Source organism: Quercus robur, chromosome 5, assembly GCF_932294415.1.
Source record: "Quercus robur chromosome 5, dhQueRobu3.1, whole genome shotgun sequence".
Taxonomy (NCBI): Eukaryota; Viridiplantae; Streptophyta; class Magnoliopsida; order Fagales; family Fagaceae; genus Quercus; species Quercus robur.
In genome coordinates this window covers 60,773,226-60,845,314 of record NC_065538.1, presented here as the reverse complement: position 1 = coordinate 60,845,314, position 72,089 = coordinate 60,773,226, and the positions used below count along the sequence as shown (strand labels likewise).

The window sequence follows — 72,089 nt, the reverse complement described above, 5'->3', positions numbered from 1 at the left end:
TATTCAAATATATTCAGGTGTGGATTATTTTAAGAGAAAAAAATTATTTGGAGTTGCTATGGTGCTCACTTGGTCAAGAGAACTACTATAGCAACCTTAAAAAAAATAATAATAATAATAAAAAATTTAAAAAAATGCAAAAATTTGAATTTTGGAGAGATTGTTAAGAGTTGATTTGTCGTGGGTTTGCCCTTCAAAAATGGATTTAAAGAGTTTATTGGAAATGCTCTAAACCTTGATCATTTTTTCCATAATCGAGTTTTCAAGTACACTTTTTTTTCTTTTTTCTTTTTTGTAATTTTAAGCATTATTGATATTCAAATATTATTTTGAGAGTGCGCTATGTCTTGGAAAAAGGCCTAGATGATTTTGGTCATTTTGCAGGTTGTTGGATTATTGAGTGATTGACAGTTTAAATTTCTGGGATTACAAAATTCGAGCATTACATTTAAGTTTTGCAAATCATTGCCCTGATTTCAAATTACGAGAGAGAAGTGCATATTTTGCATACATGATTGGAGGGCCTATTAAGAACTTGCTCGATGCTTCTTTGAAGCCTTAATTTTTTTAACTAGTCTCAGCCCTTGTGGGCTATATAATATTGTTGTTGGAGCTACAAATTGAGATAACAGCATACACCGATGTACCCAGTATTTAGAATATCTTTTGAGCAACTATAGAGAGAGCTTAGAGAGGTATACGTTTTCCAAAGTCTATAGGTTGAAGCTCCTGAAGATGAGCCAAGGAAACTAGTGCTTTTTGGGGCTGATCTTGCAGCTTGCAATGAAGCTGCACTACAAATGCCTTAAGGAGAATATAGATGTGATAAATTATAAAGATGAAATTGATTCCCATCTCTGACATCAGCATTGATGACTGATGAGTCGTGAGAACTTGAATGCTGCTTTTAGGACAAGTAATGCATTTGCTCTGTGACAAAATAACTGAAACTCTGAGAAAATGGTGGGCTTAAGATTGTTAAGATGGGAGCATCAAGAAACCATTATTCAATGGTGCCTTCTACAAAGTAGGAGTACTATTGCCTGTCACCTTCAAGGAAAGTTCTTCAGTACCACACGAGTAACAGCAATGTGGAGAAGCTAGGGTTTCTGTGGACAAAATCCTGAGCCATTTGCAAACTAAAATGGATTATATACCATTCAGCAAGCCCCTAATCAATTAATTTACCTTCTTTGCCTGATGATAGTTCATGGATGTAAACTTTCATAACTTTTGACTGAGGACATCACTCTAACCAAAAACATTGATCTTGCAGCCCTTGCCCAGCAAAAAGAATCTTATGGGGACTGATCAAAGTAATAGTTCCAGTGTGCATGCAAGATAATTGAGGAACTTTAAGCTATAAAAAAGATGTCATGGAATCTTGCTTCAAAACAATATGAGAACAAAAGATTTCACCAAAAAACAAAAGCATCATTCTAGAGTTGGACAGATTGGGTTTCCATTTCATTCATCTCTGATGGTAAACTTTCTTTTATATGTTCATTCATCTTAGAAAGTACTTCCACCGAAAAATAATCAAGCAATCCCAATAATCATTCAATGAACTGATTTTACGATTCATTCCTCAAGCTCTCAAACCCACGTTGGTACCAAGATACATGCTGCAATTTGGGAACAGACTGACTAATGTTACAGAGGAATTTCAAGGTCCAGTCTCCTGTCAACTACTTCTCCTGTTAAATCATCTGGAAATGCATCCGGATAGGTAGCCAAAATCCTTGATTTCATGCTCCTGTTAATGAGAGAGAGAGAGAGAGAATTAAATCACCAAATGGCACCAAAATCTAGATAGCCAAGAGACAACAACCAAGAATTTAAACTTTTAAGTAAACAACTTGAATAAAGATAATAAAATAGATCTGGAATGATGTAAGAATAAGAAACTCGGCATACATAGAGCTTCATAATCAACAGTATAGTTGCAAAACACGTCAACTTTACAAGTCAATAGAAAAATTCAGACATTCAGGCAGTAGGAAATAATTCATATAAAAGAAAATAGAGAAGGTGAAAGCAGCAGCAAGATAAAGTTGGAGATCCACTCTAGCAAAATATTTTAAAATGAAGTGCAGCATAAAAGGCTGCACAAGACTTAATGATTCAACAGAAAATATGCTAACTGAACTCATAATATCTTCATCCACACAAATTTGGATAAAACAAAACTTATGTGCCCAATAAAAAATTGCAACCTGCCATCTGTAATATAAAAATAGTTTCATACCAATACACACAAATCTTCATAGGTTTTGAACAAATACAGGTCTTTCCAAGAGAAGAATGAATATATGAATGGAAATCTTAAAGTTCTCTTAAATTATCAAAAAGCCCCACCTTGTTTTCATGGTATTGAATTTAGTTTTTTGATTATTGACTCCATGTGTGCCTGAAAGCCATTCAATTCCAATTCCAAGCATGTAGATATGGGTGTTCAAGACACCAAGAAAATTGAGAAAACTGATTGATTTCAGCCTGTTTCCTCAGTTATCATGGTTCACTTTGATGCTTATTCAGGAAAAAAGGCACCTATTATATCAATTCAGTAGAAGTCTAACACACCACTTAAAACCAAATCAACCAATCAAATTATAATTTAATTTCTAATTATATTAGTATGCATGGAAATATTTTAAGCAGGATAAAAAATCTTACAAATATGTTCACACCTAATAAATTCTTCTATTTTTACATCCCAAACACTCAAGCCTCCTAATCTCTTGCCTCCCAGACTACCACACATCTATCATTTCATTATTTTCTGTTCTAGTTTCCTATTCATTCTTTATTCTTCTCTTTACTTTTCATTCTCTATTTTTTAAGGGTCCTGTTAACGAGTGCCTAAGGCATTTATTAATGGACCACTTAAGGAACTTTGAATACCAGTTTTATAGAAAATAAAAAAAGGCATCACAAAAGTCAGTTGCTTTTTTTTTTTTTCCATAAAAAGTTTCTAAAAATATTTCCTAAACCAACACCTTAGGGCATCCATTAAATTTACATTTTATTAATTCCCTTTTCTTTGACATTCATCTTTTTTTTGTTTTTCTTCTCCCTTGTCTTCTCCATTTTCCCCTTTTCTTCTTCCCTTTGTCTTTGTAAACCAATTTTCTCTACTCTCTCCTCTCTACATCCTCTTTTTTTTCTCTACTGCTTCCGCACAGTTTTTGCCCCTCTTCATTGTAACCACTCACACTCAGACACCAGACATTGCAGATCACTGACCTATTGGAAATCTCCATCTCCATCAATATCTGCCATCCCATTCTAGATCTTTGCCAATCCCTGCCGATCTTGGTCTTCTTAGCGTCTTTGGTTGCTTTGAAATTCACAAACCAATGCACTGCACCAACGGAACTTGAGCTTGGTACAGCTTATTTAGAAGACCTCCAGCACTCAAAACCAACATAACAACCGACCCAGAACACCCCTAGTGTAGATAGTTAAAGATAATGAATTTGCCTCAAAGAGTAGTTAATTTTGAACTTATCAAAAAAAGAAAAAGAAAAGAGCAGTTACTTTTGCCTTTCAGTTATATTAGAAACGTTACAGTATTCTAAGTCTATTATAGTATTCTTAGTTTTTCTTCCATATTTCTACACATTACTGCCCATAATAATAAAATGTTTTTATAGAATTCGATTCTGTTGCTGTGAGCATAAAAAGGTAATCATTGATTTGGAAATATTATGCTAGAAGAAGGGAACAACACTAAACAGACAAGATGCTAGGGAGATGAGGGAGAAATAGGTTTGTAGGTATCACACCTAGATTGCATCAGAATCACTGTAGAATTTCTTCGGCATCACATATGGCCGAAAGCATCACACATATAATTTCTTCAGCATCACAAGTCAGATTAAGGTGGCAACACACAAACCTCAAACTAAGCTTTGCTTCTGACATTTTTCAAAACAACTTAAGTGAAACCATTTCATCCGTATATAGAGGCATATAATGCTAAAACCTAATAGGACTTATTAGGCTTTGCCTTGTCAACCCAAACTAAATGACTATTAAAACCCTCTAAAAACCCAAATAACATAATAAAATCTGAAATAAGACCCAATTGACCAAAACTCCAACCATACAGAAATCAGAAAATTAACTAAATACCCCTGACACTTTAAATTATGCAAAACTAAATTAAAATGAAACCAACTTCTCACTGCCTACTTTAGGGAGACAAAAGAGCAAGAACATGAAGATGAGAGAGGGAAAGAAGTAGGAAAGTGGGGGTGGGTAAATGGGTAAGAGTGGCTCCTTATATGTCATATGTCATTTATATCTAGAATACTTTTGTAACAGTGACACTAAAAAATAACTGACTGCATTACATAACATTAAAGAATAAGGATATTTTCAGATTTTTTAGGGAAAAATTGGTGATTGAAAGCTGACCAGGTTCTTGCTTAGTTAATAATAGATATGCAAAAGAAATCTTAGACTTTTGTTCTAAAGTATGTGCAGATGCACACACAGACGTGGTTTGGAAATTTACAATTAGATGTACAAGGATCAGCTTGGTGTTCTGTAAGGATTCAACTTAAATTTTTAACACTAATCAAGTGGGACTTAACAAAAAAAATCCAGAACATGAAAAATATTCAGAAAGCATTCCAAGCTAAAGACTTCCCTACTGTGAGGGAAGAAACCATGAACCCTATAAATGTATTATACATCTAAAAAATTTAATTGAACAATCTCCAGATAAATTGTAAACCAGATGTGTAATAGGCGACATAAAGTTTTATATTATTGGTGATTATACATGCACCTGGAGAGTTTTTAACTCACAACCTCACCCACCTCCTTGCTTTTACCAAGGGGAGAAGGTGTCATCTGAGTTATAGCTCATTGGCATAGTAGGTGACAAAATTATTAACTATATCAATAACTATGGACACTTCCCCCTAAACTATGGTACAGTTGCAATGTTCCCTAAACTTCAAAACTGATCAATGTCCTCCCTTAACACTTAGTAATAGGCACTTTACCTCCTGCCAGTAGAATTACTGTCAAATCTAACAGAAAAGTCAAAAATTTTCCAATAATGTGTCCAATAGAAATTTGAATTTTCCATTAAATTTGACAGAAATCATAACAGCATGAGGCAAAGTGGTTATTAACAATAGTTTAGGGAGGACATTGATTAGTTTTGTAATTTAGGGGACATTGTAACGACATCATACCTTTTTTTTTTTTTTTTTTTTTTTTTTTTTTTTTTTTATAGGTATTAGGTAAGTATGATTGTTATTGCAAAAAGACATATTCATATACAAATGACAGAAAGAAGTCTAAAGAATTACATAAAAGCAAATCTATGTACAAAAACACAACAACTCTATTGATTCTGAAATTAAGTTACTAGTAGTAAAGTTCTAAACATGAGACCAATCAAATAAGGAACTAATAAATATAGCTAACAATTAATTCCTTGTACTCAGTTGAAACAATCAGCATGGAACAAAAAAGAAGTTCTAATTATACCTTAGGGGGAGGGGGAAAGAGGTATGAAGATATTTCCCTTTTCACTAAGTATTGTTCCAAATGTATTTTCAATATGATCTATTTGCATCTTTTAGGTTACCTGCAATCAATGTGGGAATTTATGTATACATATAAAGTAGAAGTAATATTGAAGGGCACCTAAGGGGTACAACCTAAGTGCACAAGAAGCATATAAATGGATGTCCCTCTCAAAGAGAAAAACAGCATATTGTCGAACCGAGAGAGATAGAGAGAGATGTACATAAGGTGCTGCGATTGCTTGAGGGAGTCCAAATCGTCAGCATTGATAAGGGTTTTGAATTCACGAGAAACCTCAGCTGAAGCCGCTCTTATCGCCTCCTTCTCCGTTTGCTCCATCTCCATTTCTCCACCTACTGATGATCAGAGAGAGAGACGCTAATGATGAAATGAAACTTTGGGCTGTCTATAAGGGTCTTCATATTTTTGGGCTATTTATTTGGGTGGATTTAACAAGACCCAACAACTTGGATAATATAGGAGCTAGACGTTGGGCTTTTTTTCTTTTTTTTTTTACTTAATAAGCACACAACTCTAAAGCAATAATGATAATGTACTAAAAGAACACATATTTTGTAACAAAGAAGACCCTCTTCAAGTTTAGCCAAAAAAAAAAAAAAAGACCCTCTTCAATATAAAAATCATTACATAAAAATAGTTACAGCAATCTACTAAAAAACCTTTTTTATAGCTAGATTCTCTAGTGCAAAATGTACAAACAGCTTTCCTTTTACATTTTTATAATAGTTGCCCTTGAATATTTAGAATCTTCCTTAACCATGACCTTCTCGTGAGTCAAAACCAAAATTTATATATATATATATATATATATATATATATATTGATAAAATCGTTCTTGTGTGAATACAATAAAACAATTATATAAACTTTTAATCTTCACTTTTTCTCACTTCACAAGTATAAATGGATGTAAGGTGTGAAGGGCAAAAGTCGGAGTTCAAGTCTCCAGAAGAGAGTTTTACAGACATATACACTTAGATTATGCTAGATTAGAATCTCTATCTTATATATATATAATAATAATAATAATAATATATTAACTTTTCCTAATATAACTAAATTTATTTCTTTGATTAATAAACACAACCCCAATTGAATGAAAACAATATCACACAAAAAAGCCTAATAAATTAATTTAGACATACTTGTTAATTTATTAAAATAAAAAAAAATAAAAAATAAAAAAACTCTACAACTACGACTCATAGATAATAATTACAGAATTACTAAAATATCATTGAAATTGGAATAATCGAATAAAACATAAAATAAAATATAAAAATCTAATTAACTATGATGACCATTTATTCTTAGACTTTGCCATTAACTCAAGCTTTTGAAGAGTATATTGTTACTCTAACCACGTTATTTACGGTTGTGCCATCATTTATCTATGAGTATGTTTCGCCAAGTACGTAGGCCAACTTTGAGCCAAATAAAAGTGGCTACAGCCATATCTTTTAAGGTGGGATTAAAAGTTGAGTCATGTTTTCTTTTTTAACAAGAATAACCAGGATTTTAAAAAATTGGACAAGACTGCCCAATTCAATTAGTTCGACTTGGAATTGATCAACAATTTGGTTCGAATATGCTAATAAATCTCAATATTAATGGAAACTCAAAAAGTAGTAATTAGAGATTTGACCTATGAAATTACGAATGAGTAGACATGACAAAACAGGTCAGAATTTTCTGACCCGACCCGACCCAATCCAAAAAATATTTGACTCACCCGATTTTTTTTTACCCGAATTAAAAATAGGTTAATTCGTGACCCAACCTGCGTTTTTTACGGGTTAATCTAACCCAACCTACGACCCGACCCAAACCCGAGCCATTTTTTAAAACTTTTTTTCTGGTGGTAAAAATAAAAAATAAAATTAAGACAATATTGGTTTAATTGTTTGTTGTGAGCTTTAAGAAAACAATTGAGACATTTACATAGCTATAGGCAAATTAATTGAAAGATGAATGATTGAGCATTCTGTAATGAGTAAATATTTTTAGATATCAAATAGCAAAGTACATGCCAAGATAATTTAGTTACAATACAGTTAAATACATAAATTTAAAATTGTAGACATGTATGAAAAACATTCACAAGTGTGAAAATAGTGAAACCAAAGTATCAAATTAACATAAATTATGAATGGTTAGACCTATTTTTTAACAATTTATGTCCAAAATAAACGGCTTTTCAAAATAAATTATGATATTTTCTAGAGTGTGTGTTGCTTAACAATAATATGATATTCATAAAAGAGACCATGTATAAATAAGTAAACAATCAAACTTTAATATATATCTCAAATTAAAATAGAGTGGCAATCACAATTGATAATAGATTATAAAATTAATTTTCAAGATTGTAAATTTCCTATATGTTTTTATTCTTTGTCAAATGAATTATCCAATAAGTTATTTGTAATTTTATTTTATATTTTAGGATGTTGATATTGTGTAGAAATAAAACTTGTGTATTTTTTTTACTTATCTTTGTGTTATTTTGTTTTAGATAGTAATGTTAGGATTTGTATAATTTTAAAATTATTGAATAAGTATTAATAAGTGTAATTCATTCTTGATATAAGTGGTAAATTCAAAATAATGCATTTTACATCAAGTAATTTGTTGCATGACTTTCTAAATGGCAAATACATGTTGTTTTCTTTTATAATTAAAAAAAAAAAAATCTTGTGAAAAATACGGGTCAACCCAACCCGACCCGCAACCCAATTGACCTGAACCCATTTTTAACCCACTTAAAATGACATGTTTTGACTCACAACTTTTTTGACCTACAACCTGACTCGAACGCAATCCAACCCACCCGTTTTGCCATGTCTACAATTTAGAACCAAAAAAATAGGTTTTTAGTGAGTTAGTTAATTGAGCAATAATAACACAAAGTACAAATATAGTCAAATTATAAAATTATTAAGATAACTTTATTCTTGATTTTTAAATCCTAATATTTCAATAATAAATAAATTGTTTAAATTTCATTACATGATCAATATTTCAAATTATTTTTATTAAATATATTAATATTAATAAATTGATATGTATACAGTTAAGGGGTCAGGTTTTAGTTGCACAATGTAACTCTTTGTAATTGCACACCACATTATAACTTTTAATTAAAAGAGTATTGTAATAAATGAGCTTGCCAAACATTAATATCATTAGAAATCAATTATTGTTTCATTATAAAAAGTTTAAATTTCTAGTTTTCTAAATTTTAAAATTATAGATAGAGCATGAGTTTGTAAATTACATAGTAAAATAATATCTAATTAATATGAAATTTGAAATACATATAAAGAGTAATAAAAATATGCAATCATAAGGTCAAGTTTTCAAAATAATAATTGTATATATATATATATATATATATATATATATATATATATATTAAAAAAAAAACATAATTATTTTGTAAAACATCACAAAATGTTACAACTCGTGTAACTTATCAATCAAAACTTTAAAGAACCTATTTTTTCCATCAAAGAACACTATTTAGAGCTTGTGAGATTTGATCCACCAAAAAATTCCTTTTACAAGAACGAGATCTATTGAGAGCTACTGCACCATGCAATTTCATTTCCAGAATTAAGGTTAAAAGTTAAAAAGTTCATTTTGAATCGCAACCTTTAGTTGGATCATTTTTTGTTGTTGAACTTTTTAATTTTTACCTTTTCACCTTTTGAACATTTTCCCTCTTACATAAATTCTATTGCCTGATCCAAAAGTAAAAACACAAATTCAAACCTAAATCATGGCTCCGCCAATGTTTCAGACTCTTATTTCTCAACAAAAAAAAAGTTTCAGACTCTTGAGTTGGAGATTTTTCTTCGAATTGGTTGGCGACTATGGAATCATCTAAACGAAGTACGCCGGGGATCTACTCAATTGTCTATAATATATATGCCTTGGCCTACATAACAATGATACCAAGAAAATTAGTATGAGATACATGAATGAACTAGGTTGTTGAATCGGACCAATGATCGTATTTATATTGAAGCTTCATCCAAATAGGATTTTCATTGATTTTATTGCAATATTGACTGTTAAACTGTAGTTGATGATCACAACCTGTTCTGTGCCTGGAAATCTATTGCTTTTGAGCTCTGCTCTGTTGAAGTTCTTGAAATATGTAACCTTTATGCTATGTTTGGAAGTTTGGAAGGAGAGGAGAGTAGAGGAAAGTAGTGGGAAGAGAGTAGAGAGGAATGGTTATCCTCCACCTTATTTGGATGTTTTTAAAATTAAGTAAGGGGGAGGAGAATAAGTAGCATTTTCATAATTTGTAATTTTGTTAATATGATAAGGGTAAAATTTATATGGTCAAACATTTCTATACTCTACTCTCCCTCCAAATCTCTCCAATTTGGGGGAATTAAAAAAGAGGGGTTAGAAGTAATTAGAACCCCTCCAAATCCTTCCAAATCTCTCCCCCTCCTCCCTTAAAAAAACATCCAAATAAGGTAATTTAACTTACTCTCCCTCCTTCTACTCTACTTCCCTCTGCTCCCCCTCCATTCAAACAAGCTATTAATCAAGCATATATTTATAACTGAGCCTTCACTCATGTAATAACTTATTAAAATTTGGTCAAAGAACTGAAAAATAATTAAGAGAAGGGAAGATGTTTTAAATAACTTATTTTTGACATTTTTCAATTCTTTGATATTCAACCAACCCATAACTAAAGAGGCAAGGGCAAATGTTGAGTGACTTTAACATCTTTGTTTAGCAATTTGCTTGTTGTGAAGCAGATACATCTTATTTCAAAGTTATTGATTAATTTTTCATTTTCTATTTTTTATTCTTAGATAAAGTTATTGGTTAGTTTTTAAGTTAAAATGGTTTAGATTTTTTTAAATAATAATAATAAAAATTAAAAAAAAAAAAAAAAAGGGTTTGGGTTAGGTATAGGTATCCATGAATAATAAATTTGGGCAAGAATTGGGTTTGGATGGTAATGGGTATTAGAATTTGGGTATCCATGAGCTAACATTTCTAGTTAGGTTTGGGTATACACGATCTAAACCCTACCCATGGCCATACCTAGCGCCATTGATAAGGGTTTTGAATTTACGAAAAACCTCCTCTGAAGCCACTCTTATCGCCTCTTTCCGCGTTTGCTTTCTTTCCTTTCCTTTCCTTTTATTTTTTCCCCTCTATCCTTGTTACCACATCACTATGATGCAATTAGGCAGTTGCCTAAGGCTCCTAAATTTTAACCAATGAGGATATTTCTATACCCTTAAGAGCATTAATCAAGTTCCAAATATTAGACAATAGGTATAAAAAAAATGTTATAAAGGTTAGACCATTTTGTAAATGCCTGTAAGTCTTATCTTCCCACTCCCTCCTTCCCCATTCCTTGTGTCTTCTGTTTATATTATCTAAAAAAAAAAAGTTAACAATGTTTAATAATGCAATTTTCACCAAAAAAAAAAAAGTTACAATAATTTAAAAAAATTTCCAAATTAACATGCCAAATGCCAACTCTCACATGGGCTCACCATAATCTCTAATTTAAATTTTTTTTTTCTATGCTTAGTAAAAAAAAAAATCTCTACTAATTTAGAAATATTATGAAAATTTGTGACCCTAGCATTATTCAAAAGAAATTGTTTAAAGTAATGCTACTTCCACAATATTCAAATCCTTGGTGGCAATTTATTATTGATAGGTAAAAAAAAAATATTAGTGGTGAACCCAAATTAAAACCAATAACAAATTATCACATTGAATTTGTTGTGAATTTTTTATGAAAAATATTGCAAATGTATATATCGTTACTCAATTGATTATCAAAGACAAAAGGGTGTGGGGGGGGGGGGGGTGGGAGAGGAATAGCAATGTGTAGGTGTACCACTTTCTAGTCAATTCTTTGTTTTTAAATATATATATATATATATATATATATATATATATATATATATATACATACACGCGTGCGCACACACACACACACTAGCGAGGCTCTTTTATTTTTATTTTTTTGGGTAAAAGTTAATAATTTGCATCTATTATAATTTAAAAATATTTTTTTTTAATTTTTCAAACAAATAAAAAGGATAAACTTTAAAAATAAGGAAAAATAAGATGAACGTGAGGGGAAAGAAGACTAAATTTTAGGAGTTCTCTTAGTATTATTATTATTATTATTATTATTTAAATTTGGGTGTTTTACTTTTATTTTGATGAAAAATGAATAAAAAATGCTAAGAGAAGTTACCCTTCATTAATGAGATTATTTTTGAACTATGTAAAGTCTAGTTCAAAGAGAAAAATCTTCTTTTATATATATTACTTGTTAACAAAAAAATTCATTTTTGTAAAAAATTAATTAGGTCTCAAAATAGTTATCAGATAATTTGTTACTAGCAATGAGAACAAAATAATAGTAATAAAAAAAGTGTGAAAATCTCAAGAATAAGTAAGAAAATTTTCAACGAAAGTTATATAATAATTTAGATGAACAACTCATATATGAACAAGAAATTTATTTAAAAAAAAAAAAAAAAATTGCTTCTAAAATAATTAGAAGAATAGATTTTAAGTAAAAGAAAAATATTTTTTAATTAAATTTAAATATATAAAATGCCTCAATTGTTTTCATTTATTCAAACACATATTTGCATTTATAAATGAAATTAAAACAATTTTTTTCTTAAGAATAATTAAATTCAATGCAAATATATTTATGCATTTAATTGGAGAATCTAATGTATTGCATATAAATAATTGTTTCTAGATTTTACCCACAAATTTCTTTTTTTGGAAAATTACTTACAAACTTTAATAGTTGCTCTGCAATGAGATACTTCTTTGGAAAGCCCAAACTTCATCCGAATTCGGTCATTCATTCTAGTCTATATGTATATATAAAATCGAAGCCTTTGCTAGCTCCACAATTTTTCACGTCAGCATTTTTTTTTTAATTTTTAAATCTGATTTTTTTCCTTTTTATTAAATATATATACTCTCCGTCTATTTTTTTTGCTCAACCTTTTTTTTTTTTTTTACGCTGAACATATATTGTCCGTCTAATATGAATATATATATACTATCCCCAAAAAAGTTTTTTTTATTGATCACTCTTTCTCTCTCTCTCTCTCTCTCTCTCTCTCTCTCTCAGACCACGGCTGCTGCTCCGCACACCACTGACACCGCTATAGCCACCGCCTCAGGAAAACACCACAACTGCTGCTCTGCACACCACTGACACCGCTACAGCCACCGCCTCAGGAAATCACCATGGATGCTGCTCTGCTGCCGCCGCCACAGGAAATCCCTGTTCCGAAGACGAAGACGAAACGCTGGGGCGACAAAGAAGACGACGAGCCTTTGGAGGACACGGCTACTTCGTCATTGTCGAGGCCTTAACCATCGACGACACCAAAACGCTCATCACTGCGGTACCATCAATCTCTCACATCACCAAGATTTGAATTTCTTTATTTGCATGTTCTAATTAGGGTTTCGATCAACTCAATACCTTTGCTGCTACTTTTGGTTAAAATATAATAAAGTACTGATTTTGATTATAGTTTGAGATCCTAATTAGGGTTTTGAATCTTTATCATTGATATTACTTTTTGTTTTGATGCTTATACAATGTGGTAATAGATATAGTGTTCTATAGTTTTAATTCCTATTATTATGTTACTTGGAACATGAATGCAGAAACACACATGTATAGTTGAATCTAATAGATATGTTTTGTTCAGTTTTCAATTTTGGGTTTTGATATATTAGGGGGTTAATTTGATGTAGGCTACTGTGAATGATACCCTGTATACATCAGCGAGTACTTTCGAGGACTTGAATCTGTCAAAAGAACTGCTGAAGGGTTTATATATTGAGATGAAATTCCAGAAGCCAAGTAAAATTCAAGCTATTAGTTTGCCCATGATTTTGACTCCTCCCCATAAGGATTTGATTGCCCAGGCACATAATGGTTTTTCTGTCAATTTAAGGATTTCGTTTTTAATTAGGTTTTTCTATCAATTTAGGGATTTCAATTCCTAACCCCTTTTTCTCTCTATTCATTTTTGTTGAAGTCAGGAAAACACTCATAGAAAATCAAATTTTGCTACAGGTCTTGCTTTACCTTCAAGTTTTGCTTTATTTTGCTATCTAGGTTTTTTAGCACATCTGATTTAGCTTAGCTTAATTGTTTGTTTGATTAAATAATTATTTGGGCACCTAAAACGTCAACCTTCTTTGTCTCCACTCAGTCCCCTTTTTTTTTTTTTTTTCAAAACCTTCTACCTCTTCTGTACAAGTTCATGTATTTTTCGTAAAATTTAATCTTCTCAATTGGGTTGTAGCTGTTGTTTTGTTTTATAGTAGAATTGTAGTGAAACTCCATCAATATTCTTTTTAAGCTATTCTAGCAGATGAAACACATAAAATCTTAATTAAAGAGATATGTGATAAGTGATTGCAAAGGGAACAAATTAGCACAACTTATTTGTCAACATTAGATTTGTTGTTTTGTATATTTTTCTGCTCTATTGTTGGTGACACAAATTGGAGACATATGGCCATTAATGATTGATTCATAATGTGATTGTTTTGTGTAGATTTATTGCTTTGTGATTGTTTTGTGCATATTCAATTTCTGAGAAGAACATTAATCTAGGATCTGGCTACTTTTGTCAAGTAATAGGTGTCTATTGGGTATTTGGAGTGCAGTTTAATTGTGGAATAACAAGATGTCCATATTTTGGAGGGTTTAATTTGAGAGATTATATAAGTTTACCGCATTATGCATGTTTATTGTGCATGATTTAATATTAGTAGGTTGTGTACTTTTCGTTTCTATGGTTTTGCTCTCAAAATATATTTCTGAATTTAGAGTTATAGTGTTATGATCTATTTTAAAGTAGTGAAACTATTGATTTTCATATAAATGTTTTGTGGTCTTTGGTGAGCTTCATTGGATTAGTGATGTCAAATTTAGTTAATTAATACCCATTTGGTGTCAAAGCATATAAGAAAGTGATTATTGGTATATGGATGCATTTACAGTTTCTTATGGCATTATTCATGATAAATCAAAAGGCATATATTACACCTTTATACAAAGTTTTTTTTGTGCAGTTGACCTTATACTTAAAGCTTCAGGTTCTGTCTTGAAACCCCGTATTTTTAGAATTGTGATCTTGGATTTAGAACAATTAGATTTTCCTCAGGAGGAACTTCACTTCGAATCAAATTGAATTGCATATTTGAGATTTGAACTTGAAGTTACAAAATTAGTCAAGATTAATAGATAAATTTTGAAGACAAGATAAAAATCAGATTATATTCAAAAATTTTATTTGTTAAGCTTGCATTAGATTGGCTGTTTTAGGACAGTGCTTTGAGATTCTTTTATGTGGTGGTTTGTGCAAAATAAGTCTCCACAACTTATAGGGTAGTGGAAGTGTTAATTAAACTACAAGACATTTGGCTGCCTTTATATTTTAAAATGCTCTGTGTTTTCTATCCCTTTTTATTTTCCTTTCCTATCCATCAAGTGCCCATGAATATTGAGAGTTCACAATAAACCTTAAGCTAGAGAGAAAAAGAAAAAGAAAAATAGGAGGCTGTAGGTTATTAGCAACAAATAACAAAGAAGTTGTGCTTGAATTTGTATGTAGGGAGTTTCACTCTATTTAATTTGATCATGTTCAATTGAGTTATCAATCATAATGGCCATGCTCTTTTGTTTTGTTTGTTTTTTGTTTTTTTTATTTTTTTTTTAATGTACCTATATGAATTAATTAGATTGCTCTGCCCGTTTGTAAGTAATTAGCCATTTGAAGTAAATTTGGAATGATGTCCAAGTGGCTATCAAGGCTATTGGAACATTTAAAGCCAACTGCAGTTGCTGATGCAGGTTTGATTTTCAGTGTGAAAAGTAAAATGCTGGTAAGTTTCATTTAGTTTCCACTTATTTTATAATGTTTAAATCATTAAATTGTGTTTAACATTCATGAGCTTATAACGTGGTAAATAGTGCTTATGAACCATTAGTTAAGGTGCCTTACCGGGATCTTATAAAATATGTGTGAAAACGTGAAAGAAAATATATGTGCAATGTGTGTGTGTGTATATATATACACACACAAATGTAATATTTAGTACAGTTACTTATTTGTTTTAACCTACATTACTTATAAATGAATTGCATGAAGTTGATTAACTGTTTTTGGCAAATTACCAATTATTTTTAGCTCTTTTTTTAGTGTTACATTTTGCTATAGGCTTTTGTTTCTTCGAATTCCAAACCAATTGAGAAGGGAAATTAAGGTATCAGTAGAGCAAAAGTTTTATTTTAGGAGAGAGTTGAAAATTGGTAGTTTCATCATTGTCATGTAATAAAAAGTTCCAAGCTCATGCTGTAAATTGCGCTTAAGTTCTTGAATGGTAGGGTATAACATGGGTTCCGAAATAGGTGCCTAGGATCAACTTAAGGATAGTGTGTGATAGGTTGGATAATTGATTGATTGGTGTTATTATTGCTTTCATATGCCTCTTATGTCTTCAACTGAATTCATAGACAGCTTACCTTCTTTCATTAAGAATTTTCCAATTTTGTTATTACAACTTGAGCTATGCATTTTTTGCTTGCTTATAGAAAAGGATATAAGTGCAATTTATGAAAGTTAGAATAACAATTTGTTGTCATTTTTCTTTACTAAATGAAGATAGAAAAAAAAATTTGTTATATATTTTTTAGATTTTCATAGATATGTGTTAGTATATGAGTTTGTTTAATTTTATATTTATGTCTAATTTATTGGTCTCTGTGATGTTTCTAGCAAGATAGTTTTCCTTTTTTGGTGATTTTTATTGGCTTTACTTACACTAAGTGCTATTTGTATGCCTGTTAATCAAATAGTTTGATGAAAGCGATACATATAAGTGCAATTAATGAAAGTTAGAATAATAGTTTCTTATCATTTTTTTTTATTAAATGAAGATAGAAGAAAATTTGTTATATATTTTTGAGTTTTTCATAGATACATGTTTGGAAATGAGTTTAATTAATTTTATATTTCTGTCTAATTTATTGGTCTTTGTGATGTTTCCAACAAGATGGTTTTCCTTTTTTGGTGATTTTTATTGGCTTTACTTACTCTAAGTGATGTTTGTATTTTTGTTAATCAAATAGTTCAATGAAAGCAATAGACAATTTAAGTAGAATTTCATAGTGGGTTTGTGCGATTGTGTCTGAAATTGTAATTTTAAGATAGATTTGCTTGATTTTGATTGCTTGAATATATTTGTCCTAAAGTAAATGTATCACAACAATACTTTTTGGGTTATTGATATTGTTGGGTTCCTTAGAATAATGGTTAGAACTCTAAGCCATATGGTCGTGGTTGTAAGAAAATGTTTGCTCCTCTCTGCCCTCTACAACACTCTAATATGTAACATTGGTTACACATTTTTGGATTGAATATTAGCTTTAGGATGTTGATTATAATGATAGAATTTTATATAACCTTATACACATTCTTATGCAGTGACCACATGACACTTATTAAAGCTTTTGAAGGATAGAAGGATGCAAACCGTAATGAAAAGAATCCTGTCACCTTTCAAATGACAGAGGATATGAGAATGCAATTTGTAGATCTATTTAGCTTTGGCTTTGTAAACAAATTGATGAATGCTAATATAAGTTCTTTAAGATTTTCAAATTTTAAAGCATTTGATTTGTTGAAATCTTATAGTTACTAAAAATTTTCCCACGGGTTAGCGACTAGTTTATATTATATGACTAACTTCAGTATAGCAGGTTGTCTCAAAATAAAAACAATAGCAACAACGAAGACGATAATTTATCTTTTTATTTATTTTAGAATCAAGAAGACGAAAATTAAAGAGCAAGATGGCTGACAAGGGAAAATATGGAGGATTTGTGTCACAAGACGAAGACGGCCTTCTACTTTGGACTTATGACACAATGCGGCCTTTTCATTTATTTTTCAACAGTGACTCTAGACATTCTATTTTGGACTGGTTTGTGGCACAACACGCTTGCAAATTGAGCCACTAAATTGGGCCACTGGGCTGTTACAAATATAATAAGCCACAGGAAAACCTTTAAAAAGAGGATATGTAATTATATAATGTTTATTTGTTACCATACATGCAATTTTTATTCATAATCAATATCCCACTTATGATTCACATTAAATGAAATTTAGTAACTAGATAGACTCTAAGTTCAGCTCATGTGAAGTGTGAATGATATTTAATAAATATAAATTCACAACATGTTCAAATTATAACAACTTCAAGGGTAATTCTTGTGTATTCCTTCTCACCCTTTTTTTTTTTTGTTTTTTTGTTCAGCTGATGTGAAGTGTGAACTTCTATGATATTTAATAAATATAAATTCACAATATGTTCAAATTATAACAACTTCTATGATATTTAATAAATATAAATTCACAATATGTTCAAATTATAACAACTTCAAGGGTAATTCTTGTGTATTCCCTCTCTCTCTCTCTCTCTCTCTCTCTCTCTCTTTATTTTTTTTATTTTTATTTTTACGGTACTCACTAGTAGACAACTTGTTATATCAGGTTATCAAACATCACATTTAACGATATCATTTTTAAATTGTGCAGTACCAATATCACATGTGATTGTACTTTTGTCACATTTGGTGGTTCCCTTATTTATTTTCTCATATTTGATAGTTTCATTGTCACATTAACTAGTACCAACATCACATTTTACCGCACCTTTCTCAAATTCAGTGGTACTTTAATTTTTTTTCCTCACATTTGACAGTTCCATTGTCACATTGGATAGCACCAACATCATATGTGACTGTACTTTTGTCACATTAGGTAGTTCCTTTTTTTTTTTTTTTTTTCTCATATTTGATGGTTTCATTATCAAATTAAATAGTACTAACATCACATTTGATTGTACTTTTCTCACATTTTGGGTATTTTAATTTTTTTCTCATGTTTGATAGTTCCATTGTTCACATTGAGTAGTACCAGCATCACATATGATCGTACTTTTGCCGCATTCAGTTTTATCCTTATTTTTTTCTCACATTTAACAGTTCCATTGTCACATTGGGTAGTACCAACATCAAATGTAATTGTACTTTTGTCACATTAAGTAGTATTAACATCACATATAATTGTACTTTTACTATATTCGATTATATCCTTATTTTTTTTCCTCACATTTGATGATTCCATTGTCATATTGGGCAGTACCAACATCACATATGACTATACTTTTGCCATATTCAGTTGTACCCTTATTATTATTATTATTATTATTTTCTCATATTTGAAGGTTTCATTATCACATTGGATTGTACCAATATTACATGTGACATTGCTTTTGTCACATTTGGTGGTTACCTTATCTTTTCTTATATTTGATGGTTCCATTGTTATATTAGCAATACCAACATCACAAATGAATGGCCTATCCAAAAAAAAAAAAAAAATCACATATGGATATACTTTTGTCACATTCATTTGTACCCTTAGAACCTAAAAAATGACCATAATGCACTTGAAACCTAAAAAAATAGTGAAATAACCATAGAACCTTAAAAATAACCAAAATGACCCTAAAACCTTAAAGAATTTTGAAATACTCTTGAAAATGACCAAAATACTCTTGAAACCCTCAACAATTACTAAAAATACCTTAAGAACTTAAAAAATGACTGAATGACCTTGAAACCTAGAAGATGACCAAAATGACCCTAAAACCTAAAATTGACCGAAATAATCCTGAAGCCTAAAAAATGACCAAAATACCTTTAAAACATAAAATGACTATAATGCCCTCGATACCTAGAGAATGTTTGAAATACCCCTAGAAACTTGAAAATGACTGAAATACCCTTAGTACCTAAAAGAAATTGAAATGACCCTGAAACATAAAAAAAATAACTGAAATACCCTCAAAACTTAGAAATTGACCAAAATACACCTAATTCCTTCTAAAATTACCAAAATACCTTTAGAACCTAAAAAATATCAAAATGCCTTTAGAACCTAGAAAATTACTAAAATACCCTTAATACCTAAAAAAATATTGAAACTCTCAAAACTTAGAAAATGACCAAAATACCCTTAAAACCTAAAAAATGATTGTAATACCATCCAAACCTAAAAAAATGATCAAAAGATCCATAGAACCTTAAAAAAATTATCGTAATACCCTTAGAACCTTAAAAAGACAGTAATGCCCTTGAAACCTTAAAATAACTAAAATACCATCAAAACCTAGAAAATGACTAAAATGCCCCCGAAACTTAGAAAATGACCCAAAATACCCCCCCCCCCCCCCAAAACTTGAAAATCACCTAAATACCCCGAAACCCTCTAAAATTACAAGAATAAGTTGTATTTTGTTGTATACTTATTAAAATTTAAAAGATGATAAATTATCTAAAAATAAAAAACTATCTAGCTTGTTCGATTGTCAATAAATTTGGTGTGAGCACATAATTTCAAAAATAATATTATGTAAAAGTTCAATGTTACATCGATGGTTTCCCTTTCTTCTTGTTCTTGTTCTTGTTCTTGTTTTTATTTTTTATTTTTTATTTTTTATTTTATTTTTTATTTTAAGGCTAAATGAAATTACTAAGATAGTTAGTTTTAAATGAAACTTTGATACTAGAAATTTCAATTAATTAAAATTTATCTTCTAGTTAACACTATTAATAAAAATTTTAAAAAATCTAATAAAAGTTTGATTATTTAATTCTACTAAATTTTATTTTTATTTTTTCACACTCTTTCTTCTACTAACTCCATCAACAACTTTTGACACCCCCAACATTTAATGTAATGAACAATTTTTTTTTTTTTGAAGCCAACATAAAATCCCGCGTTCACAACCACTGAATTTGCCAATTTAGACTCCAATTAGACTTGCACAAAATGAAATTTCAATGTTCAAATAGATACCAAATCAAATCAAATAATTTTGCACGTTCTAATGTAGGATGTTTTTGCCATTTAACATGATTTTCAAAGCAAGTTCATTAGTTGGCACGTTTTTTAAATATATTTGTAAACTAGTATCTCGAGTCTTAGTAACTTAAGATTGCTTAAGGAACTCGAGCCTTGAATATGAGCGAAATTCCCTCACTAACCTATAAAAATGACTAAAGTAGTAAACTTTAACTTTAAAAAAAAAAGAAAAGAAAAAAAAAAGAAAAGAAAAGAAAAGATCAAAATATCCTTGAAATCTTGAAATAACCTAAATACCTATAAAACCTTAATTTAAAAAATGACCAAAATACATTTTTAGACTTCCAAAATTACTTTTAAAAATTAACAAAATAACACTAAAACACCAAAAATGATTTAAACATCCCTGAAACCTTCAAGATGACTAAAGTACTAACGAACTTTGAAATGTACCATAATACTATTAGAACCACTATATATGGTTGTTATACAATGTAGAGGTGACATATATGACAATAATTGTGTTGGTTCAGACTTCAGATGGTGTTTTTTGAGCTATCAACCATGCAAGTGATTATGTGGTTTTTTTTTTTTTTTTTCTTCTTCTTATAAGAAAAAAAAAATCCTTATCTTATTTGCATCTATCATAACATCAAAATAAAAAAAAATAAAAAATTTGAAATGGTTGTTGTGGGGGGTAAAGGACTAATAGGCCCATTTCAATATCTATACTGGGCCAGGAGCCCAACCCATGGAAAAACCCCTCCTCGGCCATGGGAGAATCCTCCTCGGATGGATATAGCTGAGGGTAAAAGAGGTAACAGACCATCGGTAGTGAGACTCCAGATCGTTTCACAGGGCAGGGAAAGCACGAAAGTAGAGAAAGACAACGGATAGAACGGAAGCGTCTAAGGGAAGGCTACCTTTATTGCATTCAGTGCCTTGTGCCTGACACAGCCATACTTCTTTGTCCTTACAACCACTCCCAACAACTGGAGGTAGGGGCTGATGGGACAAGTACCTACCCTAGGGACCCCATTCAGGAGGAGGAAAACGACTATAAAAAGGGGAGTAAAGAGAAACAAAAAGGAGGAGGAACCCCCAACACACTAGAAGCACTAGAAAAAGCTCCACGGATCTTCCCGATGACCAAATTTTCTCTGTTAAATTCGGCTCATGGGGGATACCTTGATGGTCATCATTCACACACCAAAGCCCAGCTCTTTGGCCCACTCTCTACAAATTTACTGTATTAGGCTCACTAGTCTAAGGTTCCATGCATCTTGGACCTGGCCTGAAAAAAACATGACCCTACAGTTGTTGTTGCTATTTTGATGAAATCAGTGAAATTGATGTATTTCACTATAGGCACTAGAAGACCCTCTTCACATTGAGCTGGAGTTGGCACAATCATTGCAGTACTATCACTCTGACCATTTTAGAGCCTTTTTTTTTATTACCATTCTATGAGACTTCTGATGGCTGTTTTGGCCAAAAATAGATGCTCAAAATTGAACAAATTAATTAGATGATTGACCCTAGAATAGATTTTGCATCTTAGTATCAAAGGGTTAGCTTTTGCCATTGTAGATCTATTCACAAGTATAATCATCCTCATATTTAAACAAAGACATCAAAGGAGACTGGTCAATGCCTTCAAATTATAAATTACACATTAAACAAAATACTTCACAATGATGGCATTTTCAAACTAATTACAAATATCGTGTCAACCTTGCTATGCTACATATCCAGTGCCCAGTGGTCCAAGTATATTTCATATTTTACAATGGAAAGTTGAATTATATATTCCATGACAAAGTAAATTTGGAAGATGTGTTAACCTTATGCATTTTCTTTTAAACTCTTACAAATAATCATTTAGTCCAATAAAGGTTTATGTATAAACAACAATTTTGATGATAACTAGAAAGCAATTAGAATAGGTAATCACCTAGCTTTTTTCATGCAACCTATTTTGAGACTTGAATAGGGTTGATTGGTTGAGGGGTTGAAGTGTGAAAGAAGAGGCAAAAATAGCTGAGATGTTGTCCACCAGCCTTTGAGCTGACTTTTCATTAACAGATGCTGAAGAAACAATTTGTACATCTTCTTGGTTTAGAAATAACATCCCATAGCTGAAAAGAAAAGAGCATCACATACTATGTAAAGTAACTATGTTATTCATAAGGCTTGATAAATGTGTTCAAACTTATGCCATCACCATTATGCTAGACTTCTCAAAACATGTTTGCAGGAATTCGAATTAAATAACACAAACCCACATACACATCTGACATCACACATGCTACTTCACAAGAACAAATAGACTTAAATTCAAAAATCATGAGAAGATTGAGGAGTCCTCCCCACCCACCTCATACCCAATACCCACAAGAAAATCAACAATAATCATTTGAAATCGTATATATCTACTTTTACAAATGGGTCACCCCAAAAAACAAACAAAGGAAAAAGGGGAAGAAAAAGCAAAAAAAAAAAAAAAAGACATTGAATTTAGGGTTTTATCATTTGACTCTTACCTTTAACAATATAAAAAATATTTTGATCATTTTAGGAGAGTGAGAGATCTGGATGAACCTAGAGAGAGCGCTGAAAGAACACTAGAGAGATAAGTTTTTTTTTTTTTTTTTTTTTTTTTTTTTTACGCTTACTTACTATGCTGGTAACTAGTATCCATTAAAATTAAATGAAGAGTTAAGATTAAAACATCCCCAAATTTATGGTTGAGATTGGGGTGGGTACCATAACCACTAAAAAAAAGTAAGGGTACAGTAGATTGACCCCAATTTCAAAAGTATATTGTAAACATTTATGCACTGGAAATTTTAGATTTTAACTTTAAAAAAAATATTTTGGAGTTTGTTACATAATTATCTTAATTTATTTTCTTTTGCAATAAATTTTTTCTTTTTTTGAGAATCAAGTTTAAGATTTCAATTGTTTTTTTGAGAATGAAGGCTGGGAATTTTATTAAAAATGTTAGCCACTATCAGCTAAGAGTACAAAATATAGGTGTGGAGGAACATCCTCCATCCACACCTTATAACCGTTAACATGTCTAGCATGTTTAATTAGGTTATGAGCAACAGAGTTACTAATTCTACGTACTATCGGTATCTGTCAAGTGTTTTGCTGAGGCAAGGATGTGACCAAACGGTGAGACGCTTTCCTCCTCACCGCTGAGAATCTTGATCACAGCTTGTGCATCACTTTCAAGGATAAATGAGGATAGACCGATCTCCAGAGCAAAGGACGTAGCTCTAGCTGTAGCCAGAGCTTCCACCATATCTGATGAGAAAGGGAGATGGATTTGCTCAGATAATGAAGCCAGAACCTGACCATGACCATTTCTTATAACCACTCCTAAACCTGCTTTCCCGATGTCCTTGAATGTGGCTCCGTTGAAATTCACTTTCAGAGAGCTTAATGGAGGTGGAGACCATCGTGAGTGCGATGGGAACTTGGTAACTGAAGGAGCTTGGGCTGTGCTATTTGCATTGGAGAAATCCTGGAGAGCTTGGACTGCAAACGGGACAACTGGTGAGATAGGGAAATGTTCGTTCTTCACTCGCATCTGGTTTCGACGGTACCAAAGTATCCACATCACCATTGCCAGCTTCCCAACGTCTCTTTCTTCCTTCTGAGCGTGCATGATGAGGTTTGAGATGGTAGTGAGGCTCCTTTGTGAGTTAAAGTTGAACTCACTAAGTGACTCCATACCTGTGATATAGAAGAGCATTCCCAGAGAACGTGTAACACACTTTCTGGAGCAATTCTGCAATGATCACAGCAATCAAATTGGAGAATCTTTCGCTTTTGTAAATTTCTTTTGATTGGCAAAGCATCACGGCATGCCTTCCATAGAAAATTTCTCACCTTGTTTGGTACCAATGATCCCCATATCAACTTCCATACTTCTTCACTAGACCTCGGTTCCTCCACTGTATGGTTGCTGTGATTCTCATGAGCAAGAAACCTGTTTCCCAATTGAACTGTGTATTGACCCGATGAAGTGTAGGGCCAAATAAGCTTATCCTCAATAGGAACATGACACAGGGGAATACTCCTAATCAACTCCGCCTCATTGGGATAAAACAGACCATTAAACAAGTTTAAATCCCACTGCCTTACCTCCAGATCAATCACTCTTATTTCTTCAAAGCCTTCTACCGTTGGGGATAAGAATCTTGGATGATCACGAGGTGGTAGCCATGCATGCATCCACACTCCAATTGACTCTCCACTGCCTACCCTCCACTTTGCATCTCTAGAAATGACTTCTCGGCCTTTCAATATACTATGCCAAGCATACGAACCAGTAATAGACTCAAGAGCTTCCATGAAAGAGCAATTAGGGAATATTTTGGATTCAAAGATTCTGTAAAATAATGAATCCTTCTAGTGTAGTAGTCTCCATGCTTGTTTTGCTAATAAGGTATCATTGAACAAAGCTAAATCCTTGAACCCCATACCTCCCTCAGATTTAGTTTGGCATAGAATTTGCCATTTGACCCAATGAACTTTCATTCAATCCCCTTTCTGTCCCCACCAGAATCTTCTAATTAAGCTTTCTATCTCCATGCATAGACTCACCGGGAGTTTGAAACAAATCATCGTATACGTGGGAATAGCTTGAACCACTGCCTTGATCAATATTTCCCTTCCTGCTTGAGATAGTAGCTTTTCCTTCCAATCTTGGATCTTTCTCCAAATCCTCTCCTTAATATAGTTGAAACTTGCCTTTTTGTTTCTACCCACCAATGATGGAATCCCAAATACTTCTCGTACTGTTTTATTTCTAGGACTCCCAGAGCTACCTTTATATGATCTCTGATCTCCTCAGATATGGATTTGCTGAAGAAAATGGTAGTTTTGCTTCTATTGATCTACTGGCCCGAACATTTTCCATATATGTCTAAAATGTCCAAGATCTTCTGACATTCCTGAATGGTAGCCCTGTAAAACAAAAGACTGTCATCTGCAAAAAGGAGGTGAGTCAAGTGAGGGCCATTTCAAGTCAAAGAATAGCCATGTATGTCTCCTTATTCTGCTCCTTTACTGATGAGGCCATGCAACCCTTCTGTACAAAGTAGGAAGAGAAAGGGGGATAGAGGATCACCCTGTCGAATTCCCCTTGAAGGAATGATCATTTGTTTTGGTTCTCCGTTGACAAGTATGGAATATGAGATTGATGTGACACAAAGCATAATAAGCCTAATCCATTTTACAGCAAACCCCACTTTCTTCATCATTGCCTCTAGATATGACCACTCCATCCTGTCGTACACCTTGCTCATATCCAGTTGTATTGCCATAAAGTCATCCTTCCCATTATTTTTCTACATACTATGAAGAGATTCAAAAGCTACCAAAACATTGTTAGAAATCAGTCTACTTTTAGTAAAAGCACTCTAGTGTTCAGTGATAATTTTTGGTAGAATTCGTTTTAGTCTATTTGCCAAGACTTTTGAGAAAATCTTGTACTGGACATTGCATAGACTGATGGGACGAAATTATGAGGCAAATTTTGGGTTCTTTGTCTTCAGGATCAGGGTGATATAAGTGTGATTTAAATGTTCAGGTAAGGAAGCAATATTCAAGAACTTAAGAACAGATTGACATGCATCATCACCAACTAAATTCTAATAGTGTTGATAAAATAATGGGGGCATACCATCAGGTCCTAGGGCTTTGAGAGGAGCCATCTGTTTGATTGCTTGTTGAATCACCCACACCTTGAAATCTAAGGTCAGTTGGGCATTCATCTCTTCACTGATTAAGCTGTTAATGGAGTTTGTAGCTACTTCATTTTGTGAGAGATTTTCCGTAGTAAATAACTCTTGGTAATAGTCCACCAGACACTTTGCTATATCTTCAGGATTTGAGATCCATACCCCAGAAGCATCATAGATCTTTTGGACCGAATCCTTCCTTTTTCTTTGTGTGGCTCAGACATGAAAGAACTTTGAATTCTTATCACCATTCTATGCTCAAAGAACCTTGGATCGTTGAAACCACATCCTATTCTCCTTATCAATGAGTTCAGTAATTTCTCTTTTCAGCTTTTGGACCATGTGGTTTATTCCAGATCTCATTGCTTCTTTTTTAGCTATTACTAGTAATCTTCTCTATTTTGCTTACTCCTGCCTTACATTCCCAAAGTGATCATGATCCCATCTCTTCAACTCCTTGCCATACTTCTCTATCTTCTTCATGACCTTAATAGCTGGATCAATAGAACCATATGATGACCACACTGCTTCAACTACATTAGAGCATCTTGGATCTAAGAGCCGCATCTCTTCAAAAAAAAAAAAAAAAAAGGCTTTGTAGAGCTTACAACTTCTAGACTATTAGGAACAATCCAAAGAGGGCAGTGATCTGAAGAATTAGAAGCAAGATGATGAGCTTGTGTCCCAGAGAACTTCATTAGCCACTTGTTTGTTGCTAAACCCCGATTTAACCTTTCCCATATAAAGTGACCATCTGCAAAATGCTTTTGCCAAGTGAATGGTGATCCCACATAACCAAGATCCATGAATCCACACTCATCCATGACATCCCTAAATAATTTCATTTGAGTCTGACTTTTATTACTTCCACCTAACTTTTCAGAGCTTTGAGCAATCTCATTAAAATCTCCTACGCAAAGCCATGGAAGATTGTATCTATTGTTCAGTTGACGAAGCTTATTCTAGGATTCAAAATGTTTATGATTCTTCAAAAAAGTGTCAATACTCAAAACCAAGGAATTCCTCCAATACAAAGCTAGACCCCCACCTCTATTATTTCTCTCCACAAAGAATAGATTTTCAAATTCTATTTGTCGTTAAATTTCTTTTAGCTTTGCTTTGTTTGCCCACGTCTCAACTATAAACACTGCAGATGGATCTTTTGCTCGGATTACTACTTCGAGCTAGGAATGGCAACGGGTCGAGTTCGGGCCAGGTTTTTCCATACCCGGACCCGACTCGCGGGTCTTAACCTGCAGCCCAAACCCGGCCCGTTTACTTAACAGATTTTTTTCCCGGGCCCCGCTCAGCCAGGCCACTTCATGGCACAATCTTCAGCCCCTAACAGTGGCCCAATCAATTAAAAAAAAAATGGTTTTCCTGAGAAAAAAGAATCAATGCATATGCCTGCAACAAAATATTGGAGGCAAGATTCTGAATCATCAATGGACAATCAAAAGATTCAAAACAACCCGGAAAAGAATGAAATGGTTTTCCTCATTATAGACTGTTTATTACTAACCAAAATGGAATGGAATAATGGGATTCTTTTGCAAAACATGTAACCCAAAAAATAGAAACTACCTAAAAACCAAAACAAATGGCAATCAACCAAAATGATCTGAACAGAAGATCCTTAACCCAACAGCTAAACAATAAAATAAATAAACAAACAAAGCCGAGAAAAACGTTTCCTTGCAACCATCAACAACCAAAAACTGCGGTGAGAACTCACATATTTTAATAAAAAAAAAAAATACAAACACAAATCCGAAGGTCCCCAAATACAAAATGGGTTTCACATATTTTAATCAAAAAAAAAAAAAAAATTATGAGAGAGACCCACCAATGAAGCCAGTGATCAAAAACCACAAAATTGCGGCGAGAAGCTTCGATTTTCCCTTTCAAAATCAAAAACGAAACACAAATTTTAGATCTATCATTTTCCCTTTCATAATCACAAACACAAACTCACAAGATTGAGAATTTGAGACGAACTGAACCTAGAAAAAGAAAAAAAGAAAAAAAAATGGAGAACGAGGTGGAGTGAGATCAACGACGGCGAGGATGAAACGGAGCTGTGCCTGTGCTTGACTGCTTGTGGGCTTGTGGCTGTGTGAGTGAGAGAACTGAGAGATGAAGAGGGAGAAGCGACCGTGTGAGACATTGAGTGAGAGAGCTAAGACAGCTTGGGACGGCAGTGAGAGCTAGAGCGGCGAAGAGAGGTAGGGCGGTTGGGCCGGCGGTGAGAGTGGGAGTAAGTGAGATTGTGAGCTGAAGAAATGAGAGGCGGAGGTGTGAGCTAAAGAGAAGAGAGGCGAGGGAGGTGAATGCTGAAATGAAATGAGGAATGGGAAATATTAGGGTTTATAACTATGTATATATATGAGGGTATTTTAGTAATTATATATATAAGCGGGTTTCGGGTTTTTTAATAAAATTCGAACCCGACCTGGACCCACTTCGGGTTTTTTTTTAAAAAACCCATACTCGACCCTATTCTTTATCGGGCTGGGTAAAATCCGACCCATTAGGGTCGGATCGAACCGGGTATCCGCAGGTCGGATTTAAATTGCCATCTCTACTTCGAGCTCCTTCCCTGTACGTAGGTTCTTAAGCCCACGACAGTTCCAAACAATGGGACTCATTTGGATTGGTGGGGCTGCTTCACAGCCTCTGCCATTGAGATATCCTGATCTTCAACCTTTGAAACCTGAATCTTCTTCTCTGGTAACTCGGGTTGGCTTGGTTTTTTCTGACTTCTTGTTCTTTTAGTCAACACAGTTAATTGCATAGGTGCCTCATCTGAAATGATGTCTCGTGCAATCTTTTTCCATTTACGTACAGTGGAGGGTTCAATGATACAATCCTCACGTGTTTATGTTTCACGTGTCATGTCATAGCCCACGTTCAAATTTTCCAGATTTCCTTTATCCTTTCCTATGCAGTCTCCCTTTGAAACCGTATCTGAAATCTCCAGGTGGTTATCCGATAGGGATTTGTTTCTACTTTCATATTTCTGAATTTCCGAGTCTATTCTTTCAATTGATCTTCAAAGTTACCGGCTTGACTGAGGATAAGAGATAAGTTGTGATTTGGATCAGTCTCCTCAGTTTTTGAAACTTCTCCAAGGAGTGAATATTGCGATAAGAAGGTGTCCACCAAACACGGGGAAACCAAATTTGAATCCCGTGGTTTGTCCACCTTTTCCGCTCCACCTTGCGCGTGTTCTACAATCTCAGTCATGTCATTCCGAAGAGTTATCCCAGTCACCGGAGCCACCATCTCGGAATTTTGCTTTTCACCTTGTGTCACGTGAAGCTGAACGTTTTCTGTTACTTCCTTCCTTGACTGAGTATGTCCAAAGCCATCACCCAGTTAATCCTGTGATTTTTGTTGAGTACATCTTACTTGGATTATGAGGAAGTGCTCGCAGCCAAGCAGCATATCCTTATTGGTCTACATTAAGCGTTCCTTTGCTGACCAGCCACTTCTCACAGTGTTTCTCAGTGTGTGATATCATTACACACCAACAACAGAAATTTGAAAGGTTTTCATACTTAAGATCGAGAGACCCAAACTTCATCCTTCTTGTCAAGTGCAACTCTGCGACCCCTACAGAGACATCAATAAAGTCACCTCCAATCATTTCTTCCGAGTCTTTTGTAGATAGGACAACACCTATGACCTATCTTTCCCCCCAGTTCCATGGCCGTCTCAGAGTTTAGTAGGCTAACTGGCAATCCATGCATCTGAATCCAAAACTTCATAGATGTAAACCATAGGTTTTTTGTCGGAATCGAGTAGTCATAGCACTGGAATAGTACCGCATGCTTTTCAAAAGACCCGTTCAGCATCCGTTTCTAGTTCAAAGACAAAAAGGAGAACATGATCACCTGCCTCCCTAATTTCAAAACCTTTCCGTGCCCTCCAAAGCGGTTTGAAAGTTCTTCCCACTGCTTCCACGTTGAGAGCTCTGAAGATTTTCTTGGAGGATTGTGTAGTACAATCTCAGTGTTCAAACGTACTTAAACCAAGGTTAAAATCTGTTTGTGTGAAGAGAAAATCTGAGAAGAAAGAAAAGAGTAACACAGAGAGAGATTGATTTCACTGAGAGAAAAGACTGAACTTCATGCCAATACTAATGGAATACAGCTCAACTCTAGACGACGTCGTTCTTCCTTCTGAAGCTTAATTATCTAATGAATAAAACGGTGCGCTTCTGCTTTAGTGAAACGGTGCGTTGCACATCTGTTATTAGTGAAACGGTGCGTTGCACCAACAGTCATCTTCAACCTTGCGCCTACTGTGCAATTGAACCAGAACAGAGTACAAATCAACCATTTGTAATTTGCTTTAACTGCGCTGAAGTAGAACTACCACGATCACTAACAAGCTCTTCGTGTCATAAACCTTGCTGCTAACACATGTTCGTTTTTCTTACTAAACTGAGATTTTGTCAGCTTAACTTTTCCCTCTTCCTCGCCTGTCAGAGAAAGTTTTTTCCAATCCTTAAGAACTTCATCCATTCTCACACGAAAGAAAGAGTGCTAGAAAGAAGAGAAAGTAGTGTAAAAGTAAACAATTTTTTGCGGAGATGATCACAGTACGTGTTTTCCCACCCCAAAAAACTAAAGACCCCACAAGCCCTACTAATAACGTTGGAAACATAACAAAATTTAATAGTTTCTCTGCAATGACAGCATTCTTCTGGCTATTTATTTAATTAGACAATAAAAAAGAAAAAAGAAAGTCCAAAATTCATCCAAAATGGTCACTAATTCATTCTAGTTTATTTCATAGGACTAACTTCATTTTTTTTGAGAGAGATATTTAATAGGACTAACTTCAGTATGTTAGACTATTTCAGAATATAAACAATTGCAATAAGGAAGACAAAATTAAAGAGTACATTATAACCAGTAGTACAAGATTATTATTATTTATATATATAGGTGCCTATGAATCTAAATGTCGTGACAAGCTATTTTCAAAGGTATGGGTGGATCTGAAAAAGCTCCGGTTGAAATTTGATCAAAAACAAACTTGTTAGCAGCCTCTATATAGTGAATTCCATCCCAATTTACTCTAACTAAGGGGCATTCACATAAACCAACAAATATCTGGCTTCCATTGACTGTAATTGTTCCTCCACAGCCAACATTGTTGCTATAATTGTATATGCCACCATAGCCATAACAGGCAATGAGGGGGATTTCAAATCCTGTTATTTTCAACCAAACAATTAATAAACATGAAATTATGCTTCATTAATAAAATATTTTAAATGAAGGAATAAAAATGATAAATGTTAAAGATCATCTAAATCTATAAGATTGATCATCATTAAAAACAGGGACAAAACTACATTTGGACCAAAGGGTCGTGGCACCTTGATTTTTTTTTTTTTTTTAATAATATGTATACAGTTAAAATTAAATTATAGTATAAACTTAAGTTTTTATGGTATTTGGTTTAAAAAATTTGTCAACTTATTAAAATTTATAGTTATTTTTTTTTATAACTTTATTAAGCCCTAGATAAATTCAGTTGATCTTCGGTTATTAACCAATTCAATCAGCAATAAATTTTCCTCTATCCAAGTTGCGAAAATCAAATTGACCCAAAGAGACCTCATGAAATAGAAATAACTAACTGGCCTAAATCCATATATAGTCCCCTTAAAGAAAAGGTTAATTAATACATGAACTGTCGGATGTGGATTCATGCAATTGTTGCACTGTCATGTGAGAGGGAAAAGTTATTTGGCATTTTTTTTTTTTTTTTTTTTTTACGTTTTTAAATGTTGTCAATTTGTGCATGAATCACTAGTGTTATCACAAAATCAATAAGGCAAAGCTCTTTGTCTCTCTCTTCATAAAAAGAAAATATTTTGGATTGATCTAAGCATTAAAAAATAATAATAATGGTTAACTGTGTCTATAGTTTAGTGTGAATAAAACATAAAGTTGAGTATTTTTGATTGAGTAAATTAAAAAAAAAAAAAAAAACTATTTTTATGTCAAAATATTGGTCTTATACATTTTCTCAAAGTTGTATTCTTCTCTCTTCTCAAAGTTATATTTTTCTCTCATTGTCATAATCATAAATTCATTTCAATTTTTTTTTTTTTTTTTTTAACTTTTGGGTTTAGAAATTAGATAGTAGATTAACTGTGACAACAAAATTTATGGTAAGTCTCTTGCTTTAGAATCAATAGAAATTACCATGAAATTCTATACATAAATCAATCATATATGATTTTTGGGATTTAAAAAAAAAAAAGTTAAAGATGATAGAAATTTATTAAGAAATTGTTATTATTATTATTATTATTACTGTGGGGAGGGGGTGAGGCACCCCCACCCAAGTAGGCCTGAGGAGTGATTGGGCCCAATCCACAGCCAAGTTGGGGCCAGTCTAGCTGAGGTGCTCTACCACCGCTAGCCAAGCAACCCGGGGATTACTTTTCACCTAAGGAGGCCTCATAAAGGGTATCTTGTGGAAGACTAGGAGGAAGCAACTCAAGCTAAAAGACAGAGAGTTACAGAATGGCATGGTGATAGGTGTAGGCAAGAGAGGAAGGAAGCTTTTGAGTAAAACAACCATTACCTCCGCATTAAATGCACCACAACAACCTAGCTTGTTGCATTAATGGCAGAATGACCATTGAATAGTGTCCATACAGCCTCTATCCTACTCTACCATCGCTAGCCAAGTAAGAATGTGACAAGTATCTAGAAGTGGAATAACAGCCCTCTAAGTGGAAGGCTGGGATGTAAATCAAATGGCCACAAAAGTGGAAAGATCCCACATGAACAGGGATCGGAAAAAAACAAAGGAAAGAGTTGGAGAACTGAAATTGTAAAGTTCAATCATGTGTAAAAATTGTCCTTAACCAACCTGAAGATAAAATACAAATTCATATGTTATTAAGACTTAGAAATACAAGAGCAAATCTGGAAGTTCATCCTTTCATTTTTTATTTCATCTAGCTACCGTCTCAAAAAAGCCTAAGTGTTGGTCTGTATCCCTACCTATACAAATTAATTGTATTGGGTCCAACCACCAAGGCTTACCTTGGGTTCTTGACCCCCTACAATAGTTATTATTATTATTATTATTATTACCTTAAATTGATGTTAGTTTTATTTTTCATCTATTAATTTAATGTTAAATCTTTTTATAAATTCTCATTCTTAAATGGTTAATTTTTTTTTTTCATACTTTGGCCCCCAAAGGTTAAATTTTGGTTCTGCCTACTTTTTATTTATTTATTTATTTATTTGTGACAATTCAATAGCTTAGGGAGGGAGAAATTAAATTTTGAATGTCACCAATGAAAACATTAAGATGACTCCTTACATGATTATTAATACTTTTATGTTATATAATTTTTGTAAGGGCATGTTTTACTCCCAAAGCCCAAATGAAAGGTCAATGGCCCAAAGAGCCCAAAATAATAAATTTGTAGAGAGTGGGCTTGGAACCAAACTTTCAATGAGTTAAAGTGGACAATGATCACTGTAGGTTAGTTGTACTGAAAAGCATAAACAAACAGTTTAGACAAGAAAAGTCCTCGGATTAGTCTGAGGAAGGTTGTTCTTATATATTTCTCTTAGACTTATATAAAATTACAATTTTTCAGTTTACTGTCCTTTTTCTACAGAATATCTGATGATCCCTTTGTAATGGGATTTTCCTTCTTTATATTCCCCTTTCTTACTTCATCTTAGCCCTCCACGTGTAAATTAGATTGCTGGCTTTGATACTTGTCTCATCAGCACATTCCTGAAGTCTTTGTGGGTAGCTGTAAGGCTGAATGTTATTGTTCAAGTATCACCTCCACATTAATGCGGCCAAGGGGTTTGTTGCAGAGTATTCAATGCTATGGTAGCAGCTTTCTTCTCAGATATTTCCTAACTCTCTTTTGTCTTATCCCTATCTAATGTTTATCTTTGCCAGCATGATTGTCTGTTGCCTTATTCTTGACGAAAGGTCGGACCTATGACCTCTACCCTGTTTAGCCAAGGAGGTACTTCTCCTCGAACGACATTTCCAGTTCCTCATGACTAAACTCCTTCCACAAACCATTGTCTTGCAAGCCTCCGTTAGTATTACCTGTCCTCGGACATGGGCCACGGCCCAATACCCATATTTGGACCCTTTATCCCTACAATTTTTAATATAAAGTACAAATTATCATAAGGCTTACCCTATTCCTTGGATTTATTAAAGGTTTATTTGTGATCCATTTATTATACTGAAACTAAAATTTTTTTGCTTAAAATATAATAGAAAAAAGTAAAAGTTAGCTAAAATAATACAATGGGATCCATGAATAGTACCAAAAATTACAGTGGGACCCATAAATAGTGAAAAAAATAAGCTGAATAGTAATATAAGTTGACAAAAAATAAACTATTCAAAAGCAACCTATATAGAGAGTACTTGACAAAGTAGACATCCACATATGTGAATGCAGCTGAAGGAAGATCCTTCCTGAGTTGAACTATGGCTTCCTTCAATTTGTGGTTGAAATATTGAGCTACATCATTATAACTTATAAGGCTTTGTGCAACCATAACTGTCCCTTTGAAGTTTGAGCTGATGGAAAACTGGCCAAAATAAGGGGAAGGCAGCTAATTGATTAGCACTAATAAAACTAAATTTAGTTACCAAATTTCATTTTTTTATTTTTCGGTTGTAATTGGTTTAACAAAAGGATGTTTCTTCTTGTAGTAATAGGTCAAGGTCAAGCCAGCCCATTATCAACCACTAATCAATATAAATATAAATTAACCTTAACATTAATGGAGAACTTGTTTAATATATCAGGGATAGAAGCACTGACTTCCTCTATAGTCATGTTACCAAAAAAGAACCCCTTAGCAAGATCATTTCGACCGATATCGAATGTATAAAGCTTTTGAAAAGCAATCCCCCCTTGGGCATTAAATTTGCATATATTTCCTCCTACAAGAAAATCCAAGGCCCAATATAAAGCAAAAATGCACTTGATAATATAGATGTTTGTTATAAGCAACCTCAATTCTCAACAAATTACATAATATTACGAACAAGTGAAGTGTTTACCCACTGTTCCACTTCACCTTTTTGCCTTAGCAAATGTGATCTGAACTTGAAATGTAACAATTGTGAGTATTGGACATAGAGGTAGAACGGACTAAATGTACCAGCAGGTGTTATACTGGTTGGTAGTCCGATTGTGTATGCATACAGATGTGGGAGACCAAGACTAATTGCTGTAACCATGCAATGTGATCAATCAGTGATAATTAGGCACAGTGCTTATAGTGGAAATTAAATTAGTTTTGACAATGCTGCATACGGTAAATTTTACAATCTTTATCACAACTTATTGGGCAACATATGTGAACATTTGCATCAAGTTGTGCAAAAAGTATTGTCTATTATTTATCTATCAATTAATTAACAATTATAAAAGTGTCACTCCGTCTCCATAAATGTGTATTTCATCCTCCCACATGGTAGGTCTCACCAATTCAACTCACATGGTAGGTCCCACCAATTCAATGAATTGATGGGACCCACAATGGAAGAGGATGAAATACACATTTATGAAGTCCCTAATAATTTTCCGCTGAGAAATGCCAGCACCACCACTACCTTCACCTCTCCCACCGAACCTCCATATACACCTGACCCACCATCCAAAACCACAGAAACTCGAAAATTATCAAAACCCAGTTGCCCAAATGGCATTTCAGAACGGTCCAAATTCTTAAACTCGGCTTCATGGCTAGAAAATAACGGGTGAGAGTAAGAGCGGCACGAAGAACAAGTACGAAACCCGCTAATCTGAACTGGGTTTGCGGGAATTCGGGTGGAATGCGAAATGGGTCTGTGAGAAAACCCCATGAAACGGTAAAAGAGTGGAGATTTGCGGATGAGTGATGCTGGGTTTTGAACCATTTTTGTTTCTGTGAAGATTGAAGAAAAACAGGGGTTGTGGGAAAGTCTGTGTGACTCTGTGGTGGGTTTTGGTTTTTGAGCTAAACTCTCGATCCTCCTCCTCCTGCTGAGCCAATGAGCTCCAATCAGGCATGAAAGCACGAATTCAAGAATAATCTGATCCGGAACCTATTGGGATAGCACCTTTTCTTCCTATTATTAGGTCTTCCTTCTCAAAACCTCAGTCTAAACCCGAACCAAAATCCACTCTTCCTTCTCAAAACCTTGGTTTTAGAATGAATAACATTCTAATTATTGTGGGTTTTGCTGCAATAGTACCTGGTTTTTTACTGATAACTCTTGTTGTTAGCCTCCTCTGTTGTTGCTACCACAACAAGTTCACAGAGAATGATCAGCTTGCTCATGATAGAGGAGGTGCCCTTGGTGTAGAGGAGGGGGGGGGGGGGGGGTGGACATGGAGGGGACGAGAGCAGTGACAGTAATGGAGGGGATGGTAGGAGTGAACATGGAGGAGGCAATGGTGATGTAGAGGAAGGGACAGGTGGACGTGGAGGAGATAGCGGTGATGGAGGGGAGAGTGGCGATGCAGATGGATGGTATGGGAGTGCTGATGGAGAGGACGGTAACGTCGAGGAGGGGACTGGTCGACCATGGGAGGTTGTCTTCTTATTTTTATTTTTATTTTTGTTACACACTGTAGAAGTTCTACTTTAGAGTTTAGAGTAATGCAAGCACTGTAGAAGTTCTACTTTAGAGTTTAGAGTAATGCAAGCATTTAAGGAGGTGGGGTGGACATCAAATCTACTGTATGGGGGAGGGAGAAATTTAGAAAAAATTGAAATCTCAAGTTGTTAATGATAATTTAATACACTCAATTTTATTTTTTTAAAAACAATTTTAGTATTATGAATGATTCATTTGGGATTCTAAAGTTTGTAATTGCATAGTTTTAAAAATTAAATGATTAGATTTATAGAGTTAATATTTGATTATATTTTTAAAAAATAAAAGATAAATTAATTGAAAAATGAATGATGATGTGGCGCAATAAGAGTTTTGCAAAATTAAATACAATGCTTTCATTATTATAACATGTTTTGATTTTTGTTGAATATTATGTTTTTTTATTTATTTATAAAAGATGTACACCATTTCACTTTAGAATATGTGCAATAAATTGCTTCACAAAATTTGTAAATTTAATTTCAAAGTGTAATCTTGGATTTAAATATGTCATAATGGATGTGTTGCCTTTTTGCCATCAAAACGTTGCTATGGCTCTTCTAAAATCATTAATTCATTTTTCTTATTTTTAAATGATATATATATATATACAATCTATTTGTCATGATTATGTTTTCCACTGGTCACTAACTTGCGTTGTGCGGGGAAAAGTTTTACATAAATGTAAAACTTATATAACATATGTACAATCATCTTGATTTATTTATATTCTTCTGTTAAATGCATTTTCAATTTGTCGTAAATATAAGTCAAAAATTATTCCAATCAAATAATGGTACCTTAAGCTAACCCAAAATAATATTAATTTTGCCAAATTCAACATTAACTTCTATTTGTCAAATCCCAATAGCTGAGTAAAAAAATATTATCAAAATCCTATTACTTAATTCCTTAATCTTCTTGAACTTCCACACTAACCAAACAAAGGAAAAAAAAAAAAAAAAAAAAAAAAAAAAAAAAAAAAAAAAAAAGACGCCTAAAATTTGGGAGTATGTACTATGTACCATCTAGCCAAATTAAATGCAATTTTAAAAAATAATTGACTTAAATTTTGAATAACATTCCAATCCCAAAAGCCCTTTTTTTTTTCTCACAATTTCCTATCAACGCAGCAGAGAAAAAAAGTTGAGTGATAATATTATTATCTATAAGAGGTGAATAAAAAGGCATGTGAAATTTGATATTTCAATTTTTTTTTTAAATGGAATGCATGAAACTCCAATGTACCAAATCATCAAATAATTGTAGCAATAATACTATTTAAACGGAAAAAAAAAAAAAAAAATACTAGCAATACAAAAATACATTCACTCAGCTAAAACCAAAACTTTCATCAGACCAAATCAAGACATTCTTCAATCTTTATACACTGTCAAGTCTCTACCTAAAGCTTGAACTGAAAATGATTTCTTTTGATCAAGAAAAAACAGTAATCCTAGTAAATGCCAACTACCTTAATATTTGCTAATCTCTACTAGCTAACTATTACAGTACATCAATAATTATTGTATCTCTAAATTCTTGTATCTCTAAATTCAATAGCATTTAATTGGTGCAGCCTTAATGCAGTTGTAGCTCTTGAACAATACAGTCCAGTATGAGACTTGTTACCAAGTATTTTTCCTTCTTGGACTCCCACTTGAACTTCTGTTTGGCCTCCTCTTCCGCAAGCTTCTAAGCAATGAGCTTCTCGGGTGCCAACAACACCAAACCCTACAAAGCAAGCAAACATTTATATATAAATCCTAGACGTCAAAACCTTTATTTTAAAAAAAAATAAATAAATAAAATACAAATGCAACATCTAGAAAAATTCCATAAGAAACATATTGACACCTTTTTTTGGATCTTAAATAATAAAACTTTAAAATACAACCCTAGGCAGCTGTCCATTCACTAAAAACAAAAATAGCAAAAGTTACAAAGAATGATATGTTGAGCACAGATTATTCCCATATCAACACAAACCTTAGGCTAAGAAATCACTCTGCACATCCCCATCATATTTTTGCAAGCCCATAAACAACCTCCTTCACTCTTTAGAGCATAAGGAACAATCATTATCCATTCTTTAAAGCCCATGTAGAGTTTGAATTAAAAGAACCCAATTTAAAAAGATTAGTAAACCAAAGTTTGAAATTGGACCTAAAAACCACAATTTCATTCCCACTAACAAATAAAGAGAATAGATAAGGGGAAAGTCCTAAAATTAAAGTAAAACCATCACTAACCATTCTTTAAAGCCCATGTAGAATTTAATCTTTTATGATATTTCCCTAGATTCAAGGAAAAATAATAGAGCGGAAAAGGGAGGCTTGGACATGTTGATGGGAAATTGTAAAAAAGAGTCAAATGTAACCCCTGCTTAATCATGTTCAGCTACAAACACACACACACACACACACACACAAAAAAAAAAAAAAAAAAAAAAAAAAAAAAAAATGCAAGAACCTGTAATGAATGAAGAAATTATTAAGGTGTTCTTCTCATATGAATAATGGTGTAAGAAGAGTTCCCAAATCTATTGGATTGAAATAACCAACGAAAGTAAAATTTAATAGAATACCAAAGAAACATCTTAGTAGAAATAACATAACTACCATTCCATCTACAAAAAAGACTTTGACAATACAAAAAACTATAAAGATGAAACTGATTCCCCATCTTTGTCATCAGTATTGATGAGTCGTGAGAACTTGAATGCTGCTTTTAGGACAAGTAATGCATTTGCTCTGTGACAAAATAACTGAAACTCTGAGAAAATGGTGGGCTAAAGATTGTTAAGATGGGAGCATCAAGAAACCGTTATTCAATGGTGCCTTCTACAAAGTAGGAGTACTATTGCCTGTCACCTTCAAGGAAAGTTCTTCAGTACCACACGAGAAACAGCAGTGTGGAGAAGTTAGGGTTTCTGTGGACAAAATCTTGAGCCATTTGCAAACTAAAATGGATTAATTACCATTCAGCAAGCCCTTAATCAATTAATTTACCTTCCTTTGCCTGATGATAGTTCATGGATGTAAACTTTCATAACTTTTGACTGAGGACATCACTCTAACCAAAAACATTGATCTTGCAGCCCTTGCCCAGCAAAAAGAATCTTAGTGGGACTGATCAAAGTAATAGTTCCAGTGTGCATGCAAGATAATTGAGGAACTTTAAGCTATAGAAAAGATGCCATGGAATCTTGCTTCAAAACAATATGAGAACAAAAGATTTCACCAAAAAATAAAAGCTTCATTCTATAGTTAGACAGATTGTGTTTCCATTTCATTCATCTCTGATAGTAAACTTTCTTTTATATGTTCATTCATCTTAGAAAGTACTTCCACCGAAAAATAATCAAGCAATCCCAATAATCATTCAATGATCTGATTTTACGATTCATTCCTCCTCAAGCTCTCAAACTCCATTAAATGGTGAGCTTGAATCACTTAATTAGAAAGAGAAATGTTCCAGAAGCATTGGCTACAAGCTTTACCTTTTTATGTCTCTTTCCATTTCCATCTTTCATTTTTTGTGTATTAGCAAACACGTGATGAAATGCACTTTAAATGTAATTGAGTCTTAGTTTAAGTGTGTTCAAGGAATGTCTAGGTGGTATTATTTGAAAACACAAGACTGTACAAGAAACTGTTCAAGAAAACAAGATTTTGATATCTCTCTCTACCTGTTGATCTATCGAGAATAAATGAATCTCGATACTTGGCTCAACACCTCTCGAACTATAGAGTTACGAGAAAACTTAACAGTAATTTCTATTTCAGCCTATGATAACTTGGTCCAACTTAGGATTCATGGACTGGGGTTCTAAAACATATAATTTGATCGAGGAAGAGAAAGGGAGAGGCTTGCTTTCAATTCTAAGTCTTGCATTTGTTCCTTAAGATTTTGCCTCTAAAATTCAAATTTTAAATTGTTTGATGAATGCACCAAATCAAATATGTATAGGGTATACTGCTTTTATAGTTGTAGCCTCTTTTATAGAAATAATGAGATATACCAATATTGGTGCAGGTCAAGGTGGATCTCCAATGAGGAATGAGAAAATTACATTCAGGGTAGAGTATCCGGACAAGGGGACCAATACAAACTTATTCTAAACATCATGGATAAGGATACATTCTCTGCTAATGGCTTCATTGGGCAAGCCACTTGAGACATCATAACATCATGTCTCTTAGTTACATTTTATGTACTTAATTAAGACTTTCATAAATACTTCTCCTCCAAAAGGAATAATTTTTTATGTGGCTTGAAGCCATTAGAAAAGACATTTAGACTTAAACAGTGAGGTTAATTGATAGGAGGGACTGGAGGGATAATGTACAGCAGTTCCATTCTCCACTCCTACTGCCATTAAATCCTCCACATAGATGCTGCAAATGGAAAACTCTTCTAGTATGTGAGGAAGGACAATCAAACAACAAAGATATATATATATATATATATATAATGCACATCAAAAATTGCTACATGGGAATAAATAATTTTATTTTAGTTATGGTATAATATATAATTTGTTCTCCCAAAAACTTAAACAATTTCTAAAATTATTTTTCATTTATCTATCTCAAAAAATATATCATCATTTTATTATTTGGATTTATTTAATTGATATTAATAATTTTTTAGGCAGTTCATATTTTGATAAATTATGTTATCGTGCATTATATTTTCCTAATTTGTTTTTCCTGTACAAATAAACTGTTTGAGTTTGAAATATATTATTCAAAATTTTTATTCTCTTAAAAGGAGATTATTATATTTATAATTTTTCTTATTGTAAAAGTAGCTTCGAACTATTGATTGAGTTTTATTTACTAATATATATACATGAGATTGAAACAACATATTTCTTAGACATTCCTAAGAGACTATACCATATTATAAATTTAATATTTAAAATAATATGTAAGAAAAAAGTAAATTTTATGTCTAAAATTGAACACTTCACCTATTAAAATTAAAGAAAATAATCAAGAAAATAATTTGTATAAAAACATAAAGAGAACATGATTAAAATTATTTTTTTGACTACATACACTTTTATTTATTAAGATTTAATTGCCTTTAACTGGATCTTTATTTCATATTTTTGTTACTATGCTCTTGTTAAGCATTCTCATCTGTCACATCATTGGCCACATTATTATTCTTTTTATTTTTTATTTTTTACTTTTAATTTTTTGACAATATCAAATATATAAATATATTGGCTTTACAAATTTATCTTAGACATTTTTAACTTTACATACTCACTTACTTTAATTTTGATGTTATATCTAAACAATAAATCAATGAAAAGTTAAAATTAAAATATTGTTTATACATATTCATCTTGGGCAGTTTAATTTTAATAGTTGATAGACACATTCAAATAAATAGCCAACATTGTATTTTGATATAAATTTAAAATCTTACTTCTAAAATAACTAAGTATTATGTCCCAAAAAAAAAAAAAAATCAAACAAAAGCTAAAAGAGGTAGAGAAAGGACTTGTGATGGAAAACTTAAAAAATCAAATACACTACCAAATTGTATTAACCCACAATAGTATTATATACAAAAATACAATGATTTATCAAAAAAGAATAAATAATATATATATATATAGAGAGAGAGAGAGAGAGAGAGAGAGTAAATACCTTTTTTTGAGAGAAATAAAAAATAAAATGAGAAAAGAAGCATCAAAATGAAAAACATAGTCATAAGTCAAGCACCAAATTATCCAAGCCATGATATATAATAGAATAACATTATATTCTTGTAAACTGATAAGGGTATTCTTGAAAAATGATTTAATATGTATCATACCAAGAAGCCGACGGTGCCTACAAACTCGTCGGCTCCATGGGCATAAGCAGAGGACCAAAAGCGATGATGACGCGAGCGACGACCCCACCGTGATACCTGACGGGCGCCTCCATACGTCGACAGGGAACCTCTAGACGAAGCAAGTGGCCGATGGGTCCAACATATCTTAACTTGTACTCTACGGATACATATACATGGAAACATCTTGGAAAACACACAAGATAATGCCCATATCTTTTTCATATGGAAAGGCACCCTAAAATCTTGGAAACCCTAGAGTGCCAAACCCTCCCCATAAGGAAAGATCCCTACTTTGAAGGGATCTCGATTCATCATTCACTACTATATAAGCACCAGACCTCCCCTTTTTCTCAAGTACGCAAAAACTCTCTAACTCTTTTACTATAGAGTTTGTAAGAGATTTCTCATCCACTAACTTGACTTTTGGAGGGTTTTTGGCCAAAACCACACCGGTACCTTCTATTTGGTCTATTTGTTCTTATCCACAGGTACCCATTAGAGCGACTTGGAGCCTACAACTCACTGATGATTTTAGCACATCATCAATTGGCGGTGTCTGTGGGAAACAATTACACTGTGATTAGCTGTATCACTGTTTCTAAGAAGAAAAAGTTGTATGGTCTAGATGCATTCAATAGCTACCATCAACCAGGAAACAGAGAATCCACCTAGCATAAGTAGGAGTTGGAACAACAGTTAAACCAAAGGAACAAGTGATGCCAAGAAGGCCCACGCAATGAGCGGGATGCTGACGAGCAAAATGGTAGTCACCTACCTACAGGGGGCAAACAAGAAAGGGAAGATCGGGAAGAGAGCAACGTACCTAACAGAAGAGACGGTTCAGAAGACACTAGCCATCCCTCTAAAATAGAAGTCAGTGCGATGTGCATGGCCCAGGATATGCTGATGATGAAAGAGAAAATGGACATGATGATGGCCATAAGGGGACAAGTATCATAATACCCAATTGTGATAATCCGAGTCCACTAGCAGCCCATGTAAAAAAATACTTGTAGTCAATAACAATGCAATCTACTACATAGATTAAGATCATTCACACACACACACACACACACACACACACACACAAAAACCAAAAAAAAAAAAAAAAAGAAAAGAAAAATCATAGTGCGAAATGGGAAGGGAAATAGATAATAAAGTCGAACATCTTAATAAATCCTATGAAAATTTCAAAGTAATTTGACTTTCAAATGAAAATTTGCTATAGCACACATCAAGGAATTTAGGATTTAAAACAATATCCATCAGATTTGTGTAGATAAATCATCAAATTTAAATGGAATTAGTTCTAAACTCTATTTTTTTGGGTGAACTGTTTAGTCATAAACCTGCATTCGTTATACTAAGTAGCATTGAAATTTATATGAGAATGAATGACTAAAAGGAAGCACAGATTAAAACAGAGTTTCTAATGCTCTTTTTTGGGTTTTTTTTTGGGGGGGGGGGGGGGGGGGAGAAGGGTGGTAGTTGTGCCCTTTGCATTATATAGCCAACAGAGTTTTTGTTAATGGTTAGAACGAGTGTTCTCAAGATGTATATGACTTTTCATTCTTCTTTTTTTTTTTTTTTTTTTTAAATTTTTAAATGACTTCTCAAGATTCAAGTGGGTTTCTAAGTGTTTTTATTGTCTGAATTTTTTTTGCTAATGTTATTGCAACTTATTCTGTTTTTCTTTTTTTCCCAACTATGATACAGACAGATGGTTTTGAATGTTTAAAGGAAAACTGCCCTACTATCTTGATTGAAATCTTGGAGTATGTGGCTAGAGTTAGTGAACACTTTGTCATCCAACACCAGCATGGAAATGAAGCCTAAAAATCCTGTATTTTGGAGAACTGAATTAGTAAAAGTCACTTCCTAGATTTGGTTTTCTATTTATATAGATATGGAGGGGATAAAACCCTCAAATGAGGAAATTATATACTTTTAACTTTCTGTAGTTCTTGCTCTTTTCACAGCAAAACCTTGTATTTTGGAGAACAACTGAATTTATAAATCATGCAAATGGTATGTTGCAAGTGGCAATTGGCTTATTACAAAAGTTGTGTAAATAATACCTATACCTTTGGCATCACAATCTAATCTTCTAGAGATCTTTCTAGTGGCAATTATTTCTCTATTGAATCTTAAGATGTCACTAAGATAGACTTCCACTAATTAGAATGTTAATTTGTTGAAGGAATCACCTAGTTTACAAGAAGGTGAATAAAACTTGAAAATTTTATCAACACATCTCAAATTTTTTTTAATAATTTCTTCCATTTTATATAAAACCTGACACAATTCAATATTTAAAGGAACTTGAGATTGTTAAATACTTAACACAACAATTGAAATTTTTTAATTCCATTATTTAATCTGAAATAAAACCTATCACACAGGTTTGGAAACATATTAGAAAAAAAAAAAAGTCACAATTCTATTTAAAGGTCTCTAATTCAGAATATATTCATTTGAAATAAAACCTGTCATGATATATTGTTCAAAAAGAGGATCATAGGATTGGAAATACATTTAAAATAAAGCCTGTCATGTTTCGATATACAAAAAGATAATCATAGGATTGGAAATACATTTAAGTAAAACCTATCACAATTCTTTCTAAAAGTTACTAATTAACAATACATTCATATCAAAGTTTCTGGAAGTTTAATGATTCAGTTGTTCCTTCAAAATACAGGATGTTTAGGCTTCATATCCACATCGGCATAGGATGACAAATTGTTCACCAACTCTAGCCATATACTCCAAGAATTCAGTCAAGCCAGTAGGGAAGTTTTCTTTTAAGTATTCAAAACCATCTATCTGCAATTCTGCATCACGATTGGGAAAAAGAAAAATAATCAGAGCTGGGGAAAAAATTGAGAATAAGCTGCAGCCAACATTAGCTGAAAAATCCAGACAATAAAAACACCGAGTCTTGAGAAGTCAATACAAAACGAAGGGTACAACTACACAACAAAGCAATAGAAATATCAAATCATGGTGAACATTAAGTCATAATGCTTGCTGTCATCTATCTAGTCTGATTTTTTTTTTTTTTTTTTCATCAATCCTAGTTTGAAATTCTCACCAACAGATCTGGAACATCTATAAAGATTACCATTTTTTTTTTTAAAGTAAACTCTGTCCAAGTGGTATCAAGTATGTCATTAGCATCTGCCAATGTACTTCAAATTCTGTTATGACTTCAGCTTGTAAAAATTGTAATTTTTTTATTAGCATATCTTTTGACTGAACTAAAATTTGAGCACAATGGGATTGACCATAAGTTTATTGTTTTGAAATTAAACAAGAATCAGCAATTGGTTAATTTCTTTAATTTTTTTCCACCTCATAGGGAAAATTAGTAACATCATTTTAATCCTTATGCACTTCTATTATATACAACCCTCACTCTAATTGCTTCTTAAAAATACTACTCCAAACAAAAGTCAATAAATTCTCTTTGAATTTTCTAAATTAGTAGTATAAATATGGACGTAATTATTTAAATTTTTTATAAAAAATAGAGAGAAGTCCTGAATCTTATTCTCATCATTCTAGTTCTTGTTCTTTTACTGTGAAAAATCCTATTCTCCTTCATATCACTAAAGAACCACAATCAGATGGGTTTGAACCTACCACTTAAAGATTTAAGAATCCAATCAAAACCTACTTAAGATTTATAATTTTTTTTGAAAACATGAAGAAAAATTGACCACATTCATATTCAATCCATCTCCCTCCCATTGAACCTACCACTTAAGATTTAAGAATCTAATAAGAAAAACAGAAAAACCCATACAAAATCAAGTGATTGACGTCCAAAAAAAACTAATGCCATTGATATTTCGAAATTAAAAATAGGGGAAAACCACCAAATCATGAGAAAAAAAACCTTGAGATTGTGACACTAGACTAACGGTGGATTCGGCATCTTTTTCAGGCTCTAAAAATAACTCCGGTGATCACTGTGGCGGAATGAAGCTCCGTTGTGGGGAGGAGGAGGAGAGTCTGCCCTTGGTTTGCCGTTTGAAGAAGAAGCTTTGAATGTGTTTGAGGAACATTTGGGGTTTTAATTGGGTTATAATGGCATGTAATAAGGTGTATTGAGTTTAAATGTTTTGGCTGATGTGTCACTCCAGGATTAGCTGATTGGCTAGCGTGCGTAAAAGGTGTCTTTTACGCCAGCTCCGGACCAAACTTATACCCTTAAAAAAGAAAAAAAAGAAAAAAAAAGAAAAGTAATAATAAAGAGATAACAGAAGCAACATGACTACTACCTACTACGTAGTACCAGTAATAGTAATACTATCACTCAGTTCTCATAAGTCATAACCCAAAAACAGAAACTGGGAGTTTCCAAAAGTTCACTCAGTTCTCATTACCGTTGCTCTTCAGTCTTCCCTTCAGCTCTTCCCCAAACAAAGTTTCCCCCTTTCTTCCCCACTTCCCTCTTTCCCTCTTCAGCTCTTCCTCAAAATTTTCACAACACATTTCCTCTTCCCCATTTCCAACGGACTGTCAGACTCTTCACCGGCGACTGCGATCAGCTGTCCTTATTTTCGTCATCTTCTCCCAGGTACAAACGTATGTCTCTCTATTTGTTGTACTCTACAACTTTACCGGTTTAAGTTTGCAATGATAGTGTTAATGGTTTTTCATTTGTGTTGCATTGTGATATGTGCTAAACGAAAGGTTTGGATTTGTGCTACAGTGTGAGTGGCTTGTTGATTTGTGCCGTTTAATATTTTGAGTTTAAATCTATTATATATGTTTGGATTTGTGCTGATAGTGCTATGTGAGTTATAGATTTAATTGTGTTGATTTTTATTTTTTTTTATTTTATTTTTTTTTTTTGGTTTAAGTTTTTTTTTTTTTTTTTGAGATTCTGTTTAAGCTAAATTAATAGTGTGGAACTGTAGATATAAAGTGATGCTTTTTTTTTTTATAAGTATAAAAAAGTGATGCTTTTTTTTTCATCTCTTCACAACGATGCTTTTGTGGGTTTTGTTGTAGTTTTTTATGGGTTTATTTGTTTTCGTATCAGTGGGTTTTGTGTGGGCTTATGCAGAGGAGAGAGAGAGACGGCGGCCGGATTTTTGTTTATGGGTTGTGTGAGTTGGGTTTTTAAGGGTTGGGATCAGTGGGTTTGGGTTGGAGGCGGAGTGGCACTTTTGGCCTGTAGAGCAGATGCAGCTGTTGTGTATAGTGTATACTGATGAAGGGTGCCGCCAGATGCAACGGTGTCGTTTTGAGTCTAATACTCAGGCTTAAAAGACCAGCACCTAAACGCACCGTATCACTTAAAAGGAAATTGTGCGTTTAGATTATTAGGCAGTTGGTTAGCATCTAAATTACTGTTAGACACGGGTGTTTAGTTTAGTTGTTAAAATCAGTTATAAATGATTTCCTTCTGTTAAGCTACTCTCTCTCTCTCAAGGTCAAGGGTGATCAAGTGTGTGTATTAGTGTATATATATATATATATATATATATATCATTCTCCCAATTTGTGCTTTCTCAATCTTTCCATGTTATTGTTAAAGTGTCTGCTCGGTCTTTGTTTTGTAATAATAATATTAATGGTCATTGTTTAGCTTATATTTTTGTTTGGTATTATCTTCTCTTAGATAGCAGTCGATCGGTTCGCATCTATGGTCAATCAATGTACTGGTGGGACTTAGTAGTGCGCTCGTCACCTTGAACCAGTAACTGTGCCAGCGAAAGCAAAGGCTTCTTCGGCAATAGAGTCAAAGCAAGCACGAGCAAAAGAAACAGGGGTTGTGGGTGCGACATCCCTCTACTTAAGAGTCCAAAGGTGACCTTTAGAGCTAAACTGCCTAAAAGCCTACTGTTCTCATAGTCTCTAATCTGATCTGAGAACGGAATTCAACAATTCTGTGTAAGTCAAGCTTCTCGATCCTCCTCCTCCTGCTGAGCCAATGAGCTCCAATCAGGCATGAAAGCACGAATTCAAGAATAATCCGATCCGGAACCTATTGGGATAGCACCTTTTCTTCCTATTATTAGGTCTTCCTTCTCAAAACCTCAGTCTAAACCCGAACCAAAATCCACTCTTCCTTCTCAAAACCTCGGTTTTAGAATGAATAACATTCTAATTATTGTGGGTTTTGCTGCAATAGTACCTGGTTTTTTACTGATAACTCTTGTTGTTAGCCTCCTCTGTTGTTGCTACCACAACAAGTTCACAGAGAATGATCAGCTTGCTCATGATAGTGGAGGTGCCCTTGATGTAGAGGAGGGGGGTGGTGGACATGGAGGGGACGAGAGCAGTGACAGTAATGGAGGGGATGGTAGGAGTGAACATGGAGGAGGCAATGGTGATGTAGATGAAGGGACAGGTGGACATGGAGGAGATAGCGGTGATGGAGGGGACAGTGGCGATGCAGATGGATAGTATGGGAGTGCTGATGGAGAGGACGGTAACGTCGAGGAGGGGACTGGTCGACCATGGGAGGTTGTCTTCTTATTTTTATTTTTATTTTTGTTACACACTGTAGAAGTTCTACTTTAGAGTTTAGAGTAATGCAAGCACTGTAGAAGTTCTACTTTAGAGTTTAGAGTAATGCAAGATATAAGGATGTGGGGTGGACATCAAATCTACTGTATGGGGGAGGGAGAGACTTAGAAAAAATTGAAATCTCAAGTTGTTAATGATAATTTAATACACTCAGTTTTATTTTATTTTAAACAATTTTAGTATTATGAATGATTCATTTGGGATTCTAAAGTTTGTAATTGCATAGTTTTAAAAATTAAATGATTAGATTTATAGAGTTAATATTTGATTATATTTTTAAAAAATAAAAGATAAATTAATTGAAAAATGAATGATGATGTGGCGCAAAATTAAATACAATGCTTTCATTATTATAACATGTTTTGATTTTTGTTGAATATTATGTTTTTTTATTTATTTATAAAAGATGTACACCATTTCACTTTAGAATATGTGCAATAAATTGCTTCACAAAATTTGTAAATTTAATTTCAAAGTGTAATCTTGGATTTAAATATGTCATAATGGATGTGTTGCCTTTTTGCCATCAAAACGTTGCTATGGCTCTTCTAAAATCATTAATTCATTTTTCTTATTTTTAAATGATATATATATATATACAATCTATTTGTCATGATTATGTTTTCCACTAGTCACTAACTTGCACTGTGCGGGAAAAGTTTTACATAAATGTAAAATTTATATAACATATGTACAATCATCTTGATTTATTTATATTCTTCTGTTAAATGCATTTTCAATTTGTCATAAAATAAGTCAAAAATTATTCCAATCAAATAATGGTACCTTAAGCTAACCCAAAATAATATTAATTTTGCCAAATTCAACATTAACTTCTATTTGTCAAATCCCAATAGCTGAGTAAAAAAATATTATCAAAATCCTATTACTTAATTCCTTAATCTTCTTGAACTTCCACACTAACCAAACAAAGGAAAAAAAAAAAAAAAAAAAAAAAAAAGACGCCTAAAATTTGGGAGTATGTACTATGTACCATCTAGCCAAATTAAGTGCAATTTTAAAAAATAATTGACTTAAATTTTGAATAACATTCCAATCCCAAAAGCCCTTTTTTTTTTCTCACAATTTCCTATCAACCCAGCAGAGAAAAAAAGCTGAGTGATAATATTATTATCTATAAGAGGTGAATAAAAAGGCATGTGAAATTTGATATTTCAATTTTTTTTTTAAAATGGAATGCATGAAACTCCAATGTACCAAATCATCAAATAATTGTAGCAATAATACTATTTAAACGGAAAAAAAAAAAAAATACTAGCAATACAAAAATACATTCACTCAGCTAAAACCAAAACTTTCATCGGACCAAATCAAGACATTCTTCAATCTTTATACACTGCCAAGTCTCTACCTAAAGCTTGAACTGAAAATGATTTCTTTTGATCAAGAAAAAACAGTAATCCTAGTAAATGCCAACTACCTTAATATTTGCTAATCTCTACTAGCTAACTATTACAGTACATCAATAATTATTGTATCTCTAAATTCAGTAGCATTTAATTGGTGCAGCCTTAATGCAGCTGTAGCTCTTGAACAATACAGTCCAGTATGAGACTTGTTACCAAGTATTTTTCCTTCTTGGACTCCCACTTGAACTTCTGTTTGGCCTCCTCTTCCGCAAGCTTCTAAGCAATGAGCTTCTCGGGTGCCAACAACACCAAACCCTACAAAGCAAGCAAACATTTATATATAAATCCTAGACGTCAAAACCTTTATTTAAAAAAAAAATAAATAAATAAAATACAAATGCAACATCCAGAAATATTCCATAAGAAACATATTGACACCTTTTTTTGGATCTTAAATAATAAAACTTTAAAATACAACCCTAGGCAACTGTCCATTCACTAAAAACAAAAGTAGCAAAAGTTACAAAGAATGATATGTTGAGCACAGATTATTCCCATATCAACACAAACCTTTGGCTAAGAAATCACTCTGCACATTCCCCTCATATTTTTGCAAGCCCATAAACAACCTCCTTCACTCTTTAGAGCATAAGGAACAATCATTATCCATTCTTTAAAGCCCATGTAGAGTTTGAATTAAAAGAACCCAATTTAAAAAGATTAGTAAACCAAAGTTTGAAATTGGACCTAAAAACCACAATTTCATTCCCACTAACAAATAAAGAGAATAGATAAGGGGAAAGTCCTAAAATTAAAGTAAAACCATCACTAACCATTCTTTAAAGCCCATGTAGAATTTAATCTTTTATGATATTTCCCTAGATTCAAGGAAAAATAATAGAGCGGAAAAGGGAGGCTTGGACATGTTGATGGGAAATTGTAAAAAAGAGTCAAATGTAACCCCTGCTTAATCATGTTCAGCTACAAACACACACACACACACACACAAAAAAAAAAAAAAAAAAAAAAAAAATGCAAGAACCTGTAATGAATGAAGAAATTATTAAGGTGTTCTTCTCATATGAATAATGGTGTAAGAAGAGTTCCCAAATCTATTGGATTGAAATAACCAACGAAAGTAAAATTTAATAGAATACCAAAGAAACATCTTAGTAGAAATAACATAACTACCATTCCATCTACAAAAAAGACTTTGACAATACAAAAAACTATAAAGATGAAACTGATTCCCCATCTCTGTCATCAGTATTGATGAGTCGTGAGAACTTGAATGCTGCTTTTAGGACAAGTAATGCATTTGCTCTGTGACAAAATAACTGAAACTCTGAGAAAATGGTGGGCTAAAGATTGTTAAGATGGGAGCATCAAGAAACCGTTATTCAATGGTGCCTTCTACAAAGTAGGAGTACTATTGCCTGTCACCTTCAAGGAAAGTTCTTCAGTACCACACGAGAAACAGCAGTGTGGAGAAGCTAGGGTTTCTGTGGACAAAATCTTGAGCCATTTGCAAACTAAAATGGATTAATTACCATTCAGCAAGCCCTTAATCAATTAATTTACCTTCCTTTGCCTGATGATAGTTCATGGATGTAAACTTTCATAACTTTTGACTGAGGACATCACTCTAACCAAAAACATTGATCTTGCAGCCCTTGCCCAGCAAAAAGAATCTTAGTGGGACTGATCAAAGTAATAGTTCCAGTGTGCATGCAAGATAATTGAGGAACTTTAAGCTATAGAAAAGATGCCATGGAATCCTGCTTCAAAACAATATGAGAACAAAAGATTTCACCAAAAAACAAAAGCTTCATTCTATAGTTAGACAGATTGTGTTTCCATTTCATTCATCTCTGATAGTAAACTTTCTTTTATATGTTCATTCATCTTAGAAAGTACTTCCACCGAAAAATAATCAAGCAATCCCAATAATCATTCAATGATCTGATTTTACGATTCATTCCTCCTCAAGCTCTCAAACTCCATTAAATGGCGAGCTTGAATCACTTAATTAGAAAGAGAAATGTTCCAGAAGCATTGGCTACAAGCTTTACCTTTTTATGTCTCTTTCCATTTCCATCTTTCATTTTTAATCTATGCCCTATGGACTCCTATATGCATTTACTATTTCCATGGATCACACTGGTGCAGAAATAATGTTTAGTTCTAAGCAGCATATAATTAAAAGACTTGGGTTAAAAATAAATCACATTGTATTCATAAACCAAAAAGGAGGGAGGGGGGGGGGGGGGGGGGGGGGTGTATTCTTCACCTACGTTGGTACCAAGATACATGCTGCAATTTGGGAACAGACTGACTAATGTTACTGAGGAATTTCAAGGTCCAGTCTCCTGTCAACTACTTCTCCTGTTGAATCATCTGGAAATGCATCCGGATAGGTAGCCAAAATCCTTAATTTCATGCTCCTGTTAATGAGAGAGAGAGAGAGAGAGAGAGAGAATTAAATCACCAAATGGCACCAAAATCTAGATAGCCAAGAGACAACAACCAAGAATTTAAACTTTTAAGTAAACAACTTGAATCAAGATAATAAAATAGATCTGGGATGATGTAAGAATAAGAAACTCGGCATACATAGAGCTTCATAATCAATAGTATAGTTGCAAAACACGTCAACTTTACAAGTCAATAGAAAAATTCAGACAATCGGGCAGTAGGAAATAATTCATATAAAAGAAAATAGAGAAGGTGAAGGCAGCAGCAAGATAAAGTTGGAGATCCACTCTAGCAAAATATTTTGAAATGAAGTGCAGCATAAAAGGCTGCACAAGACTTAATGATTCAACAGAAAATATGCTAACTGAACTCATAATATCTTCATCCACACAAATTTGGATAAAAAAAAACTTTTGTGCCCAATAAAAAATTGCAACCTGCCATCTGTAATATAAAAATAGTTTCATACCAATACACACAGATCTTCATAGGTTTTGAACAAATACAGGTCTTTCCAAGTGAAGAATGAATATATGAATGGAAATCTTAAAGTTCTCTTAAATTATCAAAAAGCCCCACCTTGTTTTCATGGTATTGAATTTAGTTTTTTGATTATTGACTCCATGTGTGCCTGAAAGCCATTCAATTCCAATTTCAAGCATGTAGATATGGGTGTTCAAGACACCAAGAAAACTGAGAAAACTGAATTATTTCAGCCTGTTTCCTCAGTTATTATGGTTCACTTTGATGCTTATTCAGGAAAAAAGGCACCTATTATATCAATTCAGTAGAAGTCTAACACACCACTTAAAACCAAATCAACCAATCAAATTATAATTTAATTTCTAATTATATTAGTATGCATGGAAATATTTTAAGTGGGATAAAAAATCTTACAAATATGTTCACACCTAATAAATTCTTCTATTTTTACATCCCAAACACTCGAGCCTCCTAATCTCTTGCCTCCCAAACTGCCACACATCTATCATTTCATTATTTTCTGTTCTAGTTTCCTATTCATTCTTTATTCTTCTCTTTACTTTTCATTCTCTATTTTTTTAAGGGTCCTATTAACGAGTGCCTAAGGCATTTATTAACGGACCACTTAAGGAACTTTGAATACCAGTTTTATAGGAAATAAAAAAAGCAATCACAAAAGTTAGTTGCTTTTTTCTTTTCCATAAAAAGTTTCTAAAAATATTTCCTAAACCAATGCCTTAGGGCATCCATTAAATTTACATTTTATTAATTCCCTTTTCTTTGATATTCATCTTTTTTTTTTCTTCTCCCTTGTCTTCTCCATTTTCCTCTTTTCTTCTTCCCTTTGTCTTTGTAAACCGATTTTCTCTACTCTCTCCTCTCTACATCCTCTTTTTTTTCTCTACTGCTTCCGCACAGTTTTTGCCCCTCTTCATTGTAACCACTCACACTCAGACACCAGACATTGCAGATCACTGACCTATTGGAAATCTCCATCTCCATCAATATCTGCCATCCCATTCTAGATCTTTGCCAATCCCTGCCGATCTTGGTCTTCTTAGCGTCTTTGGTTGCTTTGAAATTCACAAACCAATGCACTGCACCAACAGAACTTGAGCTTGGTACAGCTTATTTAGAAGACCTCCAGCACTCAAAACCAACATAACAACCGACCCAGAACACCCCTAGTGTAGATAGTTAAAGATGATGAATTTGCCTCAAAGAGTAGTTAATTTTGAACTTATCAAAAAAAGAAAAAGAAAAGAGCAGTTACTTTTGCCTTTCAGTTATATTAGAAACGTTACAGTATTCTAAGTCTATTATAGTATTCTTAGTTTTTCTTCCATATTTCTACACATTACTGCCCATAATAATAAAATGTTTTTATAGAATTCGATTCTGTTGCTGTGAGCATAAAAAGGTAATCATTGATTTGGAAATATTATGCTAAAAGAAGGGAACAACACTAAACAGACAAGATGCTAGGGAGATGAGGGAGAAATAGGTTTCTAGGTATCACACCTAGATTGCATCAGAATCACTGTAGAATTTCTTCGGCATCACATATGGCCTAAAGCATCACACATATAATTTCTTCAGCATCACAAGTCAGATTAAGGTGGGAACACACAAACCTCAAACTAAGCTTTGCTTCTGACATTTTTCAAAACAACTTAAGTGAAACCATTTCATCCGTATATATAGGCATATAATGCTAAAACCTAATAGGACTTATTAGGCTTTGCCTCAAGTTCCAGTATGTGCCTAGCTAGACTTGATCACAATCAGAACAAAATTATGATATAAACAAACAGAATATATTCTCATCCTACAATTCTTTCCTATAGTAAAGAAGAAAAAAAAAACAATTGTAATAACCTATCAGCTCTGGAACAAGTGGAACTTCCTGGTGGGTGAGTCCTTGATTTCATTTGTAACTAAACCAATAATAAACTAAGCAAATATGAACTTAGAACAAGTTCAAATCCAGGAATGCGAACAGCATGAATTGGAGAGAAGCATTAACGAAGATTGAAAATATTCAAAAAGATTAATAAATGTGTACAAGGTTTTGTAAACTTAAAAAATTAATGAATTGGGACAAAGTCTTTGTTTTTGTTGTAATAGAAAAACAGCATATTGTCTAACCAAGAGAGAGACTGAGAGAGAGAGAGATGTCCAAATCGCCAGCATTGATAAGGGTTTTGAATTCACGAGAAACCTCAGCCGAAGCCGCTCTTATCGCCTCCTTCTCCGTTTGCTCCATCTCCATTTCTCCACCTACTGATGATCAGAGAGAGAGACGTTAATGATGAAATGAAACTTTGGGCTATCTATAAGGGTCTTCATATTTTTGGGCTATTTATTTGGGTGGATTTAACAAGACCCAACAACTTAGATAATATAGGAGCTAGACGTTGGGCTTTTTTTTTTTTTTTTTTTTTTTTTTTTTTTTACTGAATAAGCACACAAATCTAAAGCAATAATGATAAAGTACTAAAACAACACATTTTGTAACAAAGAAGACCCTCTTCAATAGAAAAATCATTACATAAAAATAGTTGCAGCAATCTACTACAAAACCTTTTTTATAGCTAGATTCTCTAGTGCAAAATGTACAAACAGCTTTCCTTTTACATTTTTATAATAGTTGCCCTTATATTTAGAATCTTCCTTAACCATGACCTTCTCGTCTGTAAGATTGGAAAACAGAGAATAGAGAGAGCTACGGAAGCTAAGAAAAGAGATAGAGAAAAGAAACTTCTGGAGGAACTTTCTATATTCTGATTCTGGGAAAATGAATTGATTCATTATCTGTACACGGGTTCAATATATATACTAACAGATCAGCTAACTGAAACAGAAACTAATTCCCTAATTACACGGAGAACAGTTACATATAGCACATGCAACACTCACGTGTGAACTTAAATAACTAATACAAATTGAAAACTACAAGTAGCATAAGTCCCTTGTGCCGTTTTGTGTCAACACCATCACTTGCTTTGCTTTACTCTGTTTCACAAGCACTTCACTTCACTGTTTCTGCTTCTTGCCTCACTGCTGCTTTAACCTTGAGTCTAGTATCTTTACAGCCCCCCTCAAGGTTAGCTTCAGTTCCATGGATATTGATTATGCTCATTTTGTCAAGTAAAGAAAACAATTGTCGAGCACCAAGTGCCTTTGTCAACAAATCTGCTAACTGTGTGTGAGTTGGAGTATAAAACAACTTGATCACTTGATCTTGCACTTTGTCTCTAACCAGGTGGCAGTCTATTTCTATGTGCTTTGTACGTTCATGAAATACAGGATTCTCTCCTATATATATGGCAGCTTTGTTATCACAGAAAAGTAGGGCCGGTTGTGGATGATACACTTCAAGATCCTTCAATAGAGCTAGCAGCCAGGTTATTTCACATACTGTCACAGCCATTGCCCTGTATTCAGCCTCTGTAGAAGATCTAGACACAATGGACTGCTTTTTAGACTTCCATGATACCAAAGAATCACCTAGAAATATGCAATATCCAGTCGTTGATCTCCTAGTATCTACACATGCTGCCCAATCTGCATCAGTGTACCCTTTCAAATGGAAATCAGATCTTGAAGACAACAAAATTCCTTGACCAGGACAGCTTTTGATATACTGCAATACCTTATAAGCTGCATCCAAGTGAGGTTTTCTAGGCTTGGACATGAATTGGCTGAGCTTGTGGACTGGATATGCCAAATCTGGCCTAGTAGTGGTTAGATATAGTAATCTACCAACCAATCTTCTATAGATTTCAGGACTAGCCAACAATTCTCCATAATGCTTACTTAGCTTCAAATTTTGGTCCATTGGAACCGTGCAAGGCTTACAAGCTGTCATCCCTGCATCCTTAAGTATCTCAAGGGCATATTTTCTTTGGCACAATGTGATTCCCTTATCTGATCTAGCCACTTCAAGGCCAAGAAAATATTTCAAACTTCCAAGGTCTTTAAGCTTGAATTTCTTATCCAAAAATAGTTTAAGTTCTTCCACTGCCTTGACATCATTGCTAGCAATGAGGATGTCATCAACATAAACTAATAGGGCCAAAAATGACCTTTGAGACTTCTTAGTAAACAAAGAGTAGTCTGACTTTGATTGTTTGAAACCATATTGTAAGATTGTGGATGAAAGCTTAGAGTACCACTGTCTGGAAGCTTGCTTAAGTCCATATAAGGACTTATTGAGCTTACAAACCAGTCCCCCCTTGCAGTGAAACCCCTATGGAAGCTGCATGTATACATCCTCATGTAGATCACCATGAAGGAAGGCATTATTAACATCAAGTTGAGCCAAATGCCAACCCCGAACAGCAGAAACAGCCAATAAAGTCTTGACAGTAGCCATTTTGGCAACGGGAGAGAAAGTTTCAGTAAAGTCAAGGCCCTCTTGTTGAGTAAACCCCTTCGCCACTAAACGTGCCTTGTACCTTTCAATACTGCCATCTGCCCTATATTCTACCCTATAAACCCATTTGCAACCCACAGCCTTCTTATGAGGAGGTAAAGTTGTGAGAGTCCAAGTATTGTTAGCCTCTAAGGCAGCAATTTCTGTATCCATTGCTTCCTGCCACTGTGGAGTTTTGACAGCCTCAAAGTAGGACTTGGGTTCAGGAATATTAGTAATGAGGGAACAAAAATGGGCATAAGAAGTGGATAAATGTGAAGTAGAAAGATAAGAAGATAAAGGGTATTTGGTACCTGAAGTGGGATGTGAAGAACCTGCCTTGATGGAAGAAGTGGAGTGAGAAAATGGATCACAAATAACTGAGCTGCATTTGTATGATTGCAGATAGGTAGGAGGCTTGGAAACCCTTTGTGACCTTCTTAAAGATGGAGTGGAAGCAACAATGTCTAAGGTTGGAACAACATCAGCAATAGCAGGAGAAAGAGAAGGACTACTAGATATATTTGGAGGATTAGACATGGAAAGAGACTCATTTAGGGACTCATCTAGGATAGGAGTATTGGAAGAAAGGGAAGAAACATGATCAGGAAGTGGAGTAGAGGGACTGACCTGAGATGGTGAAGGAATAGAATCTGTGACAATATCAGAAGTTGGAAAAGAAAGCAAAGGATCATGAGGTGAAGCTACTGAAGGAAACAAATGAGGTAGAGGAATATTGGAATGAGAAGAGGATGAATAAGGATCTGACACAAAAGGAAAAAGGGTTTCATGAAAAATCACATTCCTAGAAATGAAAATTTTCTTAGTAAATAGGTTGAGAAGTTTGTAACCCTTAACACCAAATGGGTATCCAAGAAAAACACAAGGTACAGACCTGGGATCAAACTTAGTTCTATGTTGAATTAAAGTTGAAGCAAAACAAAGACAACCAAAAACTTTGAGATGCTCATAAGAAGGGGTTTTGCCATATAACTTTTCAAAAGGAGATTTGTTATTCAAAATAGGAGAAGGCAACCTGTTAATGATATGTACAGCAGTCAACACACACTCACCCCAAAGATAAAGAGGGACATTAGATTGAAATCTCAAGGCCCTAGCCATGCTCAAGATATGTTGGTGTTTCCTCTCCACAACTGAATTTTGTTGTGGAGTGGCTACACAAGAGTGTTGATGTATAATACCATTTGCAAAAAAAAAATCTTTCAAGAAAAACTCAGGAGCATTATCAGTTCTAAACACCTTGATTTTTGTGTGAAACTGTGTACATATCATGTTGTAAAAAGAAACAAGCAGTGGCCTAGTATCTGATTTGTATTTCATTAGATAGACCCAAGTAGATCTAGTAGCATCATCAACTAAAGTAAGAAAATATTTGAAACCTTCTTGAGTAGGTTTAACAAAAGGACCCCAAACATCACAATGGACAATATCAAAAGCATTAGAGGAAATGTGATTAAAGGATGGAAATGGTAACTTTTTCTGTTTAGCAATAGGACAAAAAACACAATCTTTATTGCTTTGAAATTGAATTACATCAGGAATATGATTGTGCAGAGTATTGAGCTTATTATCGGAAACATGCCCAAGTCTAAGATGCCAAAGAAATGGCTTAGAAACAACAGGAACATTGGAAACAGAATTTACAAGTGAATCAAAAACAGATTGTAAAATGGAAGAAGCTCCTGATATAGATTTGCAATCTGGTGAAACTTGCAGCAAGTAAAGATTGTTGTGCAATTTACCCACTCCAATCGTTTTCCAACATGACAGGTCCTGTATGAAGCAAAGTTTTGAAAGAAAAACAAAACAACAAGATAGGCATTTTGTCAATTTGCTAACGGAGATTAGGTTGAATGAAAAAGAGGGAACACAAAGAACGTTTTCAAGAATTAAGGTGGATGTGATTTGGATGGTGCCTATGTGAGTGACAGCAACTTTCTCACCATTAGGCAATTGAACAGAAGTAGATATAGAACTAGTGATTTTGGTGAATAAGGTGACAGAGTGAATTATGTGATCTGTAGCACCAGTATCAAGAACCCAAGTCTCACTATTAAAAGCAGTTTTGTGTACAGGATTCATAGCAAATACAGAATGTCGCATGCTTAAAGACATACAATCTTGAAACATATGACAAGTTTTACCTGAAGCAGCAGTGGAAGTAATTGCGGAATTGGCTGAATGAACACCCTCACAAGAATCAGATGAGAAGGCATGAGTGTTGAGTAGAGAAATCAATTGCTGGCATTGATCTGCAGTGAATGGAAAATTACCACTACCTAGCTGTGTTTCTCCAATCTGAGATTGATCACCCTCAAGACTGATCTGATTTGCCATTGGAGCTTTTCCCTTCTGCTTATAACTCGGTGGAAAACCAACCAATTTATAACACTTCTCCTTGATGTGACCAAGCTTGCCACAATAACTGCACATAGGCCTTCCTTTTCCAGTATTGCCTTTGAAATTCTTGCCAGAATTATTTGCAAAACCAGAGCCATGAGTGAAGTTTTGATTTTTAACAGCAAGAGCAGTTGTTTCAACTGATGAACCTAGACTGAAACCTGAAGATCTTTGCCTTTCTTCTTGAATCACCAAAGAAAAAGCCTTGTCTATAGAAGGAGCAGGTTCCATCATGAGAATCTGAGTCCGTACTTGAGAATAAGCATCATTCAATCCATTGAGAAATTGCATCAGTGAATCTTGATGCTGAAGTGAATTGATCTTATCATTCACACCACAAGTGCACTTGCCACAAGAACAGCAAGGCAAAGGTCTGAAATTTAACAATTCGTCCTACGAAGCTTGAAGCACTGTGAAGTAGGAGGTGACTGTTGAATCTCCTTGCATCACATTAGAAATTTGCTTCTGCAGCTGTGAAATTCGTGGTCCATTAGCTTGAGAGAAACGATTCTTGAGTACATTCCAAACTTCAAGAGCAGTGTTCCTATAGATCACACTAGCAGTGATATGAGGCGAGACACAATTCAGAATCCAAGAGGAAATCATCGAATTGCACTTAGACCACGCCTTCTTCTCCAGTGGAGTGACTGCCATTGAAGCAGTGATTGATCCATCGACAAAACCTAGTTTGCTTTTGGCATCCAAAGCCATCTTCATAGCACGAGCCCAGTTAGGATAGTTATCCTCTGTTAATGGCTGCGAAACCAAGATCGCACCAGGTGATTCACCGTGATGCAGAAAGAATGGGCTATGCGGATCCTCCATTGGTGAAAGCTCACGCTGTGAGGTTGAAGATGAACTTTGTTGAGGATTGGACGCCATTGAAAGCGATTCAGGCTTTGATACCATGTAAGATTGGAAAACAGAGAATAGAGAGAGCTACGGAAGCTAAGAAAAGAGATAGAGAAAAGAAACTTCTGGAGGAACTTTCTATATTCTGATTCTGGGAAAATGAATTGATTCATTATCTGTACACGGGTTCAATATATATACTAACAGATCAGCTAACTGAAACAGAAACTAATTCCCTAATTACACGGAGAACAGTTACATATAGCACGTGCAACACTCACGTGTGAACTTAAATAACTAATACAAATTGAAAACTACAAGTAGCATAAGTCCCTTGTGCCGTTTTGTGTCAACACCATCACTTGCTTTGCTTTACTCTGTTTCACAAGCACTTCACTTCATTGTTTCTGCTTCTTGCCTCACTGCTGCTTTAACCTTGAGTCTAGTATCTTTACATCGTCAATTGAAACTAAAATTTATATATATTATATTGATAAAATCGTTCTTGTGTGAGTACAATAAAACAATTATATAAACTTTTAATCTTCACTTTTTCTCGCTCCACAAGTATAAATGCATGTAAGATGTGGAGGGTAAGGGTCAGGGTTAAAGTCTCCAAGAGAGAGTTTTACAGACATATACACTTAGATTAGGCTAGATTAGAATCTCTATCTTATATATATAATAATAATAATAATATATTAACTTTTCCTAATATAACTAAATTTATTTCTTTGATTAATAAACACAACCCCAATTGAATGAAAACAATATCACACAAAAAAGCCTAATAAATTTAGATAATAATTACAGAATTACTAAAATATCATTGAAATTGGAATAATCGAATAAAACATAAAATAAAATATAAAAATCTAATTAACTATGATGACCATTTATTCTTAGACTTTGCCATTAACTCAAGCTTTTGAAGAGTATATTGTTACTCTAACCACGTTATTTACGGTTGTGCCATCATTTATCTATGAGTATGTTTCGCCAAGTACGTAGGCCAACTTTGAGCCGAATAAAAGTGGCTACACCCATGTCTTTTAAGGTGGGATTAAAAGTTGAGTCATGTTTTCTTTTTTAACAAGAATAACCAGGATTTTAAAAAATCGGACAAGACAGCCCAATTCAATTAGTTCGACTTGGAATTGATCAACAATTTGGTTCGATTATGCTAATAAATCTCAATATTAATGGAAACTCAAAAAGTAGTAATTAGAGATTTGACCTATGAAATTACGAATTAGTAGGCATGGCAAAACAGGTCAGAATTTTCTGACCCAATCCGATCCAATCCGAAAAATACCTAACTCACTCGATTTTTTTGATCCGAAACAAAAATAGGTTGACTCGTGACCCAACCTGCGTTTTTATGGGTCAATCTGACCCGGCCCACGACCCGACCCAAACTCGAGCCATTTTAAAAAAACAAATTTGTGGTAAAAATAAAAAATAAAATTAAGACAATATTGGTTTAATTGTTTGTAGTGAGCTTTAAGGAAACAATTGAGATATTTACATAACTATATGCAAATTAATTGAAAGATTAATGATTGAACATTCTGTAATGAGTAAATATTTTTAGATATCAAATAGCAAAGTACATGCCAAGATAATTTGGTTACAATACAGTTAAATACATAGATTTAAAATTGTAGACATGTATGAAAAACATTCACAAGTGTGAAAATAGTGAAACCAAAATATCAAATTAACATAAATTATAAATCGTTAGACCTATTTTTTAACAATTTATGTCCAAAATAAACGGCTTTTCAAAATAAATTATAATATTTTCTAGAGTGTGTGTTGCTTAACAATAATATGATATTCATAAAAGAGACAATGTATAAATAAGTAAACAATCAAACTTTAATATATATCTCAAATTGAAATAGAGTGCCAACCACAATTGACAATAGATTATAAAATTAATTTTTAAGATTGTAAATTTCTTATATATTTTTATTCTTTGTCAAATGAATTATCCAATAAGTTATTTGTAATTTTATTTTATATTTTAGTATATTGATATTGTGTAGAAATAAAACTTGTGTATTTTTTTTACTTATCTTTGTGTTATTTTGTTTTAGATAGCAATGTTAGGATTTGTATAATTTTAAAATTATTGAATAAGTATTAATAAGTGTAATTCATTCTTAATATAAGTGGTGAATTCAAAGTAATGCATTTTACATCAAGTAATTTGTTGCATGACTTTCTAAATGGCAAAGACATGTTGTTTTCTTTTATAATTATAAAATAAAAATAAATAAATAAATTCATGTGAAAAATACAGGTCAACCCAACCCGGCCCGCAACTCGATTGACTTGAACCCGTTTTTAACCCGCTTAAAATGACATGTTTTGACTCACAACCCGTTTGACCCGCAACCCGACTCGAATGCGATCCGACCCGTCCGTTTTGCCATGTCTACAACTTAGAACAAAAAAAAAAAAAAAAAAAGGGTTTTAGTGAGTTAGTTAATTGAGCAATAATAACACAAAGTACAAATATAGTCAAATTATAAAATTATTAAGATAACTTTATTCTTGAGTTTTAAATCCTAATATTTCAATAATAAATAAATTGTTTAAATTTCATTACATGATCAATATTTCAAATTATTTTTATTAAATATATTAATATTAATAAATTGATTTGTATACAGTTAAGGGGTCAGGTTTTAGTTGCACAATGTAACTCTTTGTAATTGCACACCACATTATAACTTTTAATTAAAAGAGTACTGTAATAAATGAGCTTGCCAAACATTAATATCATTAGAAATCAATTATTGTTTCATTATAAAATGTTTAAATTTCTAGTTTTCTAAATTTTAAAATTATAGATAGAGCATGAGTTTGTAAATTACATAGTAAAATAATATCTAATTAATATGAAATTTGAAATACATATAAAGAGTAACAAAAATATGCAATCATAAGGTCAAGTTTTCAAAATAATAATTGTATATAAAAAAAAATAATTATTTAGTAAAACATCGCAAAATGTTAAAACTCGTGTAACTTATCAATCAAAACTTTAAAGAACCTATTTTTTCCATCAAAGAACACTATCTAGAGCTCGTGATATTTGATCCACCAAACAATTCCTTTTACTGGAACGGGATCTATTGAGAGCTACTGCACCATGCAATTTCATTTCAAGAATTAAGGTTAAAAGCTAAAAAGTTCATTTTGAATTCCAACCTTTAGTTGGATCATTTTTTGTTGTTGAACTTTTTAATTTTTACCTTTTCACCTTTTGAACATTTTCCCTCTTACTTAAATTCTATTGCCCGATCCAAAAGTAAAAGCACAAATTCAAACCTAAATCATGGGTCCGCCAATGTTTCAGACTCTTATTTCTCAAAAACCAAAAAAAAAAAAAAAAAAAGTTTCAGACTCTTGAGTTGGAGATTTTTCCTCGCATTGGTTGGCGACTATGGAATCCTCTAAACGAAGTACGTCGGGGATCTGCTCAATTGTCTACAATATATATGCCTTGGCCTACATAACAATGATACCAAGAAAATTAGTATGAGATACATGAATGAACTTGGTTGTTGAATCGAACCCATGATCGTATTTATATTGAAGCTTCATCCAAATGGAATTGTCATTGATTTTATTGCAATATTGACTGTTAAATTGTAGTTAATGATCACAACCTGTTGTGTGCCTGGAAATCTATTGCTTTTGAGCTCTGCTCTGTTGAAGTTCTTGAAATATGTAACCTTTATGCTATGTTTGGAAGTTTGGAGGGAGGGGAGAGTAGAGGGGAGTAGAGGGGAGGAAAGTAGTGGGGAAGAGAGTAGAGATGAATGGTTATCCTCCACCTCATTTGGATGTTTTTAAAATTAAGTAAGGGGGAGGGGAATAAGTAGCATTTTCATAATTTGTAATTTTGTTAATATGGTAAGGGTAAAATTTATATTGTCAAACATTTCTATACTCTACTCTCCCTCCAAATCTCTTCAATTTGGGAGAATTAAAAAAGAGGGGTTAGAAGTAATTAGAACCCCTCCAAATCCTTCCAAATCCCTCCCTCTCCTCCCTTAAAATACATCCAAATAAGGTAATCTAACTTACTCTCCCTCCTTCTACTCTACTTCCCTCTGCTCTCCCTCCATTTAAACAAGCTATTAATCAAGCATATATTTATAACTGAGCCTTCACTCATGTAATAACTTATTAAAATTTGGTCAGAGAACTGAAAAATAATTAAGAGAAGGGAAGATGTTTTAAATAACTTATTTTTGACATTTTTCAATTCTTTGATATTCAACCAACCCATAACTAAAGAGGCAAGGGCAAATGTTTAGTGACTTTAGCATCTTTGTTTAGCAATTTGCTTGTTATGAAGCAGATACATCTTATTTCAAAGTTATTGATTAATTTTTCATTTTCTATTTTCTATTCTTAGATAAAGTTATTGGTTAGTTTTTAAGTTAAAATGGTTTAGATTTTTTAAAATAATAATAATAATAAATTAAAAAAATAAAAGGGTTTGGGTTAGGTATAGGTATCCATGGACAATAAATCTGGGTAAGAATTAGGTTTGGATGCTAATGGGTATTAGAATTTGGGTATCCATGAGCTAACATTTCTAGTTAGGTTTGGGTATACCCGATCTAAACCCTACCCATGGCCATACCTAGTGCCATAGATAAGGGTTTTGAATTTACAAAAAAACCTCCTCTGAAGCCACTCTTATCGCCTCTTTCCCCGTTTGCTTTCTTTCCTTTCCTTTCCTTTTTTTTCCCCCTCTATCCTTGTTACCGCATCACTATGATGCAATTAGGCAGTTACCTAAGGTTCCTAAATTTTAACCAATGAGGATATTTCTATACCCTTAAGAGCATTAATCAAGTTCCAAATATTAGACAATAGGTATAAAAAAAATGTTACAAAGGTTAGGCCATTTTGTAAATGCTTGTAAGTCTTGTCTTCCCACTCCCTCCTTCCCCATTCCTTGTGTCTTCTGTTTATATTATCTATAAAAAAAAAATTTTAAAAATGTTTAATAATGCAATTTTCACAAAAAAAAAGTTACAATAATTTAAAAAAATTTCCAAATTAACATGCCAACTAGGGCTGTCCACGGGTTGGGTCAGATCAGGTTTGGGGTTGAATCGCACCCGACTCGATTGAATCAAGTGAGTGGAATATGGACTTGCGACCGACCGAAAGTTCGGGTCAGACCCGATGGCACGGGTCATCAGTTGAACGGGTCGAAACCATTGGGTGATTTCGGGTCTGAATCACAACAAGATACAAATCAAAACCCAAAACAAATAGCTCGAAAAAAAAAAATCAAAACCCAGAAAAAAGAGAACAGAGAAACCAAAAACCCAAACAATAACAAAGAAATCAAAATCCAAATAACACAAACCAAGTCAAAAACAGTAGATCCATGAGATCAAAATGAAAAAGAGGGAGATAAGACTAAACCCACACCACCAATCCTTCCCCCACCATCACCACATCCACAAAATCAATACAATTTTTTTTAAAAGAAAAAAAACAATAATTTTTTTTACTAACCCTTAAACTACAAAGATTAGAGGAGATTTCAAGTAGATTAGAGGAAGGATTCATCGAGATAAGGAGTTTCAAGTTGACTTTTGAGTCAGCGACGGCGGCAATAGGCCCAACTCGGCGACGACAGCGATATGGAGGCTAGGGTTAGGGGTGGCAATAGAACCCAACTCAACAACAAGAGACGGCGGTAGTAAGAAGGCTAGGGACAAGGATTTGAGAGAGAGAGAGATCAGAGAGAGGGAGAGTGCTTTTCTGAAACTAACAAGTTTGAGGTGTGTTTTTTGTTTTTGGGAAAGGTGTTAAGGGCTGACTGCTGAGGCGTGTTCAGCGTAGAATGCAAAAGATAGAAAGTAACCTAGGTCAAAGTTCTTTTTAAAATTATGGGCGGTTGGGTCGTTTTAAACGGGTTAGAATTTAGGAAACCCAAAACCGACCTGTAAAACCGATTTTTAAACTTATCAGACCCACACCCGTCAAATTTGGGGATTCTGATCCGCCCGTGGGTCTTCGCGTCAGATCGAGTCAGGCGGTTGGATCAGGTCAAACAAGTTGATGGACAGCCCTAATGCCAACTCACACATGGGCTCATCGTAATCTCTAATTTAATTTTTTTTTCTATGCTTAGTAAAAAAAAAAAAAAAAAAAATCTCTACTAATTTAGAAATATTATGAAAATTTGTGACCCTAGCATTATTCAAAAGAAATTGTTTAAAGTAATGCTACTTCCACAATATTCAAATCCTTGGTGGCAATTTATTATTGATAGGTAAAAAAAAATAATATTAGTGGTGCACCCAAATTAAAACCAATAACAAATGATCACATTGAATTTGTTGTGAATTTTTTATGAAAAATATTGCAAATGTATATATCGTTACTCAATTGATTATCAAAGACAAAAAAAAGGTTTGAAGGGGGGGGGGGGGGGGGAAGGGGACTGGGGGAAAAGCAATGTGTAGGTGTACCACTTTCTACTCAATTCTTTGTTTTTAAATATATATATTTTTAAATCTTTGTAGCTTTATATATACACACACACACAGACACACACACACCAGCGAGGCTCTCTTTTTTTTTGGGTAGAGGTTAATAATTTGCATCTATTATAATTTGGAAATATATATATATATATATTTTTTTTTTCAAACAAATAAAAAGGATAAACTTTAAAGATAAGGAAAAATAAGATGAACGTGAGGGGAAAGAAGACTAAATTTTAGGAGTTCTCTTAGTTTTATTATTATTTTTATTTTTTAAATTTGGGTGTTTTACTTTTATTCTAATGAAAAATGAATAAAAAATGCTAAGAGAAGTTACCCTTCATTAATGAGATTATTTTTGAACTATGTAAAGTCCAGTTCAAAGAGAAAAATCTTCTTTTATATATATATATATATATATATTACTTGTTAACGAAAAAATTCATTTTCGTACAAAATTAATTAGGTCTAAAAATAGTAATAAGATAATTTGTTACTAGCAATGAGCACAAAATAATAGGTAAAAAAAAAAAAAGTGAAAATCTCAAGAATAAGGGTCTGTATGGATAGAACTTATTTTGCTGAAACTGAAAACACTGTAGCAAAATAATTTTTAAATGTGTGAATAGTGCTATGGGACCCATTTTTAATGAAAAAGTTGATAAAAAATGAAATTTGTGGGTCCATGAACAGTGCACAAGTACACTGTTCACAGTTGAAAAGTCAACAAAAACGGCTCTGAAAAAAAAAAAAAAATTTTGAAAATGCTCAAAGTTGAAAACGTGAACATGGATGTGCTATCCAAATTGCACCAAAGTAAGAAAATTTTCAACAAAAGTTATACAATAATTTAGATGAACAACTCACATATGAACAAGAAATTTATTTTAAAAAAATAAAAAATTTTGCATCTAAAATAATTAGAAGAATAGATTTTAAGTAAAAGAAAAATATTTTTTAATTAAATTTAAATATATAAAATGCCTCAATTGTTTTCATTTATTCAAACACATATTTGCATTTATAAATGAAATTAAAATAATTTTTTTCTTAAGAATAATTAATTTCAATGCAAATATATTTATACATTTAATTGGAGAATCTAATGTATTGCATATAAATAATTGTTTCTAGATTTTACCCACAAATTTCTTTTTTTTTGGAAAATTACTTACAAACTTTAATAGTTGCTCTGCAATGAGATACTTCTTTGGAAAGCCCAAACTTCATCCAAATTCGGTCATTCATTCTAGTTTATATTATATGACTAACTTCAGTATAGCAGGTTGTCTCAAAATAAAAGCAATAGCAACAACGAAGACGATAATTTATCTTTTTATTTATTTTAGAATCAAGAAGTCGAAAATTAAAGAGCAAGATGGCTGACAAGGGACAATATGGAGGATTTGTGTCACAAGACGAAGACGGCCTTCTACTTTGGACTTATGACATAATGCGGCCTTTTCATTTATTTTTCAACAGTGACTCTAGACCTTCTACTTTGGACTTGTTTGTGGCACAACACGCTTGCAAATTGAGCCACTAAATTGGGCCACTTGGGCTGTTACAAATATAATAAGCCACAAGTAAACCTTTAAAAAGAGGATATGTTCATCATATAATGTTTATTTGTTACCATACATGCAATTTTTATTCATAATCAATATCCGACTTATGATTCACATTAAATGAAATTTAGTAACTAGATAGACTCTAAGTTCAGCTGATGTGAAGTGTGAACTTCTATGATATTTAATAAATATAAATTCACAACATGTTCAAATTATAACAACTTCAAGGGTAATTCTTGTGTATTCCTTCTCTCTCTCTTTTTTTTTTTTTTTTTTTTTTTTGTTCAGCTGATGTGAAGTGTGAACTTCTATGATATTTAATAAATATAAATTCACAATATGTTCAAATTATAACAACTTCAAGGGTAATTCTTGTGTATTCCCTCTCTCTCCCTCTCTCTCTCTCTCTCTTTTATTTTTATTTTTACAGTACTCACTAGTAGACAATTTGCTATATCAGGTTATCAAACATCACATTTAACAGTATCATTTTTAAATTGTGCAGTACCAACATCACATGTGATTGTACTTTTGTCACATTTAGTGGTTCCCTTATTTATTTTCTCATATTTGATGGTTTCATTGTCACATTAACTAGTACCAACATCACATTTTATCGTACCTTTCTCACATTCGGTGGTACTTTAATTTTTTTTCTCACATTTGACAGTTCCATTGTCACATTGGATAGCACCAACATCATATGTGACTGTACTTTTGTCACATTGGATAATTCCCTTATTTTTTTTCTCACATTTAATGGTTTCATTATCACATTAAACAGTACTAACATCACATTTGATTGTACTTTTCTCACATTTTGGGGTACTTTAAATTTTTTTCTCATGTTTGACAGTTCTATTGTTCACATTGGGTAGTACCAGCATCACATATGACCGTACTTTTGCCGCATTCAGTTGTACCCTTATTTTTTTTCTCACATTTGACAGTTCCATTGTCACATTGGGTAGTACTAACATCAAATGTGATTTTACTTTAGTCACATTAAGTAGTACTAACATCACATATAATTGTACTTTTACTATATTCAGTTATATCCTTATTTTTTTTCCTCACATTTGACGATTCCATTATCATATTGGGCAGTACCAACATCATATATGACTATACTTTTGTCATATTCGGTTGTACCTTTATTATTATTATTTTCTCATATTTGAAGGTCTCATTGTCACATAGGATTGTACCAATATTACATGTGACATTACTTTTGTCACATTTGGTGGTTACCTTATCTTTTCTTACATTTGATGGTTCCATTGTCATATTAGCAATACCAACATCACAAATGAATGGCCTATCCAAAAAAAAAAAAAAAAATCACATATGAATATACTTTTGTCACATTCAATTGTACCCTTAGAACCTAAAAAATGACCGTAATGCACTTGAAACCTAAAAAAAATAGTGAAATAACCATAGAACCTTAAAAATAACCAAAATGACCCTAAAACCTTAAAGAATTTTGAAATACTCTTGAAAATGACCAAAATACTATCGAAACCCTCAACAATTACTGAAAATACCTTAAGAACTTAAAAATGACCGAATGACCTTGAAACCTAGAAGATGACCAAAATGACCATAAAAACTAAAAAATGACTGAAATAATCCTGAAGCCTAAAAAATGACAAAAATACCCTTAGAACATAAAATGACTATAATGCCCTCAATACCTAGAGAATGTTTGAAATACCCCTAGAAACTTGAAAATGACTGAAATACCCTTAGTACCTAAAAGAAATTGAAATGACCTTGAAACATAAAAAATAACCGAAATACCCTCAAAACTTAAAAATTGACCAAAATACCCCTAATTCCTTCTAAAATTACCAAAATACCTTTAGAACCTAAAAAATATCAAAATACCTTTAGAACCTAAAAAATTACTAAAATACCCTTAATACCTAAAAAAATATTGAAATACTCTCAAAACCTAGAAAATGACCAAAAACCCTTAAAACCTAAAAAATGATTGTAATACCATCAAAACCTAAAAAAAATTATCAAAAGATCCATAGAACCTTAAGAAAATGACCGTAATACCCTTAGAACCTTAAAAAGATAGTAATGCCCTTGAAACCTTAAAATAACTAAAATACCATCAAAACCTAAAAAAATGACTAAAATGCCCTTGAAACTTAGAAAATGACCCAATATACCCCCCCTAAAACTTGAAAATCACCTAAATACACCCAAAACCCTCTAAAATTACAAGAATAAGTTGTATTTTGTTGTATACTTATTAAAATTTAAAAGATGATAAATTATCTAAAAATAAAAAACTATCTAGCTTGTTCAATTGTCAATAAATTTGGTGTGAGCACATAATTTCAAAAATAATATTATGTAAAAGTTCAATGTTACATCGATGGTTTCCCTTTCTTCTTCTTCTTCTTCTTCTTTTTTTTTTTTTTTTTTTTTAATTTTAAGGCTAAATGAAATTACTAAGATTGTTAGTTTTAAATGAAACTTTGATACTAGACATTTCAATTAATTAAAATTTATCTTCTAGTTAACACTATTAATAAAAATTTA

General features: G+C 33.1%; 4 long non-coding RNA genes and 1 pseudogene across 6 annotated transcripts; 1 reads left to right on the top strand and 4 right to left on the bottom strand.

Moving 5' to 3' along the window:
• Window positions 1-1,384: 1,384 nt before the first annotated feature.
• LOC126726540 (uncharacterized) lies at window positions 1,385-6,024 on the bottom strand. Its single transcript, XR_007655972.1, has 2 exons — window positions 5,774-6,024; window positions 1,385-1,756 (listed from the first exon to the last, which is right to left on the bottom strand). It is a non-coding gene; the product is annotated as an uncharacterized LOC126726540 (long non-coding RNA).
• A 6,662-nt stretch (window positions 6,025-12,686) lies between these two features.
• On the top strand, window positions 12,687-17,283 carry LOC126726541 (uncharacterized). The gene is made up of 2 exons (XR_007655973.1): window positions 12,687-13,010; window positions 17,115-17,283. It is a non-coding gene; the product is annotated as an uncharacterized LOC126726541 (long non-coding RNA).
• A 14,004-nt stretch (window positions 17,284-31,287) lies between these two features.
• Window positions 31,288-36,277, bottom strand: LOC126728484 (esterase-like; annotated as a pseudogene).
• A 2,067-nt stretch (window positions 36,278-38,344) lies between these two features.
• Window positions 38,345-61,907, bottom strand: LOC126726543 (uncharacterized). Of its 3 annotated transcripts, none has more exons than XR_007655977.1 (4): window positions 61,859-61,907; window positions 55,882-56,806; window positions 53,070-53,219; window positions 38,345-38,734 (listed from the first exon to the last, which is right to left on the bottom strand). It is a non-coding gene; the product is annotated as an uncharacterized LOC126726543 (long non-coding RNA). The 3 variants fall into 3 exon arrangements; XR_007655976.1 differs by lacking the exon at window positions 38,345-38,734 and adding an exon at window positions 50,688-51,090; XR_007655975.1 differs by lacking the exon at window positions 38,345-38,734 and having other exon boundaries at window positions 53,051-53,219.
• LOC126726544 (uncharacterized) lies at window positions 45,329-46,976 on the bottom strand. The gene is made up of 2 exons (XR_007655978.1): window positions 46,761-46,976; window positions 45,329-45,693 (listed from the first exon to the last, which is right to left on the bottom strand). It is a non-coding gene; the product is annotated as an uncharacterized LOC126726544 (long non-coding RNA).
• Window positions 61,908-72,089: the final 10,182 nt, after the last annotated feature.